We start from the raw sequence: 72,089 nt of genomic DNA, 5'->3' as shown, positions 1-72,089 counted from the left end.
TTATTCTCATCAACTTCTCTTGTATAATTCCCATGCATTAGTCATCCCATAGCATAATGAATAACACCTTTAACAAGATTTTTATAGCAATGAACCCAAATTTGTGATGTCATTCTCCTTAGTTCAAGCTTCACATCCTGACATTCAGTGCAGACCTCTGTAACTGGGGCAAGCGCTCATGTACTTTATATCAATATATCCTCTCATTTCATGTCTTACCCTATGTATTCTACATATATTTCTTGAAGAAGCGTTTCTCTGATAGCGTAGTATACCAGTTATTCATTTACTCTTCTCAGCTCCAAATTCACCCTTTTTGCCTACATGCTGAAAGTGGTTCTGGGCCCTTTATTTTTCCTTTGCCAATGAGTATGATGTTAAGCTTTGTTGGCAAAGGCTACTGGAGAGACATTGTTGGAGAAAAGTGCTTGCTTCCCACTTCTGTAGGTTCCTGCAGCACCGCAGGCATTCTCCACAGAGCCCAGCTCCTCAGGCAGGTTTGTAGCAGAGGTCCAGTGCCTACAGTAGGACACATCCCCACAAACAGCTCCTTAGAAGGAAGATTTCTAGCAAGTTGTAGACAATAGTGTTAAAATGAAATGGCCATCTGCATTAAGCATTACCATGAGTGACCACCTTTTGGATAAATGGTAAGGACTTTCCAGGAATTAAAAATTGACCGGAAGGAGTGGAATTTCCACGAAAGCGGAAGACTCCCAAAGAAGCTGTAATTTGAGCAACATATTAATGATAAGCTAGTCTGTGTCTGGTAGAGATAGCCTGTTGGAAATTCGTGAGCATACTGAATTAACCAATATATATCTGTTCCCTGCTTTGTAAGACCCTACTGTGAAATGAAGAATGTAGATATCAACCAATCCTTGCAACTTTCCACTGGAAAAATCCCCTAAATGCCTTGGTAAGCAGCTGTGGCCAGGTAGCTAAAGATGTTCCTTCCACTTGCCCTGTTCACAAACAGTCTCTTGCTCGATAAATCCTTTAATCTATATTGTGCACTGTTTTTTTTCTTTCAACAGTGGATTTCTAGTATGTTCCATCAGGGCAGCACCTCAGTGACACGCTGCCACCCAGTAAGCTAGGGCTAATGCTCTCCAACAGGATCTGAACTCAGCGGGGCTGGGGGTGGAGGACTCCTCCATGGGGTTTTTATCTGAGCTCCAGGGCTACTGTTGCTCCCTACATCTTCTATTCCTGTTTTCCTTAGAATTCTCTTTATTTCTCACTAACCAATCTCTTAATCCAATACGTTGTTATAATTAATCATTCTTTACATTTTACTATCCGTATTCTAATTTCTGCATGGTTTCCTCTCCTGATTGAACCCAGACTGATGCACAAAATAATTAATAATGTAATAGTAAAATCATATTACACTAACACCCCTTAAAGAGAACCAAAGTTAACCGAAAGAAAACGCTTATTTGTATTTTCTTCATCATCACTGTTATTGTTTTGGCACTGACACCAAGAGAAATGTAATATTTCTGAAATTTTAACTACATCTGTCAAGTATTACTTATGAATAACTGTTAGGTTGAGTAGGAGAAAGAAAGTAAACAAGGATACGAATTTTTATTTTTGAAGGCAGGAGCCTCATTTTCTTCTCCAGGGGGCGCTGTGGTTCAATATTAGAATTTCTTCCTAAGGAACTGGAGTAGTAGGATAATAGGGACTAATGTTTAGAGCCTGTCGTGTGTGCCAAAAAATAGAGCGTGGGCTTTACAAACATTACTTTATTTGAGTCTCTCAAAAAGTCTTCAAGAATCATATTTTTCATACCCATTTTACAGACAAGGTAACTGATGCTCAGAGAAGGTAAGTAATTTGCTCAAGTTCATACAGTCCATAAATGGTGTATTCAAAGTCACACTTTTTTGGAGTCCGGGGCAATTTTCTCCTTATACAAATCAGGGACTCACAGCAGCTCTGTTGAAGTCTGTGGACACCAGTTATTTCCCAACACACATACCAGCAGCTGTCAAAATTCCAGCCCTCTTCCTCTGTTTGTTTTTCTCATTTGTTAATTAATCCTAATTCTCTGGGTATGTGCGCAAAATAATGGAAACTTAAGTTAACAACTATTTGGCATGATTTTTAGTATCTCTTTTTTGTTGTTGGCCAAGAGGTAACTTCCATTACAGTTAGAAAGAATTCTCCTTCACATTTCTTTTTAAAATATATATCTTCATGCTGACTGTACTGCCCAGAGATCCCTAGTTGATTCTAAAAAATAGATTTTGTATTCCATCAGTATCTCTCTGTGGAAACAAATGTCTCCTTTAATAACATAAATAAAACATCCCTATGAGGAAAAAAACAGGAATATAATCTCCTAGGTTGCTAAAATGTTTCATATGTCCTATCATTGCTTACTGAGAAGGTAAGTATTGAGATGCGCAGTTTGTTTACAAATTACAAAATCCATATAAATTATAAAAATGTGTTTACAAATTACAATATCCATAAACGTCAAAGAAAATCTCTATAACTTGAATTTCAAGTAAAAATTCTTTATTGGTGGATCTGTATCTAACTTAGTTCTTGATCATTGTTAATTGCTTACTAACTCACATAATAAATAGTACTGCCACTTAAAACTCCACACAGAATGCCTAATGCAGCAAAATGCCAGTTGAAGGAGGAGGGTCAGGTAAAGGGTATGCATTAACTGTTAGCTTTCTCTCTTCTAACAAAGGGAACAATCTCAAAACATAGGCTGGTCCAAAGAATATAAAATCTTCATACAAAGGGGAGGATAGAAGCAAAACCAAAAGCGATTGCCAAGACCACCTCATCCAAACAACATGAGATGTTTGAAGGCATAAACCCATTCAGACAGCATTCTCCCAAAGACTCAGACAGCTGTGAGGAGGCAATAACCTGCTGACTTATCTGCCCTCCTCCACATAGCTTGTTCAATATCACAGAATTTATTTTCATTGTTCAGGGTTTGGAAATAACTTTTTTTTTATACTATCCTAGTATAGTTTCTGACACTCAGGCTCCAAAATGCTAGGTACTGACTAGGAAGTCTAGTCCACTGGACTGATGATGGACTTTTAGCCCTACTCCTTTCTTCTCCCCTTATTGTTAACATTCAGCCATAAATCATTCTTTCTATCAAGTAAAGCCAAGACAGAAGCAAAAATTACCCCTTTTTAAGAAGAGTTTTATATCTTCTGTTCACTTGTTTTGTTTTCTCATTTAATGACCCTAAGCCATTGCCATCTAATTTGAATTGCAAACCACAGGAAAATTTGCCACATTTTATTTTTAAGGCAGAGCATATACCTTATGCTTTCACATAATAATTAGAACAATAATCAGTCACTCAAACTCAACCAAGAATTCTAGTCCTTTAAGGAGAATTCCATTCAATGACAATTGGAGTAATTATAGAGACAAATCTACAATGACCATGAGGGATCAGACAGTTTCATTCAAGCCTCTGCTATAACGTAGGCATGAAAAAATGCTTTCAAAACTTGATATTCCAGATCTATTCAGAAAACCATAATCATGTGCTTGATCACTTATAGTGCCTGACAATTTTTGATTAAAAGTAATTTATCTCCACAAAAAGGATTCTACGTTCTGGGTGGCCTCCATGACTAAAGAAAGTAATTTTGTGCAGAGAATATTAGGAGAAAGTCAAGTTCAGATGATAATTTAATGATGTGGGCATGCAGGACTCTATGACTTATGGTCTAGTTCTCTGCTAAACTTTAAACTTGAGCTTTATGCCTTGAGAGCCTAGGGGGAGAGCATGAAGCAGTTGTAAAATCATTAACTCTACATGCTTTACATTAAGTATCCATACTACTTCTCCATTCTATCTGATATATATTTTTTTTTAATTAATAGATCATTTTTAGAGTAGTCTTAGGTTATCAAAAAATGGAACAGAAAGTACAGGTTCCCTTATACCCTCTCTCCTGTCTGCCATGTTTCTTTTATAATTAGCATCTTACGTTATGGGCCTACATTTGTTACATCTGATGAATCAATATCATTGCATTATTACAATCCAGAGGGAGAGAATTCCTAAAAAAAAAATGATGAATTCATGTGCCTAATCAAGCTCAGAAACTCTTGCCCTGTGTCTTCCATTGGAAATGTGCTGGATTTGAGCCAGCACTTGCCCAGCAAGCAATAGTGACAATAAGACAAACTTAATTCTTCCACCATCTCCCCTACAAGGGAAGGTCGAATGAGCCACCCAAGGTTTCTTTCCAAGCAGCGTTTCTGACTAACGTTGCCTCTCCCCATGCAGCATGCTGTGCTCCCTGTTGGCAAAAGCCATGTGAGTCAAATCCCTGCCACCAAGACTCCCATGGAAAGCATCTCACCTCTCAGCAGCATCCGTGCCTTCAAGCCAAGGAAAGGATTGTGTTCAAGATTCCCCATTCAAGCATTCTGAAAGGAATTTTATCCAACTAAACAAGAATTGGTTTGCATTTTTTCTTATGAATTTCTTTAAGGCGTCACCAAAGCTCTGTCAGTAGGGATGTATCTAAACAGTTCAAAATGACCATTGGTTAATCAACGCAGGTGGCTTGAATTGAAGGGATGGGTTCCTGCAGCCTGTTAAAAGGGTTAAATGTGCCATAGCATGATGGAACAAGTAGTGGTGGGCCTCGGTGCTGTGTGGCAGCCTAACAGCAAGAGGAAGCAAATTGTTTCTAAGTCTTCAAACTTCCCTCTGCAGAGCTACCAGGTAAGAATAAGTTAAGAATAATTTGGAGGAGTGAAAAGTATGTCAGTTTCTTTTTCTTAAAGGACAGGCAGATTTTTAAACTCTCTGGTGGATGAAAGCAGTTCTCCCAATTAATCAATCTGGAGAATTACTCTTCCAAAAGTTGGAATTATTAGGATCTAAATTGCCAGCCATTGAAAGGTGATGAAATTGAGTATAAGGTACTACTGAAAGGTAGGTTGTGGTACTGGAGTATTAATGCAGAAATTAAGTTCTTTTTAAATTGTGCTTGATGGTTTCACCTGACATTTCATTTAATCTTCTTGACACTGCTTTGTGTATAAATGGGGAAACTGCATTTTACAGACCTTAAGTTAGCACAAACTCATTCATCTAGGAAATGTCAGATCTGAGTTTCAAATGCAGCTATATGATACAAGGGTCAGAACATTTTCCTAAGGAGAAGGTCACTCCAAGGGTTCAGTGGCAGGTTCTCCCAACCCCACCAAATGTCATCTCTCCCCTTTCCCCCATTACTACACAAACACACCCCACCAGATACTTCGACCCCCACTCATTCCCACTCCCAGTGCAAGGAAGCCCATATTCCTTACCAACAACCCAAACTTCCAAAAATGTCCCTGGGGTCTCGAATGCAGAACCAGGAAGGTATAAAGATGATTCTTTCTTTAATGAGATGGATCTTGGGCAGTGCAAAATGGTAGCCTATTTCAAAAATCTTTGAGCCTTCCTCTTGCCTAAATTCTACTATCAACTACAAAATCCCTTTCAGGCGATGCTACAGAGATTAAAACGGTCTCACATAGGGGAAACGTTTCCAACCCACCTGCTTTTTGAGATTTAAAAAAAAATTTAATATTAAGCCCTAAATTTAAGAAAAAATTAAGGGGTAGCTACTAAATCAGATTCAAGTAATGAAACTTGCTGAGTAGTTGCCCCACATGGCTTAAGTGGACTTGAGAGGACTTAAGTGTCCTACATGGCTTAAGTGAACCTGTAAAATGGGGAGAGCAGGACAGTCTAATACATAGTTCAGTGTCACTAGTTGGAACCATGGGATAAAGTACATGGAAGCCCTTTGTAAACTGTAAACTGTAAAATGCTGTGCAATTATGAGGCATTATCATTAATAAGTTAGACTCTTAGTTTCTACCTTCACATATTTTTAAGGGCAAAGAATGTTTATTATTCATCTGAGAATCACCAATATTTGCAAATAGTGACTGGCACAAAATTAGTCCTTAGTAAGAAATGGGTAATGAATGAAGTTATGAAATACTGGGCCACCTTCACCTTCGTACATTCCCCATCTGTGATTTATCTGCTTGCCTTCTTTATTATGTGTCCCCAATCACATCTTGGTAGGAGAAGCCTGGTCTGCCTTGTTCAGCACTTCAATCTCAGTGCCTGAAGAAGTATCTGGTATATCACAAAGATTGGACTTCAAAGAAAGGTCCATCACCTACCATATATGAGATTTCAGAGACCTCGCCTCACTTCCCTGAACCTCCCTGGTCTGTTCAGAAGACTAAATGAGATTACGTGCACTGTTGGGCATCTGGTAACCACCATTATGTTTAATCTTACTAAGAAACCACATGGAGCTGAGGATACAGAGAGGTTGAGATGCCCACAGACCAAGGAGAAGGGCTGGAACGTGCTCTCCCAGCAGGGTGAGTCACTGCCCTGCTTCGCCCCAGACTGAGGAGTTCCCCAGGATGTGAGACGTTCAGGATTAACTCCAGGACAGTCCCAGGCAAACCCAGAAGCACTGGTCACCCTCTGTCACTTAGAAGTAAGGTGATGGAGATGCTGTAGAGTGGGGTTGAATCATCTGAAACTGGTAATACTTGACTGTTTTGTAACCTACCAAAATGACACATTTACTTGGCTCTACCTAATAACTGTCAGCTCCAGAGGCAGCTCCTTGTGACGGGTCACTGCCTATCATTTCCTCGCAGGACTGGTGTAGGTACCAAAACCGTCTAGATGATTTTCTCTCTCTCTTTTTCCTTTTTTTTTTGCATGGGCAGGCACTGGGAATTGAACCCAGGTCTCTGGCATGGCAGGCGAGAAGTCCGCCTGCTGAGCCACCATGGCCCACCCCCTCTAGATGATTTTTGAGGACACAGGGCCTGGCTGAGATGTCCTGATGGGAGGGGGGGGGGGCGTGTTTTTTTCACAAAGTATCCTATTGTCCAGACCCTGCAGTCTCACAGTCTCAAACCTGGTTTTCAGGAAGAAAGTTTTGTTCCCAATCTTCCCAGGCAAACAAAAGCTGCAGTAGGATTTCCTGAAGGAAGAAGTGTTTAATCAACGAGACGGCAAATCCAGCCAGAGAACAGTTCCAGCAGCTTGTACAGAACAGCCATTAGCTGAGGTCACTTTTGTGAGGCCTGCCATGCGATTTTAACCATCACCTCAGCGCTGAATTTGGAGGCAGAAAAGCTTCCCCTTCCGGGGTCTCTTCTGAAGTACAGCGATTTGCCCATATGGAAATGCAAACCCCTTGGCTGTCCACACATGTGCATTAATCTAACTAGAGTCCATTTGTTTTCAGTTACCAGGAATCTGGTCAGAAAGCAAGCACAGCTATTGTGACACTCTCGCAGCAAAAAGAAAAAGGCACTAGCCAGGGGGCAGGGACTGAATTTGAATTCTCAGCTAGCTGTTTTGACTCTCTGGAAACAAAGCCCGGGTTTGTGGGCTTCACTTTTAGTGAAATTTAGTTCTTGGCTCTTTGGAGCAGGAAGATATTACGATTGACTTTCAACTGTACGATGCACTGGGGGGTTGCACAGCTCCCTCCCTGGAACATTTAAGCAACAGGAGCCTGGCAAGCAATGAGAAACTTGCTCAGGGAAGGGCTTGATATGAGTCAATACTTCCAGCTATCTCCAGAGATGTCTGGGGTGTGGGGGGTGAGAATAGGCAGGGATTTGTGAAGAGTTGGCCCTGTTTTCGTTGATAAGCAGAAGCCCTTTGACTAGAGTTCAGCTAATCTACCAGTCTCTGTTGCCATTTATTTAAAAACCCAGGATCCAGATCTTGAATGTGCAAGGGACAGACAGCTAATCGGCAGCCGCTGTATGAAGATGCTACAGCGATTCCCATTTCTTCTCACAAATAAGAAAATGTTCCATCTGAAGCCTGCTGACAGCCATTTCCACCATTCTCTTTCCTTTCAGAAAATGCATTCTGTCTTTTAACCCTTCTCTTCCACATGATAGGATGAAATATGACTTTAGGGAAGTTAGAGTCCACCCCTGCCTGTCACCTCATTTGAAAAGTTAGTCTATTCGCAGTAGGGTTGTGTGAAGATTAAATGCATGTAAAATGTTTATAATAGTCTTGGTGTAAAGTAAGTTTCCAGCAGGAGGTGGGGATATGACTATTCTTCCGCTCTCAGTTTTGTCTCTGCTTCAGTAATTCTATACTCATTCGGGATAGCTGTATATCTAAGCTCACACTACCCTCTACCCACCCCCCTTTACTCAGCTTCTTAAAGCGATTGCTTAGGGCACCATGGAACTAATTATATAGCTGCCAAGAAGCTGAAGGCCAGCCGGGGGCACCAAGGAGTGTGAGGAAAGTTTGTTTCTTTCTCCTTTCTGAAATCCACTGGCATCCACCCTGCAACCATTTGTCCATCCCTGCAGCACAGTCATCTGCACAGGATGCTACAGTCTTATGTTGCCCCTGGAGAAAGATACATGAAGGAAGTGAGGAGAAAGAAAACCCAGAGATGCCTTTTTCAAGATATTATCTCCTTATACCTTATTGGGATTTTGAGAGTGATAGTAACAGCTTCTTTGCCCCCTCAGAGTTCAGAAGCAATTGAGAAAGATGCAGAGTAGACAGGTGGAGAGACGAACACTAGGTGTGTTGTGGAGGAAGTCAAACTGGAAAAATGCAGCTTGTTTTCTGAGACCATAATGGAGGACCCACATCGTGCCCTGATTTACCGGTCCTGGTGGTAACAGACAAAGCCCTTCTGAAAAAGAGACCATCCAGTTCCAACGCCTTCTCCCAATCTCACCCATCAGCTGAGTCCCTCTCCTCTAGGGTCTGGAATGCCAGGCAGGGAAGGGAGGAAAGGAACTTTTCACCAATACGTCAAAAAGAGAGGGCTTCCTATTTATTATCATAGACCATGAAAGGATGATGGGCGGGGGGATAAGACTCATGCTCCCTGCATATGCATTCATTCCATTCCGGTCAGCCTAAGCTTCCCACATGCAGGCTTTGTGCTGGGACCAGAGGACGCAGAGATAAACGAGTTCTGTTACCTAGAGTTAAGGATTAACAACTGATTCTTCTATAGATGCTTTCTTACTTTCCAATATATTATAGAATAGCCAAGTAAATACCTGAAACTACTGAAACTCACTGAACTATAACCACCCATATGTATTAACTTTTTGATGTAACCAGAAGCAAATATCTGTAACTATTGTAACTCGGTAAACTGTAACCCAGATGCCTTGATGCTTTGATGATGATGCTTTATTATGTAACTGCACAATCTTTACTTTATAAAAATTGGGCCTCATAACTGGTGACCAGCCCCACTTGTACCCCTTTATCTTGTTTTGCAACTTCAAAGTCTTGCAATCCCATAGGCAGCCCCTTCATGTTTTTTAATGAAGGACTAGAGTCAGCTCACAACAATTCCATCCTAATTCCTAAGCTACCTTGCTAGGTAAAGCTAGTTCTGATGAGACTTGGTCTGCCTGACATGCACAGTAGCTTAAATCTTAAACTCAATATTAACTAAAAATCATGCTTATCAGGGTGGTGCGATGGTGGCTCAGTGGCAGAATTCTTGCCTGCCAGGCTGGAGACCCAGGTTCAATTCCTGATGCCTGCCCATAAAAAAAAAAAATTTAAAAATCACGTCTATCATCATGTGAAGGCCACCATTTTCTAACATACATCCTGGATTAAGCATGTAGTTAACCTGTGCATGCTCAATAATTTGACTATCTCTAGCTTTATCATCTGGAGGCCTTGTATGTATTATCCTGAGCCTGCCTACCTTTATTTTACTATAAAACTCCAAGATTTGCTGCAGTTTGGGGAGACAGAGTGAGGCCCATAGGCATTCTTTTCTCCTTGCTTTGCCCTTTGCAATAAAGCTCTTTCTCCCTTTGAGACCCATTGTCACAGGATTGATCACTGTGCACATCGGGCAGCATACCCACTCTTTGATTGGTGTCAGTTTCATAAGAAAGTCAGAAGCTAACAGGGAAAAAGGTGCATTAAAAAACAAACAAAACAAGACAGGCTGCTAAGGTCTGTGTGAAGTTTAACATGCTGTGGACATTCCGGAAGATTCATCTAAATCCACAGCCAGTTTTCTGAGACCTGGAACAGGAAGCGGTTGTCCATCCACCCTTCACACATACACACACAACATAACATATCACAGTGACCACAAGCCACAAAGCAGCCAACATCGAATCCCTTCAATAGGCTGATCTCAGGGACATCCAAGGAAGTATAAGGTACAATGCTGGTATTTCAGACAGAAAAAGGTAAAACAAGGTATACATTCTTTCTAAGATCACCACAACAAAGGCAAGTTTGTGGTAAACCAATACCAAAAATACAGGAGCTCAACAGAAGGAAAAGTTCTCATAGACTGGCATCACCAACAAAGGCTTCCGGGAGCAGTTGGGTCTTGGTCTAGACTTTGAAGACTGTATCTAGACAGAAAGGAGGAAACATTTCCAGATGAGAGAAGCAGCTCTTTGAAAATTCCTGATACAAGAAGGTATGAGGCGTATTGGGGAAGGCTTCGGATTTGGGTAGGCATTTCATCAAAACATGAGGAAACTTGAAAAAGTGAAATGTAGACTGTATGCTCTATATTGATGTTAAACTTTTTGAACTTGCAAATTGTCCTTAACATGGTGACACAAGTGAACATCCTTGGTTTTCGGAAGTATACCTGAAAGTGTTAAATGGTCAAAGAGCATGCAACCTACTCTCAAAGTTTAAAAAGTAGATATGGAAGTAGAGAGCGTGACAGAAAGAAGCAGACAGAGATAGGCAGATGGATGACAGAATTTTATTAAAAATGTGGCAAAGTGCTAAAAATTGGTAGATCTGGGTATTTGGATGTGGGGTATATTGGAGTTCTTGGTATTCTTTTTGTATTATGTTTGCAATTTTCCTGTAAGTTTGAAATTATTTCCAAATAAAAGTTTAAAAAAAAATAACAAAATACATTATACAACTTCACTTATTAAAAATAAAAGCACCAGGAACATAAGGAGTATCTGTGCCTCACTTCCCCTTGCTGGTCTTGTAGCAGTGACTTCCAACCAGGGAGCAAAGCCTGATAACTCCTGATATCTAAACTGAGCACATTCCAGCCTCTGCTGGGGCAGTGTTGGAAGGATAATTAGCATATCTGGGATATCTGGGACCAAAGAGGGGAAAACCGGCAAAATAACCCTTCAATGCTCAATCCAGCTGAGCCTGCCAAACACTTGAAGTGGATTCTACCACCCCAGCTGGCAGCTTTCAGTGTCATTGGGATCCACAAAGCAGAGACAGCTTCGTCGTGGCCGTCCTGCCTCTCATGGAGGAGAGAAAAGGGAAATGACACCAACACACTATTAATCTTAATACTGTTTTCCAAAGGAATAACTGCAGCATCATTTCCTCCCACTAGGCTACCTCCCCCAGGAGAAAGAGAACTTGTCAGGCCACATTCTTCTCTATTCTGCAATCTCTGCTGGACCTCTGCTCTCGAGATCAGTTGAACTAGCAACTCTGGCTCTCTCTCTCTGCAAAGGTGTCCCTCTCCCTTTTGTGTATTCTCCCTTGGCGTCCTCATTATGCAGTCTCACCTCTAGGCTGAAATTTTGGGTTGAGAGTTGAGCAGCCAAGATTAATCCATCCTATAATAAATTGCCTCAAGAAGAGTCCTCAGCAACAAAGCAAATCCATTTTCATGACGATTTTAAGATTAAATCTCCTTGTTGTGGGAGGATCAATGCACAAGACACAAAAAGCTTGGTTCCTCCAGCCCGCATATCCCAGAAGCATTACCGTGTGACAACATTTCTTAGAAGAGGCACAACCCCGAGATTCATCATCCAACATTGGAAATGCGGGCTTTGTGTGTGTGTGTGTGTGTGTGTGTGTGTGTGTGTGTGTGTGTGTGTGGTGGAGGGGGGGTACTATGAATATTTTACTTTCTGATAAACAAGTTTTCCTCCAGAACTGACACATGCTCCAGCATGTGATATGATCTCAAACTGAGTTACCTGGGTGGGGGGGGGGGGGTTCTTTTCTTTTTCTCTTTATAATTGAAGTTTTGCTTGACAACCTGGAAACTGAACATCTCCTGACAGGTGATGCTATTTGAAGCACTCGTTGCTGCTAGGCTGTGAAGAGGTATAAAGCATGACCCCTAGCAGATGTTTCTCTCTGTGTCCTCAGCAGAAATTTCTGAACACTGTGTCCCAAGTTCATGACGTTTGTGTCTCCTTCCATGGCACAAATAAGCTTGTCCAAGCAGACAGCTCTAAACAGGGGTCTGGAAGACACAGGTCTAAAAGAAAACCTCCCTGAGGGGGAACTTTGCACCTGACCATGCTCTAAGCCTACAGCATGCATTGTTTGTTTAATCCTCCCCAGGATCCTGCAAGTAAGTACGTGTTTACTCTCATTTCACAGGTATGGAAACTGGGTAACTGAAAGGTTAAGTAATAGTTTGGGTACTTGACTCCAGCTGCTATCTGAAACAGGGGCAGAGAACTTCTGTGGGTTTGGGATGGGAGTGGAGATGAAGCGGGCACTGTTAAACATCCTGCAATGCACAGGACAGGAATCTCGAATCCAGAATGTAGACAGAGCTGAGGCTGAGAAATCCCATTCTAGTGGCTATGCGGTTGACCTCCACCCAGGTGGGACAGAAAGGTGTTTCCTGGGCAAGGTCTCTTATCATGACTCTGGTTTGCATACAAGATGGGGGAAAGGCCTATATTTTTTATTCTTTGTTTGGTTCAGACCCAGCTAGAACCTTCTTGGATGAGTCCAGATGTCCTGGGAGACAGCATGACTCCACTCTTAAGTACCCTCCATATCTCTTAGGCCTTCAGAGAGTGGAATAAGAATAGGTCTTCTGAGATAGAACTGGGCTAGATCCAGTCTCCCCAAGTCCAACCCATTCCTGACTCCACATCCCAAGTGACTGTGTAGATCCTCAAAGGTGCTCCAGGATGTGGTTCAGAAGCCAGAGGCCAGTGCCACCATATGCACCCAGTCATAGGAGGGTGTGTTAGTTTGCTAGCTGCCAGAATGTGATATACCAGAACTGACACTGCTTTTTAAAGGCGGAATTTAATGTTACCAGTTTATAGGTCTAAGCGTGTAAAAATGCCCAAATTAAGGCACCCAGAAAAATAAACCTTAATTCAAGAAAGGCCAAAGGGTCAGGAACACAACTGTCAACTAGGCAGTCATGTGGCTGGCATCTGTTGGTTCCTTGCTCCCGGGCTCCATTGATTGCAGCCTCTGTTCCTGTGGGGGTTCCTCATTTTACTTCTCCAGGGCTGACTTTCATCTCTTCGCTTCCCTTGGCTCCTTCCAGGTTCTGGCTTGCTTAATATCTCATGGTAGCGTCTGCTGGGCTCCAAGCCTCTCCAAACATCTGCGTCTCTGTTCTCCACATGTCTGCATCTATGTCAACTCTGTGGTAAAATTACTGTCGGCTCTAAGGCTTCTGTCATTTCTTCTGTCAACTCTCTCCAAAATGTTTCTTCTCTTAAAGGATTCCAGTAAACTAATCAAGACCCACCCAGAATGGGTGGGGTCACATCTGCATCTCATCAAAAGCGCATACCCACAACGGGGTGTGTCACATCTCTGTGGAGATAATCTAATCGAAAGTTTCACACTACAGTATTGAATCAGGGTTAAAAGAAACGGCCACTCCCACAAAATTAGGTCAGGATTAAAGCATGGCTTTTCTGGGGCACATAATAGATTCAAACCAGCACAGAAGGCGTGGAAGTTTGCCTATAGATTCAAATGCACACATCCTCCCAAATGAAAAGCGAGACCACACAGAACAGACGCCCCCCACCCGTGGTCTTGATGTTTTCACAAAACTCAATCAATATCCTTAACAAGGTTTTATTCCACTTTATTAAAATATTTATGTGTCTATCTCCATTATTAACTATGGAGGCTTTCCCACAAATGATAGATGGTTTTCTGTGGAAGCTATTGATTTCATGGTATCACAGCAAATCAAATTTGGAGAATCATATTGGGTAGAAGTTTTATCTCGCAGACCAGATGATTTTTATTTATTTCTACACTTTTAGTGCCAGGCATTTTATAGCCAGTGAATAAATTCATTCTTTCACTCGATGGATTTTACTGAGCATACAGAAAGTGTAAGAACCAATCAGAGCACCATGGAGCTGCCTCAGCTCCTGCCTCCAGAGGAAAGACTTTGAAAAATGACCACCGATCATATAATTAGAGTTTGATAAATAGTAGAAAGGAAAACTTGATGTGCTAGGAGAGCACACAGTGGAGGTGGTTTATGTAAATTGTCAAATTGAGAAAACAAACATTTGTCAAAAATTCTATCTGAAACTCAAAAGTGCTGTTGACTGATTTAAATCAGTTGCTATTCCTGAGCCCTAAGGCATTGGTTCTCTCATATAAAAAAATGCAATCCTTTATCACATGTTCCAAGATAATTCTTTTTTTTTCTTATTAGATCAACTTTATTGGAATATGATATACATACCGTAAAATGCAGCCATGTTAAGTGTACAGTTTGATGAGTTTCCACAAATATAGACACTCAAGTAACTGCCATCAAAATTAAGACATTGACCATTCCCATTTGTTTTAGTTTCTTAGGCTGCGCAAGCAAATACCATGCAATGGGTTGGCTTAAACAATGGGAATTTGATGGTTCATGGTTTTGAGATTAAAGAAAAGTAAAAAAAAAAAAAAGGCATTATCTCATTGCTTTCTCCCCAAAGACCATGGTGTTCTGGGTTGGCTGCTGGCAGTCCTTAGATACCCTTTCCCAGGACAATGCACCTGGCCGCCTCTCCTAACCTCTCCCTTCCATGTTTCCATTGGCTTTCATTTTCTTGCATTCTGTGACTTTCTCCGTCTGAGTTTTATTCTGTTAGCAAAGGACCCCAGTAACAGGAATAAGACCCATCCTGGACCACACCTTAATTGAAGTCACCTCATCAAAAGTCCATACTTACAGTGGGTTCATATGCATAGGAATGGAATAAGTTTAAGAACTTTTTCTGAGATACATACAGCTCCAAACCACCACTCCAAAAAGTTCCCTCCTTTGCCTTTGTTGTCAACCTCCCATCCCAGCCCCAAGTAACCACTGAAGTGTTTAAATAATACTTTTTTTTCCCTTAATTGTAGGAGTCCAACCTTACAAGACAGGATTTCCACTCAAACTGATTCCCAAAGTTTCATTTGCTGTTACATCATGAAACGGGCCACTTCCGTAGAAAACCACAATCTATCATTTGATGATAGGCTCATATTTAAAGGATAAAAGAAAAGCAAGCCTCTGTGAGTTTAGAGAAATGTCCTTTCCCCTGTTTGAGCAGTTTGGGAACTGACCTTATGGGCAGGCCAAGTAGGCACCGTCTAACTGGGGTGAAGTAAGAATGGCTGGAAAGGGAGTCCTCACAGGCTGCCCCAACACTGTCCCCTCCTCTCCCATCTCCACATCTGAGATCCACTCCTGGAACAATGCACTGTCCTCTCTAGGCTCCTCTTGTTCAATGAAAACATCTCAGGAGGTCCGTGCAATGGAGCTGGCTATTGAGACATCTGGCTGCAGAAATGGTTTACCTGCTAAAGAGTGAGCTTCTCAATCAGGGAAGCAGCATCTGTTTTGCCTCTTGGGGGAAGGAGAATGCTAAGCTTGCCAAATAAATTATTCCAATGCAACGGAACATTAAAAACCACAATTCTCTCCTTCCTCACCTCTATCCTGCTCTTCCCCCTCCCTCATTAGAGAGTGTCTTTTCTCAGCATGAGGTTACAAATGCCAATTCCTAACAAAGCAGTTGAGAAGGGGAAACAACAGTCATTTTATTTTATTATTTTACTATTATGTTTAGGGTACCAGGCATGATGATGAGATCCCAAACTGAGCATGAAGTTGGGAACAAGAAAGGCAGACATCTAAGAGTGAGGAATCCCAGCAAGACATCTAGGTGAAATTCCACACCTTTTGGGAGATGGCTAATGCATCAACTATCTCCCCCAAGCAAAAATCTTCTGATTTGGTGTCTTGCTAAAGCAAGAATCGCCTGTGGGGAAGTATCTGCCAGTAACGTGCAATTGTCTCTGAATCCATTTCTACTCCCTAGGCCAGACTCATCTTGGCTGTCACAATATGAATTTTAAACTTCAGTACATTGTCCCCTAAACATAATCATGTGTATTCACGAAGGCAAATGCTTCACTAAATGCTCAACATTTCTTTAACATTGTTGGGAACAATCTTCTTTCCCTTTTTTCCACTTCCCTTCCAACCCTCCTTACCTTGTTACGGATTGAATCGTGTCCCCCACAAACACATGCCCAAGTCTTAATCCCCAGTTCTGTGATGTGAGCTCATTTGTAAATAGGACCTTTGAAGACCCTATCAGTTAGAGGAGGTCAACTGACTCAAGTGAGCCTCAATCCAATGTGACTGGCGTGTGTAGAATAGAGGAAATTTGGACACAGGAGGGAAAGACAGACAGGGAGAGAGAGAGAGAGACAGCCATGTGACAGAGGTAGAGAATGAGTTACAGACTACCCACAATCCACCATTTGACCGCTGCAAGCTTCACAGAAAGCACCATCCTGAAGACACCCTGATTTTGGACTTCTGGCCTCCAAAATTATGAGACAATAAATTCCTGTTGTTTATGCCAACCAGTGTGTGGTACTTTGTTGCAGCAGCTCTACCAAACTAAGACATCTGTGCAGAGGAAACAGGGAAAATCAGAATTTTGAGGAAAAATTTTGAACCACAATGATTCTGGCAAAAAAGAAAAAAAAAGTGTCATGTCTAATTGCATGGACTCCTTCAAATGGAGATACAGAATTCTCCACTGTCAAGGAAATTTACTAAAGAAGATTTTGCTTTAAAGAATATAGGACATAAATGTGCTATATTTCTATTGATAGAGTATGAAGTACCTATTTATTATTCAGTCTTTTATGATAATGCATCACATTATAAATGATACACCCAGAGGATTTTTAAACTATACATTTTTAAAACTTATGCCTGTCTTGTTCCAAAAAGGATTTAAGGTGGAAAAACTGCCATTACCATTTTTATGTGGCCAGTTTACCTCCTATCCTCTAAGTGTTCCTTAAGACCTTTTCATAGCCACAGATGTCTAGTTTGCTTTGCATTTATTTCCAGCAATGTGCTTTCTATTTTTATAATCCTTAAGGAAGAATAATAGGCAAATTTTTAAAGAATTTTTATGTAATAATTTAACTTTTTTTCCCTTCTGCCCTTCTGTGTGGCAATGCTTTGATTTCCATTGCATTTGACAATAGAATGGTTATGCATTTATATTGAACTGTAGAGAACTGTAGATTGCATGCATGTTCTGTTATGCTATAACACATGGCTCACATTTCATAGAACCCACTACCTCATGAGACAGAGTGATGGGTATATATCCAGCTTAAAGTCCTTAGTCTGGAGTTCAAACCCACTCCATTCTGGCCTCACATTCCTCTTCCAGCTTCTCACTAGATTACTCCAGACACACTGCATGCTTTTGCTAAATTAGGCTATCCTGGCACCTCATCTTCCTGTTACCTTTTTGTAAAATTGAGGTGCAATTCACATAGCAAAAAATTCATCATTCTAAATTGTCAGAGTTAGTGGCATTTAAACACTCACAATGTTATGCAACTATCACTTCTATTTCCAGAACATTCTCACCATCCCCAAAGGAAACCCCATACCCATTTAGCTGTCCTTCCTCATATACCCCTACCCTTAGTCCTTGGAAACCACTAATCTCTGTTTTGTCCCTATAGATTTATCTATTCTGGACATTATGTATAAATGGAATCATACATTATGTGACCTTTTGTGCCTGGCTTCTTTCACTTAGCATAGTGTTTTTGAGGGTCATCCTCATCATCACATGTGTCAGAACTTCGTTCCTTTTTATGACTGACTAATATTCCATTATATGGATATACCATATTTTGTTTATCCATTGTTCTGTAATGGACACTCGTGTTCTGCTATGAACATTCACGTACAAGTGTTTTGCTTGAATCCCTGTTTTCTATTCTTTTGGCTACATAACTTGGAGTGGAATTGCTATAACAGGGTGAGTTTATATTCAACTTTCTGAGGAACCATCAAACTTTTTTTCACAGTGGTGACACCATTTTACATCCCAATCAACAACGTACGAGAGGTTCAACTTCTCCACATCCTTACCGACATTTATTATTTGCCATATTTCCATGTTAGAAGATGTGAACAACAAAAAGACAAATAACTCAATTAAAAACTGGGCAAAGTAATTGAATAGACAAATGAACAGACAAAAATACACAAATGACCACCAACAAGCATGTGAAAAGATGCTCAACATCATTAGTCATTAGGGAAATGCAAATCAAAACCTATTACCATATTTTTACTCATTACTGTTTCAGTTTGCAAAAGCTGCTGAAGCGCACTATATCAGAAATGGATTGGCTTTTAACAATGCTGCTTATTAAGTTACAAGTTAAAATTCTAAAGCCATGGAAATGTCCAAATTAAGGTATCAACAAGATGATACCTTCCCTGAAGAAAGACCAATGCCATCCAGGTTTCCTCTGTCACATGGGAAGGCACATAGCGATATCTGCTGGTCCTCCTCTCCAAACTGTCTCTGGGCTTCTGTGGGTCCTTACTTGTTTCTCCTGGGGCATTTCTGTCTAAGCTTTCTCTCTCCATGAGCTCTCTTCAAGGACCCCACTAAACGATTAAGACCCACCTTGAAATGGGTAGCTCACATCTCCATGGAATCAGCCTAATCAAAAAGTTCCACCCACAATAGGTCTGCCCCCAGAATAATGGATTAAAAGAACATAGTATTTTCTGGGGTATATAGCACATTAAAACCAGCACACTTACCCTTCACTATAGGATTTTCTTCCCCAAATCACACCATTAGAAATCTTTCTCATTCTCTAGCTCAAATGGCACCTTCTCTCCATAAACCCTTTCCTGATGTCAACAACCCTCTATTGCAGTACTTATGCCGATGCCTCATACCCCCAAATGTCTTAGTTTGCCAGGGCTGCTGTACAAAGTACCAGTCTAGTTGGCTTAAGCAACAGATTGATTGCTGCACAATTTTGGGAACTTGAAGTCCAAAAGTAAGGTGTAGGCAGAGCCATTCTTCCTCTTAAAAGAGAGAATCCCATTCTGTGCCTCCCCCTGGCTTCTTTCAAGTGGGTAGGTGAAATTCATGGTGTGCCTTGGCTTGTGATGGCATAACTCATACTCTGCCTTTATCTCTTTCTCTGTCTGTCTCTACCCAAATTTCCCCTCCTTATAAGGAGACCAGTCATCTTAACTAATAACATCTTCAAAGATCCTAATTCCAAATAAGGTCCCATCCTTGTGACCAGGGATTAGGACTTGAACATGTGCTTTGGGGGAACACAATTTAATCCCTTATGTGCAGGGATCAGGTCTAGTACTGTACTGCCTGCTCCACTACCAGCAGCCCTTGAATCCTGGCCAATACTCCCCTATTATCATGCCCTACCATCCTCAGAAAGCAAGCCTCTCGGACTTCTATGCTTCATGCGTCCATTTACACATCCAACAAATATTTCAGCAAATAAATGAAAAGAGCTCTGCAAGTTAGGGACAATCTCAGGAATAACTTTCCCTACCTTTTGGTTCAACTTTTTGCCTGATCTCTTTTCTTTAATTCCAAATTCTTGCTCCTTTCCCTCTGGCCCTGTGGATTTGACTTCTGACATGGCAGAATTGAAATCCACTGTCCTGTTTCCCAAGGAAACTCCCTATTCCTTGGTTTGCCTTTGTTGATCCCTGTTCTTGAGTCAATCCTTGGATGGTTCAAAAAACAGGTCAGCATCTTACCATCCCTTTATTTCCAACCTTATACACAAAATTAATTTATTTCTGAATCTGCATTTTAGATCGTCAAGCTTTCTGAATATGTGCTGGAAAAATGGTTATTTCATCTAAATACATTATAAACATGAAAATGATATGTGACTTTTACTGAAAACTAAACAAAAAATATAATAAGTCCTTGAACACAGATATGCATCTATTCTCTGTGCTTTTTCGAGCATGATTTACAGAGCACAAGTTCTTTTCCTTTTTACTTTGTTTCAATTAGTGTGCATGATAATAATATTGCCTGGTGGCAATTTTTATCTCTTTCTGAGCCACTTTGGCTGCATAAATGATTCAGTTTCAGACTAAGACCCTTGTGGAATGCACTTAGGGGTTAGTGGGGTACTTTGCTCTCTTTGTATTCTGAAGTAAGTGACTGTTCACTTTGCAGTAAATCATAAAATGTTGAAATGGAAGAAAAGCTCATCTAATCCCACTCACCGTCCATTATTAGAATTCAGCCTATGGTGAGACCTGTCCTGACAGAAATTATTTATGCCACAATAAAATTCTTTTTGGGAAAAGATTCCATTTCCAAACTTCCTACTATGATGAATTTATTTGGAGTATCTAGCAAAGGAAAAGTGCCACTGGGAGTCTTTGACGGGCCAGTCCTCCTCTGTCTCACTGATGAGGTTACCTCATAGACGTAGGATGGCGCACATAGATAGAGAGAACGTGGCAGGAGAGCAGGAGTCTAGGCAGCCAGATTTGCCCCAGGGGATCTGTAGGGTGAAAGACAGTTTGTCAAGATTGTATCTATGGTGGATTAAATTGTGTACTTCAGTTTGGACATGTTCTTGGTCTTGGTACACATTCTTTTGGGTATGGATTCTTTATAAATAAGATCTCTTCAAGATGCTCCTTTAATTAAAGTGTGGTACAACCAAATCAGGTTGGGCTTTAATCCCAGCTACTGGAGCCTTTTATAATCAGAGAGGAAGTCAGAGAAGCCACAGAGAGCTGCTACTAGCTAGAAGTCAATGGAATCAGCGGGAGATGGGAGAAGACGCTGCTGCTGTGGGCACTGCCACAAGACAATAAAACCAAGGCTCATCAGCAGCCAGTCCCAGACCACCAGTCTTCTCGGAGATGGCTTTGGCTTGCTGACAAATCAGTTTTGGCCTTCTCTTGGTCTCAAAATCATGAGAAAACTTCCCACTGTTGAAGCCAACCCATTGTATGATATTTGTTTTAGCAGCTGAAAAACTAAAAACTAAAGCACTACCCTTGGACATTTTATCATGGAACCAAACAATAACCCCCAGTAATTTTCATCCAACAATCTTATTGCTGCCTCTTACATTAGTACAAAATGTCAATTTACTCTTCCACAAAATACCCTCCTCGTAGGGAATAATTGTGTAGTAAGGATCAAATGAGATGATACATGTAAAGTACCTGGCACAGAGTGAGCATTCAATATGTGCTAGCTTTTCAACAGATATCTCCAAGAAGCCAATGTTTTTACCCTCCTCTTTTATACAAACCAAATAAGGGATTTCCTTGTGGCATCGATACATAATGAAATCTTTCACAATTCTTGTATGTGTGAACATAGTCTCATCCACCTCCATGAACATAACTTTGTTTGAAACAGCACTGTAAAGTAATGAGACTGTTTCACTTGTGTCTTATCAGATGTATTCCCTTTGCAGATCCTTTTTTTCCTTGAAAAATGTAAAGTCTCTCAAAATCTTCGTTTAATTCCCTAGATTCTCAAGAAATCATATCTTTACTTTTATTACATTCATGAGTGAATATTTCATTATTTTCCCTTTAGGAAATACGTCAAGAACAGCTTGGCTGAGGTCATATGTCAGGTTTCAAAGTTCACCAAGCTGTGGTCTGCTTTGGGTTTTTAGAAGACTGATAAATAATTGCCCAGTTGTCTCCAAATGACTGAAAGGTCCAAAAGTTACAAAATAAATAAGAGTGAAGAACATGTGAAAAGATACATTTGAAGTGTGAGAAAGGAAACATTTAAATGATTGTGTTTATACCCTTAAATGAATTTTATTAAATAATAAATAGCAAAAGATGTAGCTCCATTTCCCAAACACAATTTAAAACATCTTTCTTAAGGCTGTAAAAAGCATAAAATGCTTTTTTCTAGAAGAACTTCTAGTGAGTGAACCCCACTACCTCCATTTGTACAATATTTTACAATTTTAAAATATTGTACATAGCCTCATGTTTGGGGATTCCTATAATGTTAATTCACTCAATCACTAATCTGATACTTATGCTTCCTCATCAATACCCAGATACTCTCTTCTAGGACAGCTCATTCCATATTGATGGGCTTGTCCTTCGGTGAGTAATTTTACCCCTGCAACAAAACAGTATAAATTGTATACCTATAAGAATTATAAGACCGATATCACCAGTTTGTAAGAAAAACTAATACTTCGATCCCAACCTGCACCATTTAAAAAAATGTTATTCAAATACAAGCATTATTCAGCAAAGACGGTTTCATGACCTTCTCTAAGGATAAGGAAATGAGGTTTAACCAATGCTAACTGATACTCAAACTCTCTCAGAGAGCTGAAACCAGAACTCAAAACTTCTGTTTCCAAGTGACCTTATTTAACAACATCTCACCCTCAACCAATGGGCCTCCCACTCCTTCATAAGACAACAACGTATCAAATGACAAGGTTAGCCACATGCAGTGTGCATCTTCTCCCTATTGATCTAACTGGAAAATCTGACTTTAAACAAAGCCCAGACTTCAGCACTCTTCTCCAAGAAAATTCAAGTGAAAAAAATTAACGTTTTATATATATATATAAAAGGTTATATATATATATATATATACACATATATACCATATATATATATGGTAATATTCTTTGCCTGGTTCTAAATTTAGTAAATCACTAGAAATTTCTTTCACCAAAGAGAGTTCCTACAATGTAGAAATGACTCCTGCTTTTGAGAGGAGCTGGATAACAAGTTTCTGAGTCCTTTGACAGTTCCTAGAGGCTCTGATTCCAATAACTTTTTTTTTTTTTATTGAATGACTCTCATGGAGGTGTATAGGCTATACTTAACTCTCTAAAATTTTGTCTTAGCAAGAGACTGCATTTGGAACTAGGTACTAGTGCTTTAAATATTAGGTACGCATTCTAATGTATATGCCTACCTGCATCATCAGGGATTAGTTTCTTTGCATCACAAATGCCCTTTGAATAAAGCGATGAACAAGTTTAACAATTTCTAAGTGATCCTAATTTTGCCCGCAATGTTTCCAGAAATTTTCTTCCTAGGTGTTTTTCATTTACTATTAATTATCAAATTATTTTAAAATGGCAGTATTTTTAGTGGCACTACAATATTCTATCTCATATATCAGTAGGTGCTCACATTACTTAGAGTCTTTGAGTCATGCAAAAGTTAATTATAATAGTCTTAATTATTTCTCCTCAGCAATAAAAATGGACTCTTAAAAATACCACTGGATATTTAATGTTTGACACATGGATAAAAATGAACGGTGATTTTCTTTTAAAAATCTGGTGCATTAAACCACATAATTGGCCACAGAACAGTCAAGGGCAATTTGTTTTTGTAATTGTATTCTTAGTGGTATAATTTCTAATTATATAGAGGGAATTCAATGTTCATTCCTTGAATTTTTAAGCTGCAATTTTTCATTTCTACCTTTAGCTCCTTTATTCAGGTTACCTCTCTTCTGACAAGAATTATCTGAATGGATTATTTTAACTCAATAATGTTTCCATAGCTTCTTTAATTTTTCTTGTGCAAAGAAAAATGAAATGTATTAGGGTGTGGAAAATACAAAATAACCTCACAAGAGAAAAAAATACTAGTTAATAATAATATAAGATAAAATAGTTTCCTCAAATAAGGAAAATATCTAAGGAATGGTCTATGCTTGTTCTTTTCTATCTTTTATATTCGTTCAAGGCCAAAGATCATCTAACTATTTTGACACCAGACATGACTATCTGTGTACAGTTTAACAGCCATAAACTTTGCGCTTTCCCGAAAAGTCAGTCCACATTTTATTGCCATCACCTGACTTTAACGCAGTGGGCAATCAGCAGTGATGGGCTACGAGGCTGAAAGCCAAAGGTTATCGTCCTGCATAACAGAGGGTCTTCAGCAGCTGTCACCGCTCTGGAGCCCCATATTTAGTTTTGTGTCTCTATTCATCTGGAAATGTGCCAGGACATAAGGAATAGCTCATTCACATAATCCCACTCACAGGTCTGCTTTGGGTGCAAAACCAATTTAGAGTGAGAAATTATTCTTTCTAATAGGAAGTCCCGCTGGGGTATCAAAATTAAGATCCAGAAATATCTTAGGGAGAATAGATCGTATCAATCATAATAGTGATCACTAACAGTTAAAAACTGGCACCAGGGAAAGAATGCACTTTGTATGGACACAGCTGCCGGAGGTAGAGCCCCGTTTTCATTGTGAATCTACGAATGCATTGATCCCCAGTTTTCTCCGTATCGCTCTCATTCAGACCTCAAGTTGCCTCACCTTTGGCTTCTGATGACAATGATCATACTTTTCAACAAGACCTGCCAAATCTGACTTAGGACAGATTAAAAAAAACATAATTTGTAAAATTCCTAATGGAAAAATAGAATTTGCATTGCTATTAAAATAGAGTAAAACTGGAGACAACACAGTCTGGTGGAAAGCTGATAGGCTTCACCTTCAGAGCTACACTGCCCTTGGTCCATCCAAAGTACAGGCTGTGCAGTGTCAAGTGGGACATACCATAACTGCCCAATTTGTCTCTGAAGTAGCAAACAGTGCTGGATTGCTGAAAGATTTAGTCAAAAATCTACAAAATACCTGGACCCCCATATTAAAATGCCACTCACGTAACAATAATTACCATAATTCATATTAATATAGATTAGTATTAAATACAGACAAAATTATCCTATAATTTACCTGGTGGGATATCAAGTAGCCATTAAAATAATGCTCAGTACAAAGTTTAATAAAATGTAATAAAAATGGTAAGTGAAAAATCCAGAAACAAAATAACTTCTGTGATATAAAAATAATGCATAGAACCCAAGACTAAGCAATTTGACCCAATAAAGAAAGTGTAATTGTGTGGAAAAAAGCTATACACAATCTTTTAGGTGGAAAAAAGTGGGTTACCCACAGTGTACACACATGAGCTTGTGTTTGTCCAGGTAAGGAGCCGATTGACCCTCCCCAATCCTGTCCTCCTCTCCTGCCAACCCCTTTCCTCAGTCAGCCCTCATGGGGCCTCCAGGCCACTTTCCCCAGCTTCCCAAATACTAGTCCTTTCCAGGTCCTCTTCTCTCAACTAGGAGAAAGAAAGAAGGAAAAAAGTTAAGAAGGGAGGTAGGAGGGACAAGTGTCTTTTCTTCAGTCTTACTGTAGTGAGTTGAATAGTGTCCCCTCAAAATTCACGTCGACCTAGAACCTCAAAATGGGACCTTATCTGGAAATAGGATCTTTGCAGATGTAATTAAGGTAAGTCTGAAGATGGGCTCATTCTGGATTAGGGTGGGAACCAAATCCAATGACTACTGTCCTTATCTGAAGAGGAGAGAGCACAGAGACAAAGAGAAGAAAGCAATGGGAAGATGCAGCCAGAAAGTCGAGTAATACATATACGAACCAAGGAATGGCAAGGATTGCCAGCAACCACAAGAAGCAAAGAGAGAGGAATGGAATGGTTCTCCCCTACAGCTTCCAGAAGGTATCAACCCTGCTGATAACTTGACTAAGGACTTGTGGTCTCCAAAACTATTATAATTTTCTGTTGTTTTAAGCCACCCTGTTGGTGGTACTTTGTTGTGGCAGCCCTAGGAAGCTAAGTTTTCTAAGTTTTCATCTAGGTAAGTTAATACCTCAGTGTGCTAATGAGTTCCAGGGACTTGGTATTTTCATCTCTTCAGGTAGGATATTTGATTCTAGAGGAGACAATGAGCCAAAAAAATGACTCATTTATTCACTGAATAGAAATTGGACGTCTACTGAGAGTCAAGCATGGGGGGAAAGCAAAGAATACAGACAGTCTTCTAGTAAGTAAGATGACAGCAGCATGATCCTCAAGCCACAGGAGCCTTGAGACAAGGAAGTAAACAGCTTCAAAGAGAAGTAAGGACAGGCTTTCAGGAGCAAAACATAGTCAATCCATTGGGCTCTTGAAGGATGAGCAGGACTTTCTCAAGCAGAAAAAGTAAAAGACTACTCCAGAAAGTGGGGGGAAAATATAATATATAATGGTAGGGTGCAGACTGTTTTGGAAACAGTGAGGAGTTCAGTGCATCTGGAGTAGCCATCCCTGAAATTTTGACAAGGGGTAGGAGAGGTGGTTAGCAACACTGAAATTCTTCTTGTATTTGCAGAACTTCTGAGTTGAAGTTAAAAAGCTAAAATTATCATTAAAAATACAAATAAGCCAAGGGGTGCATATCCTTAACATAGCCCTTCGCCCCCGATTTTTAAATCTCCAGCTCCTTCTTCTGCCCCTCTAGACTGCATTCCCAGAAGTGTCTTATTCATCTGTGTTTTCCCTGTGCTTGGCACACAATATGTACACAATAAATAGCTGTTGAATTGAACTTATGCTAGAGTTTGGACTTTATCCTATAAACAATTAGAGTGAGATAGGGAGCTCTGCTCAAGACTCTAAACAGCAGAGTGTTTCAGGGAGGAAAATCCAGTGGCTCTGTGCATGTTGGGAGTGGTGGGAAACAGCTGCAGTGATAAGGAACTCAGGTAGGTGGGAAAAAATAGGACTGTAATTACTTCACAGGCTTAGAGTATCTGTGCTACAGAATCAATCAGATTTAGTGACCAAGTGATTACTGAGAAGTTGTAGCCAAGCTCACTCAATGATAAAGGGGTGGAAGACAGACATCTACACAATTGGGAAAGAAGAGAGAAAGCAATTTTAAGTTTGAGGGAAAAAAGCTCATGGTTTTGATAGGTTAAGTCTCATCTCTGAAAAACCCCTAGAGGGAGGACTTAGCAGACAACTGAAAACCTGGATCTGGGACTCAAGAGAAAATGGAGTCAATATGGATATGGTAGTCATCCCACTAGAACTCCATATAAAGACAAAGGGTGTGGACTCAGAGTGAGCCCACATAAAGGGTCAGGCAAAAGAGATGGCTTCCCAAAGTGGATGGGGTGATGAGGGGAAGGTATGGGTGATCCAATTCTCAAGGTGACGAAATACACAGGCAGTATGAACTCTGACATGGCCATTTATTGTTGATAGCCTTAGTGAAAAGGGTTTCAGAATAATTGTGATGATGGGATGAAGGCACAGAGTGAATGAGAATTGAGGGATTGGAGACACTAATGAGGAGGGCATGTGACATCCCTCAGATTACACTTGGACATGGCCCTGACTTTTGTCTACCCTGTATGCCACCTGACCTTCCTTTCTGCATCTTCTTTTACATTCGGTCTCTAATCTTCTACATTCCCAGGCCTTAAAGCAGGAGTGCAAAGAAATGACCACAATTCCCCCAGGAGATAGTTGCAGAGGCAAGTCAAATCCTTCTAGATGTCAGAATAAGAGGGAGAAAAAGATGCATCAGATCTTTGCATCAGCTCTTTCAATACCAGGCTAATGTTGTTTAAATTCCCCAATATCTGTTATCCTGAGCTGAAACAATATGACACAAACGCATTGACAAGGAATGTTTCTTACTGTACATTTGCTTTTACTCATGCACTAGAGTATAGTTTAGAACCTTCAAGTCCAAGAAAGATGAGTCACTGCAGAGAGAGCAGCATTTTAAAGACTTGGCCCAATATCCATGTCTCATGACCATGTATCTGTGTTCTTCTCCCTCTTTCGTATTTAATATGCACAGTAAAAAAAAAAAAAAGGCAATGTTATTAAAAACAGATCCCACACAACATGGTTCCAAAATTCAACATATCCATTTGTTATAAATAATACTATTTATAATAAGTTTAGCACCAAGTCATTGTTCTAATTTAAATATCAACACAAATTTCTCTTTAATACATTAGATAATATTTTCTAAGATTTTAATATTTTTAGCTATGTCACTGTCAAAGGAACTTCATATTTCAATTATGACATTTTAGGAAAAAAGAAAAAGAACTATGTTATTTCAGTGAAGAATGAAGGCTGTCTGAGTAATGATGCTGTCATACCTTGAAATCCAAAGCAATGCTTTTGCTATTTTTATCAAAAATAATAAAATGTCACCTTATTTTGAAAATTATTCAGAGCTATTGAAAAACAACAAAGGATTAGAAAATGGTATCTCTATTCTAAAATGTATCCAACTGATAAACTTATGCTTGGGCAAGGTAGGACTATAACCCTTCAAAAGTGTTTCATTTCTAATGACATATGCATTGTATTTCACAACTACATTTAAAGTAAGCCTAGAGTCATGATCTTGGGTTTAACAGTGGAGAATGAAGGAAAAAACGTGCACCCATGCATTTTTATTATTAATAAGATATAAACAGGAAAGGCATATTTTGTTTCTGATGGAAACACAACTTCACAGGGGGAAAAAATTTTTTTTAAGTACAAAACAACAACAATAAAACAAAACAAAACTAGAAAAAACAGAAATCTTAGCACTCTTTATCCAGTTCAAGATATAATATTTGAAAATTAGCTCTTCTGATTACTCAGACTTAATGCAAAACTCAAGAGAAGATGGGACTAGTTACTTCTCACAAGACCTTCCTCTAAAACAGTAGCCCAAATTGGCACTTTCCCAGAATACAAAGAGCCTCAAGATCTCCACAGATGCTGTTCCCTCTCCTAAAATGCTTGTCCTCCTCCTCCTCCCATTGCTCTATCCTTCTCATGTTTGCAATGAGATCCACCTCCTCAGAAGGCCCTTCTCCAATCTCTCTACCTAAAATGAGGCTGAACGGAGGTTAACGCTCCTCCATCCCTGTTTATTGTCTCCATTATCCTAACTGCCATCTTTGATTGTTTCATTTTTCTATTGTTTCTTGCATGCTGTTTGTCTCCTTTAATAAGGTTCAGCTTTATTGATAAACACCCTCAGGTTTTATTGATAAACACCCTCAGGATGGGGCTCACAGTGGGCAGGCATTCGATCAAGTTTTGGACTGTACTTAAGGTCACCACTAGAAAATAAACTCCTTAATGCATGTTTCTGACCAGGTAAACACTGCTCAGTTTCAGATTCTGCAGGAATGTAATTCCTGCCCAGACCATGTTCCCTCTCTTCAGGCAGAGCCCACTTGGCATAAGGTGTTTCTCCAGGGGCCAAAAAATTAACAACCAAAGGATTTTCATACAACAGTCAATTTTTTGAAACCAAGAAGAGAGAGAACTCCTTGAAAACAGAAGGGGAAATCTTAACTCTTCAATGCAGCTTCTTTTCACCATTTCATTTAGAATCAAACACTTGGCCTCCTTGAAGAGCCAGCTTCCATCCTGGAGCCCTCCGTTTATCCTCCTCAAGTAACTGATGCATCAATTCCATGGCCTTTCATGTTTCCAAGTCTGATGGACTTCAGACATGATACCAGGTCTACCAGGAGTAGATACTGCTTCCAACAATTTGCAAGTGCAGCACCCTTTCCTCCTAGATCACATTTAGACAATCTGGCTCTCACAAAGGCCAAACCTTCAGTACATGACATTGCTCTTTGGTCATATCACCAAGACTTATAAATAGAACAATTTTTCCAAAGAAATTTTATTGTATTTCAGGTGTTTTGCACTTTCTTTGAAAAGAAGGAACACAAAATTGGATGACAAATTCAATATAAGTATCATCATCCTTCCCTTCCAGAAAAGGGAAGAATTACCGAAGGTGAAGTAGTACATTAGCAGAACTTCTAAACTCTTCCTTCACGTTGGAAAGCAGCATGAATCTTAATATTCATGACAATAGCCATCCCTGAGATTTTGACAAGGGGTAGGAGAGGTGGTTAGCAACACTGAAATTCCTTCTTGTATTTGCAGAACTTCTGAGCTAAAGTTAAAAAGCTAAAATTATCATTAAAAATACAAAGTATTTTTAACCCAACATAAATTACCAATGTACCTATTTCAATTCTATTGCTCTTGTGATGACTATGTCCTTTAGAAAATTTTTAAATAACTTGAGATTTTCATCATGGGTTTACTATTTCAAGAAGTACAGAGGTTTTTTTAACTGCATGATAACTTTTCATGTCACAAAGCATGTGAGATAAGTGTCCAAACCTGAGTGGAGTTCCCCATTTTATATAACAATTGGATTCATTGCTGGTGATAAGCACCCATTATCCGCTGCCCCATTCGTGGGTGCAAGATTTCAAAATACCTTAATAAAAAATGATAACAGAAATATATGGTGACATGGACTATGAGGAGCTCTTACAGCTCAAAAAGTTAACTTTCAAGTCCCTTAAAACTTATTGGTTTTGAGCTACAACTCCTTTAAAATGCTCTTTGTTCATAGATAAATAGACCAAAGAGTAAGATTATAAAAACACAAGCCAGTGTAGGAAATTTCACATTGCTTTATGACATTGAGGGCTCTGGCTAAAGAACTTGGAAAAGGGGTCCCTGGTGTCATAACCATATAGGAAGAGAATTAAAACATCCATTGCAAAGCAATGAACAGCTTCAGCATTGTCACTCTCAAACAGAGAAGGGTGTTTTATTGTGACATCACAATAAAACAACCCCCTGTCACATCTCATGGACATTTAATGTCTCTTTGGGTCAAGCAAAGAGAGGCTTGTGGTGCTTTGGAACTAAATGTTGCCTTACCCAGAAACTACACATGGGTTCCTACCATGCATTGGCCATAGCAATGCCGCCTTCTTCCACCTTCATTCAACTCTAGAGAGGATTGAGTAGTTCTAGAAAATAAATGATCAGAGCTCCTCCTGGAGCTAAGTAGGCTCAAGATGATCTTAGATTCAAGCAACATATAAGAAATCAAGCATGTAATTAGCTGTAGAAATCTCTAATGGTTCTAGGTTTTGAAATATGTTCCTAAAAACACTAAAAGTTAACATACCTCATAAATATTGGAAAGGTATTTCTGTTTTGTGAAGTAACATTAATTGCCCAAGTATTCCAACTCACAGAAAGAGTTTGATTTTTTATGTTTTCAAAAAGGTATAACTTGGGCAGACCACAGTGGCAGAGTTCACGTCTGCCATGCCGGAGACCCAGTACCTGCTCATGCAAAAAAAAAAAAAAAAAAGATATGCCTTAGTTTATAATGAAGACTTGTTTCCAAAACTGATTCATAGTAGGATTATGTATAAAACACTATAAGTGGATTAGATGCAGTGTATTAATTATTCAGATATAATCTTCACTGAGGACCTGTATTAGTTGGTCTCCTCTATAGATGGTGAGGTGATTTCCTTATTTAATTAGTGTCCTCTGGAATCAGGAATTAAGGATAATCTTATATGAGACTGTCAATTTGTCATCTTTGATCCCTGCAAATTCTAGACTTTTTTTTCTTTTTTTGGCATTGAACCCATGTCTCTGGCATGGCAGGTGAGAATTCTGCCACTGAGCCACAATTGCCTGCCCCTAGATAATTTTTTTTAAACATAACCACATACAAACACAAACATTCTTACCATATGATCATTCCATTCTTGATATATAATCAATAACTCACAATATCATCACATAGTTTTATATTCATCATGTGATCATTTCTTAAACATTTGCATCAATTCAGAAAAAGAAACAAAAAGAAAGCAGAAAGAAATTCATGCATACCATATCCCTTACCCCTCCCTTTCATTGATCACTAGCATTTCAATCTATTAAATTTATTTTAACATTTGTTCCCCTATTATCTATTTATTTTTAATCAATATGTTTTACTCATCTGTTCATAAGGTAGATAAAAGAAGCATGAGACACAAGGTTTTCACAATCACATAGTCACATTGCGAAAGCTATATCATTACACGATCATCTTCAAGAAACATGGCTACTGGAACACAGCTGCACATTTTCAGGCAGTTCCCTCCAGCCTCTCCATTACACCTTAACTAAAAAGGTGTTATCTATATCACGCATAAGAATAACCTCCAGGATAACCTCTAGATTCTGTTTGGAATCTCTCAGCCATTAATGCTTTATTTTGTCTCATTTCACTCTTTCCCCTTTTGGTCGAGACGGTTTTCTCAATCCCTTGATGCTGAGTCCCAGCTCATTCTATGATTTCTGTCCCACATTGCCAGGAAGGTCCACACCCATGGGAGTCATGTCCCACGTGGACAGGGGGAGGGCAGTGAGTTTGCTTGTTCTGTTGGCTGAGAGAGAAAGGTCACATCTGAGCAACAAAAGAGGTTCTCTTGGGGGTGAATCTTAGGCCTAATTTCAAGTAGGCTTTGCCTATCCTTTGCAGGGTTAAGTTTCATATGTACAAACCCCAAGGCTGGGGGCTCAGCCTATTGCTTTGGTTGTCCCCACTGCTAGTGAGAATATCTAGAGTTCTCCACTTAGGGAAGTTGAATTTTCCCCTTTTCTCAGCATTCCCTCAAGGGGAATTTGCAAATACTTTTTTATTAACTGTTCAAATCACTCTGGGATTTTTCGGGGCATCATTCTGGATAAACTTACAAAATCTCATGCCTTACTCAAGGTTCCATGTACTATGTTGTTCAATTAAGCTGTCCATATAAGTTATATTAGGAAATGCACTAGTCAAAATATAAATTTTGTACCAATAAACAAGTTTTGCTTTAACTTAAGTTAAAGATTTTAAATATTAATTACCATCTATTTTCAACACCTGGCACTATTGACATTCTTTTGTTCTTCCTCATGCAAAAACATTTTTAAATTTGTATATTTAGTAACTATCCCTAGATAATTTTTAAATTAAATCAATATTGGACAAAGACTTTAATAATGGAGGATTTGTTTAAAAGCTATATTAACAAAATATTTTACTTAAGTATAAAGTCATTTTCAAAATATATTAAGAATAAACATTGAGTCTGTTGAAATAAGCCATCTGTAGTTTGTTTAAATTCTAATAAATATGTGGAGATGTTGAGAGCTGCATGAAATCAAAGGAAATTTTTCATTCATATAAAAAAAGAAATAGGCCATTTAAATGATAGCCTGGTTTTTAACCTGCAAGTGAGAAAAGTGATAAGAGGAATCCTGAAAATCTAAATTATGCAAAATATCAACATATCCTTAAATGGCTACATTCCCCAGTCCATCTAGTCTTAATAGACAGCATATTTGCAGGGAAATACAAGGAGAATAATTACTATAATCAGGAAAGCTTGAATGATTGAACAGAATAGCCACTGATGTCTATGGATCAGAATTATATTCATATAGCATCAATTTTAATGTCAGGTGTGGTCTTCTGGTACCTTCTTCTGTAGGTAAATTCTGATAAACCAGTTTTTGTGGGTGCTGACAAAACCTCAGAAAGACACTTCTGGTGAATTCTTAAATTGAATTGTCTCTAAAACTAAAAAAAGAAAAAGTTGAGTGAAGCTATAGCTTTCATTCAAGCAACATGAAGCGGCTAGCTTTTACCTGCTTTGTTAGGAAAAATTATCACTCTTCCAGGAAGAGATCTTATCTAAAACATTAAGCATAATGCAATCAGCTTAGCATAGCAGACCATTCTTCCCTTTGAGTAGCAAGAGAATTGATCTTAATCTTCTGCTATTTTGTGTCACACATAATTTCAAATTATCAAAGATTTTTCTAACACTCTGCTCCTATCCCAGAAGGAACATGCTCTTCTATCCTCTTTCAAATCCTGAGTAAGAGCAACACCAAAAATGCAAAGTTGCTAAAAGTGCATCACAGCAAGATGGAACTTCCTCTGCCTTTATTTCGTGAACACCCGGCCTGGCATTCTCACCTGCCCAGAATTTCAAATGTACAGTAAGGAGGTACAGGTGTCTGGGATTCACAGTCTAAGCAATAGCATGTTGGCAAAAGTAGTCCCCTAAAAAATCATCTTAGTGGTTTCAGTTAAGTCTGTGTCCTTTTTTTACTGAGAATGAAAACTGGTCCCAAATAACCCTTCCTGGAGCATGCCATAGCATTCCCCTCTTAAGAATTCATGACGCTTTCCCAACTAACCGTGACCCAGTCAGTGTGTTATGGTCCACAACCTCCACAATGTGCCACTACCCTTTCCTGGACACAGTTATCTTCTTGGATTTCTCAGCCTGAATCCTAAACTACAGCCCAGCCAATCTTCTTGTTTTTCCTAGATAATATTTGTCCATATTGTGCCCTGATTGAAATGCCCCCTTGAAACCCACACACATACACAGACGCTCACTCTACAGACACACAGACACTCACTCTAAACCACAGGCCATGTTTTGGAGACATTGAGATATGGGTTTGAACTCTAACTCTTCTGCTTCATGGTTTTGGAAAAGAAACCAATTATGATTTCATGGGCTTCACTGAAGGAAATAGCCTTTGAAATGAGCCTGGCACAAAGGAGCGCTCAGCCAGGGTTAGCTCTTCCACTTGTCTCCGTTTCTCTACATTCAAACCATCCTAACTTTTGTTCCAGTGGAAAGCAATACTTCTGCAATAATTTTGCTCCAGTTCAACACATAGCTGGAATTCTTCTTATGGAATTGTCTTGAGTATACTGATAGGAATACATTCAATTGCAAGTCACAGATAACCAAATAAGCAGATGTTAATAAATCAAAGATATATTTCTCCCACGTGCACATCAAGTCTCACACAGCCTGAAGCTGGAAAAGCAGCTCCGTGATGTTGTCAGCAACCCAGGTCCTCTCATTGTTCTACTTCACCATCCGTTCAGTGTGTGTCTCATCTTCAAGGTGTCCTCATGGTTGTAACCTGGCTGGTACCACCACACACATACACACAAACACACTCCACAGGTATCCTTTACACCACATAGAAGAAGGTAAAATGGCCAAAAACTTTCTCCACCTGAAGCTTACCTTTAAAGTAGAGAACTTTAATAATAGTTGGAGACTTCAATTCGCCACTCTCATCAATGGACAGAACATCTAGACAGAGGATCAATAAAGAAACAGAGAATTTGAATATTACAATAAATGACCTAGACTTAACAGACATTTATAGGACATTACACCCCACAACAGCAAGATATACCTTTTTCTCAAGTGCTCATGGATCATTCTCAAAGATAGACCATATGCTGGGTCACAAAGCAAGTCTCAACAAATTTAAAAAGATTGAAATCATACACAACATTTTCTTGGATCATAAAGGAATGAAGTTGGAAATCAATAATAGGCAGAGTGCCAGAAAATTCACAAATACGTGGAGGCTCAACAACACACTCTTAAACAACCAGTGGGTCAAGGAAGAAATTACAAGAGAAATTAGTAAATATCTCGAGGCGAATGAAAATGAAAACACAACATATCAAAACCTATGGGACACAGCAAAGGCAGTGCTAAGAGGGAAATTTATTGCCCTAAATGCCTATATCAGAAAAGAAGAAAAGGCAAAAATTCAGGAATTAACTGTCCACTTGGAAGAACTGGAGAAAGAACAGCAAACTAACCCCAAAGCAAGCAAAAGGAAAGAAATAACAAAGATTAGAGCAGAAACAAATGAAATTGAGAACATGAAAACAATAGAGAAAATCAATAAGACCAGAAGTTGGTTCTATGAGAAAATCAATAAGATTGATGGGCCCTTAGCAAGATTGACAAAAAGAAGAAGAGAGAGGATGCAAATAAATAAGATCAGAAATGGAAGAGGAGACATAACCACTGACCTCACAGAAATAAAGGAGGTAATAAAAGGATACTATGAACAACTTTACACTAATAAATACAACAATGTTGATGAAATGGACAAGTTCCTAGAAAGGCATGAACAACCAACTTTGACTCAAGAAGACACAGATGACCTCAACAAACCAATCACAAGTGAAGAAATTGAATTAGTCATTCAAAAGCTTCCCAAAAAGAAAAGTCCAGGACCAGACGGCTTCACATGTGAATTCTACCAAACATTCCAGAAAGAATTAGTACCAACTCTGTGCAAACTCTTGAAAAAAATCAAAGTGGAGGGAAAGTTACCTAATTCATTCTATGAAGCCAACATCACCCTCATACCAAAACCAGGCAAAGATATTACAAAAAAAGAAAACTACAGACCAATCTCTCTAATGAATATAGATGCAAAAATCCTCAAAAAAATTCTAGCAAATCGAATCCAGCAACACATTAAAAGAATTATACATCATGACCAAGTAGGATTCAACCCAGGTATGCAAGGATGGTTCAACATAAGAAAATCAATTAATGTAATACACCATATCAACAAATCAAAGCAGAAAAATCACATGATCATCTCAATTGATGCAGAGAAGGCATTTGACAAGATTCAACATCCTTTCCTATTGAAAACACTTCAAAGGATAGGAATACAAGGGAACTTCCTTAAAATGATAGAGGGAATATATGAAAAACCCACAGCTAATATCATCCTCAATGGGGAAAAATTTTAAACTTTCCCCCTAAGATCAGGAACAAGACAAGGATGTCCATTATCACCACTGTTATTCAACATTGTGTTGGAGGTTCTAGCCAGAGCAATTAGACAAGAAAAAGAAATACAAGGCACCAAAATTGGAAAGGAAGAAGTAAAACTATCACTGTTTGCAGACGATATGATACTATACGTCGAAAACCCGGAAAAATCCACAACAAAACTACTAGAGCTAATAAATGAGTACAGCAAAGTAGCAGGTTACAAGATCAACATTCAAAAATCTGTAGCGTTTCTATACACTAGCAATGAACAAGCTGAGGGGGAAATCAAGAAAGGAATTCCATTTACAATTGCAACTAAAAGAATAAAATACTTAGGAATAAATTTAACTAAAGAGACAAAAGACCTATACAAAGAAAACTACAAAAAACTGTTAAAAGAAATCACAGAAGACCTAAATAGATGGAAGGGCATACTGTGTTCATGGATTGGAAGACTAAATATAGTTAAGATGTCAATTCTACCTAAATTGATTTACAGATTCAATGCACCACCAATCAAAATCCCAACAACTCATTTTTTGGAAATAGAAAAACCAATAAGCAAATTTATCTGGAAGGGCAGGGTGCCCCGAATTGCTAAAAGTATCTTGAGGAAAAAAACGAAGCTGGAGGTCTCACGCTGTCAGACTTTAAGGCATATTATGAAGCCACAGTGGTCAAAACAGCATGGTATTGGCATAAAGATAGATATATCAACCAATGAAATCGAATAGAGTGCTCAGATATAGACCCTCTCATCTATGGACATTTGATCTTTGATAAGGCAGTCAAGCCAACTCACCTGGGACAGAACAGTCTCTTCAATAAATGGTGCCTAGAGAACTGGATATCCATATGCAAAAGAATGAAAGAGGACCCGTATCTCACACCCTATACAAAAGTTAACTCAAAATGGATCAAAGATCTAAACATTAGGTCTAAAACCATAAAACAGTTAGAGGAAAATGTTGGGAGATATCTTATGAAACTTACAATTGGAGGCAGTTTTATGGACCTTAAATCTAAAGCAAGAGCACTGAAGAAATAAATAAATAAATGGGAGCTCCTCAAAATTAAACACTTTTGTGCATCAAAGAACTTCATCAAGAAAGTAGAAAGACAGTCTACACAATGAGAGACAATATTTGGAAACGACATATCAGATAAAAGTCTAGTATCCAGAATTTATAAAGAGATTGTCCAACTCAACAACAAAAAGACAGCCAACCCAATTACAAAATGGGAAAAAGACTTGAACAGACACCTCTCAGAAGAGGAAATACAAATGGCCAAAAGGCACATGAAGAGATGCTCAATGTCCCTGGCCATTAGAGAAATGCAAATCAAAACCACAATGAGATATCATCTCACACCCACCAGAATGGCCATTATCAACAAAACAGAAAATGACAAGTGCTGGAGAGGATGAGGAGAAAGAGGCACACTTATCCACTGTTGGTGGGAATGTCAAATGGTGCAACCACTGTGGAAGGCAGTTTGGCGGTTCCTCAAATAACTGAATATAGAATTGCCATACGACCCAGAAATACCATTGCTAGGTATCTACTCAAAGGACTTAAGGGCAAAGACACAAATGGACATTTGCACACCAATGTTTATAGCAGCGTTATTTACAATTGCAAAGAAATGGAAACAGCCAAAATGTCCATCAACAGACGAGTGGCTAAACAAACTGTGGTATATACATATGATGGAATGTTATGCAGCTTTAAGACAGAATAAACTTATGAAGCATGTAATAACATGGATGGACCTAGAGAACATTATGCTGAGTGAGACTAGCCAAAAACTAAAGGACAAATACTGTGTGGTCCCACTGATGTGAACCGACATTAGAGAATAAACTTGGAATATGTCATTGGTAACAGAGACCATCAGGAGTTAGAAACAGGGTAAGATAATGGGTAATTGGAGCTGAAGGGATACAGACTGTGCAACAGGACTAGATACAAAAAGTCAAAAATGGGCAGCACAATACTACCTAATTGTAATGTAATTATGTTAAAACACTGAATGAAGCTGCATCTGAACTACAGTTTTTGTTTGCTTGTTTGTTTGTTTTTATATATATTTTTTGTATTTTTTATTTTTTTCTCTATATTATCATTTTATTTCTTTTTCTGTTGTCTTGCTACTTCTTTTTCTAAATTGATGCAAATATACTAAGAAATGATGATTATACATCTATGTGATGATATTAAGAATTACTGATTGCATATGTAGAATGGAATGATTTCTAAATGTTGTGTTAGTTAATTTTTTTTAATTAATAAAAAAATAAAAAAAATTTAAAAAAAGTAGAGAACAGTTCTCAGGAACTTCTAGATGCATGTTATTGGCACAGTCAGTATTCCCTGGCCACCCTGAGCTGTACGAAAAAGCTTCCCAGCCTCTATGACATAGGAAAGCAAGGCAATAGAGGGTTGGCATGGGTACCAAATAAGCCAACCTTTGGTATCCACCACATCTTCAAGATCAGTTTATAAGCTTCACCCAAAGAAGTGGACCTAAATCCACCCACCCTTGAAAAACTGTATTTACTGTAGATATTGACAAGAATGTGCCATGGACTCTGTAGACCATTTCAAATGAGGAGAAAGCAAACACAGTGTGGACAATAGCTGCAGCACTGGAATCATGGAGATTCCAAAAGCTAATAGCTTGGAGTAGATGGCATTCATCTGGATAGATGACTTCTCATATGTTTGGACTTTAAACAAACACTCTTTTATCCACATAGATAGTATACTCACTCTCGTACTCCAAAAAATGCTTCATATCTGTAAATGTGGTGTCCTAAGAAAACAGCAAGCTCTATGACTTAGGCCTTTACTCCTATCACACCCAGTAGGGTGCACGATAGGAAACACCAAGGTTTATGATTTAACTAAAAAACTGAACAGATTGGCTCTTATATAAACGAGACTTCTAAGGTTGGGTGACAGCTGCAAATGCTTGCTGAGGACATTACTGAGGATGAACCAATGTTCTACTCATACTAAGTCCGTAGAGATAAAAAAAAAAAAAAGGGAAGAGGCAACAGCCTCATTTTGAAGAGCTCTGAACTGAGGTTCAAATCATAATATTAATAAGAGCAAACACTCAGGTAATCCTGACTGTGCACCACCCACACACACACATATAAAATTTCATCCAGTTATCACAACCTTATAATCTTGGTCTATGAGTACCCGTCTTAGAGATGAAGACTCTAAGGCTTAGAGAATCCAAGTACTGGCTCAAGCTTATACAGGAGTTGGGTAGATCTGGGCACTGACCCCAAGTAGGTGGAACCAACAAACAAGAGCACAAGGCAGTGGGCAGAGATCCCCATGGCATGTCTCATACAGGAGATGATCCAGGGGAGACATACCCAGCAACACAGGCGAAGCATGGTCAGCTTTCTGTGATGGAAGAGGCAGGGGGTCAGTGGTGGGAGAAAAAGCAAAGGAAAAGTCCAGAACTGTTGAGACTGTAGGGCATGGCCCCTCACCATTTCCTCAGATCTAGACTTTCTAGGGATGCTTTACACACATGTCCCTAAAACAAGCTGCCAAAAGAGAACACTTGAACAAATACCCATCTATATTGGATGAATGACTGTGCATGTAATCATATCACTGTTGAATTTCCTTTTTCTTAAAAACTCTTAAGTCACTGTTCTAAATTCTTATTCCCCACCATTAAAATTGAACTAAAATGTATCATGTTTTTTCAGAGTATTAAAGCCTATTTCATTAGGTTACTGAGTATTATGCTCTGCATTCATGCCATGGTTTAACAAATGCTGATGATGCTGGAAATTGCCAAGCTCTAGTTTAACATGTCTAAAAACAAACTATTACTTAATGATTTCATCTCCTCGGTGACTCTGACATTTCCTTAGCCAATTACAGTTTATTGTTGACTCTTTTGAAACATGATGCTCTATTTGCCAAGGTTCTGTGGATTATTTTCTTAACACCTGGGCTCTATCATAGCAAAGTTTTAATACATGGAATTGAATACTCTATGAGCTACTATACCCTCAGATGTATGAATGCCACACAAAATACTTCAGTGAATAGCTTTAAGGTATCTACCTACCTACAAGTGTTAGTGCCAACATGGGACCCCACTGAAACTTTAAATACATCCTGGATGGAGAGAGAAGAGAGATGTGTGTCTGTAAGGGCTGTGGGGATAGGAAGTGGGAGAAGTTTCCCTCTACCCGTTTTTATCCTTCTGAGACCCAAGAGATTTGGAAAGTGATTCAACAAGTTCATTTTAGAAATGCTTCTTGACAAGTTTGAGTGAGACACTAAACTAGAAGAGCTTTGCTGTTGATTTACTAAGGTAGCTACACAGTGATATAACCAAAGATACAGACAAAAAGTTTAATTCAAAAATTTCCATTGAAGCTTTTCTGAGAATAACAAATATTTGGAAAACATCTTAATGTCCAAAAATAAAATAATAACGTGATCATAGGATTATATATCACACAGTTATTACCAATCATATTTTGAAAACACTGAATTTCATGGAAAAATGTCATTACAGAATGTTAAATAAAACCTTTGTGTGTGTGTGGGTGTGCATGTATAGATGCATATGTGTGTGTATATATAGATACATATATACACAAAATATTGAAAGAATATTCACAAAATGTTGCTAAATCTATTTCTTAGTGGATAGCTTTCAGGGGATTTTTGTTTTACCCTTCATATTTTTAAATGTTTTTTTAATTCTCGATAATATGACTGCATATAATTTGATTTTATAGTTAGGGAAAGCATTTAAGAAGCTTCCAACTATTTGATAAACAGACTCATCTGTCTAGATGTGGATGTCTCATGCCTTTTCATTCATTGTTTCCCTAACACACTGCTTTACTGACCATGGAAGCCAACTGGTGACCCCTCGTCTCACCACTGCACATGAGCTGAGCTCTTCCCATCCTCAATAAGCACAGGCGCTGCTCCCAACCAGTGGGCTCAGTAAGACAGAGTTATGCAAAACACAGAGGTAAGACTAAAAAGACTTCAGGATATCAGGACAAAAATGTGTTTGCCTGTAACTAGTGAACAGCCACCCATTTCAACTCCAAAACACAAAACAAAAATGAAAAGGCTGACAGAGACATAATAGTGATGACCCTGATAATGACAGTCAGGAGTTCCATCTGAGAGTTAAAATAAGTACGACATGGGATTTTTCCACACGATTTTATCTAAAAGCAGTATCTCTGCATCTGAAAAGGAAAATTATGTTCCTAAAAATGCCAATCATTTTTGAGTAATGCACAATTTATATAGTCAAACTGTCTTTAAATCATGAACCAAATCTGCCATGTTGACATTTTGTTACATGGACACCCATCAGAAGAAGGCAGTCGACCATGGTATCTAACCAAAGCCTATTTTTCCCAGTCCCCATGCAGCAGATCCTACAGCATGTCAGCTCAGCCCCTGCTCAATAGAAAAATGCTGTGCCTGCTTCTAGAAGAGTTGTTAATGCTTGGTCCATGAGCAGCCGTATTGGAATCACCTGTGGTGCTTTTAAAACTGTAAGTTTCTGGGCCCCACCCACTGAATCAGCATTTGTGGGCCTGGAACCCTGAAGTCTACATTTGTCCTATCTCTTAGGTAATTCACATGCACACTCAAGGCTGAGAAACTCATTACTACCTTAAGTGTCAAATTCTGCCTTCTGAAGAATTCTTTATCAAGTCAATGACTTTCTTGTAATTTTTCATACAAAGCAAGTTTTGTCACTATAAGAATCTTGTTCCTTAGTGTCATTTAAACCTCAGATGATATGTTTCATTTGGTCAAGACAGTTTTCTTTCATCATCAAACTGAAGCTTTTTAAAAAGTCTACTTGAGCCAAAAAATATCAAAAATGAAACCCACTATGAAGTCACCCTAAGCCACTCTGCAGAATCAAAGGATGGGTCTCCTGGAAGCAGAGGACAAAATAAGGGAGAGAAAACTGAATACAAAAACCAAGCAGAGTTCAGGAAAGGGGCATAAATTGAAAGCAAGATGCTGCCACCTGGAATTTTACAGACTTAACCAAGCAGAGCTCATCCTAACCAGGGCCTGGGTTGACACTGCCAAGCTGAATTACAGCCCAGAAGCGTGGAAGGAGTGAAAGAGGTCAACAGGTCTAAGACTTAAGAAAGAAGCCTGAGGGCTCACAGGTGCCTTCCACCCAAGGGCTAATTAACAACCAAGCTCTGTACAATCATAGCTTCAGCTTTATTCTCACAGTGTATTTGGAGAGTTTCAACTGGAGGCAAGCCCAAGGAGGAGCTTCCTAATCTACTTGGGCTCTTCTGGAATTCTGATTCTTTCACTAAAGTGGCTCACATTTCACATTATGGAAAGAATTCCAAAATGCCTGTGTCCAGTTAATTTTATGAATCCCCACTGCATATCTGATGCCTAGAAACAATGCAGGTGAGGATATCCCATAAAAGAATCATGCTGATCAGCCCTGAATTTGCAAATTAAAAAAGTATAGAATAACAATATGTAAGATTTTTTAAATGACCTTAGAATTAATGTAATAGCTAGTTTCGTTGAAAAGGTGTTCATTTGACACCTAAAACATGCCAGATACAGTAGGGTGTACAGAGAGTAAAAAGGAAAGTGGTTTGAGAACTTCCAGGGAACATGGTGGGGTAGGGGACTGCAGGATTCATTCCTTCCTCCAAAAGAGCTGGGAAACAGGAAGGAATTATGTGAAATAACTGTTCTGGGGTTCTGGAGGCCAGAAGCACAGTGTGCAGCATCCAGGGAAGAGCAGGAGAAAGAGGCTGAGAAAAGGCTTTGAAGGATTGTAAATAACCCACTCCACAGCAGCTGCCAGTGCTGGTCCCCCACTTTTGCTGTGCGCTGTTTTGAAATCCAGACCCAGGCTAATTGCAGACAAAAAGGGACATAAAAATCCTCTTTCCCAGGAACAGGGGTGGGCACAACTGAGAAATGATTATGGCTTTTGATTAGTGAATTTCGATAGTTGGGTCATGGCTCTGAGCTACACTCACTGTTTCAACTCCACCCCAATAGGAAGGTTTAAAGACACAGGGTCCCCAAGGGCTAAATGGAATGGTTTGCTGAAGGGTTCCAAAGGGAACAGTTTGCTGAAGGGTGCCATCTGCTGAAGCACAGTTTCAGGGACCTGTCAAAAAGGCTCTTGGGTATCTTTCCTAACCCTCTCCCAGGGTTCTCTGGAGCCAGTCTGTATCCACTTGTGGGTGCCCGGTCCTGTTTTGGCTGGGAAACACTGACTTGGAAAAATCCTTTCTGGGATGACCCTCCTTACAGAATTTGCCCTCCAGGCACAAGCAACTAAAGCTAATGAAAGGAGTGTTTAAAAAAACTGTAGAGGTAAAACAAAAACAAATAGAACAGATCAAGATTCTTGGAGAAGGAACAGAAGAAAGGAAGCTTTCTCCTGGGGGTGAAAGAATTAAACAAATAGAGTAATCTTAAAAATTGTTCCACAAACCCAGGGCAAGAATTAGATGAAGACGAGCCAAAATGTCTACTCAGTTAAACATGGCAATTTTAAAGGTCAAAAATAAGTTGAATCAGGCAGGCCATGGTGGCTCAGCAGGCAAAGTTTTCTCACCTGCCACGCCAGAGACCCAGGTTTGATTCCCAGTGCCTGCCCATGCTAAAAAAAAAAAATAAGTTGAACCAAGTGTCAAAGAAAAGCCTTAACACAAAGCCAATCAGCAATAAAACCCTATAGGAGAGAAAAAATGACCTTCAGAGTAAACTCATCAAGATATTCAGATGCCTAGACAACATCAAAAGATCACAAGCCATACTAAGAAACAGGAAGATATGGCCCAGTCAAGAGAACAAATTAAAATTTTAGAAGTGACAAAGAATTTGTAGCAACTAATCAATTATGTTCAAACAAATCTCCTAAATGAATTCAAAAAGATGAAGGAAGATATGGATAAAGAGATAAAGGATATTAAGAAGACATTGGATGAGCATGAAGAAAAATTCAAAAGTATAAAAAGAGAACAAAAAAATAAGGAATGAAAGTGACACTAGAAGAGATAAAAAAACAATACACTAGAGACATACAACAGCAGATTTGAACAGGGAGAAGAAAAGATCAGTGAGCTAATAGATAGGACATCCAAAATCATTCAAACAGAAAAGAAGAGAAAAGAATTTAAAAAATTAAGCAGGGTTTCAGGGAATTGAAGCATGAAGCACACAAACATACAGGTAATAGTTGTCCTAAGAAGAGAAGTGAAGGGAAAATGTGCAGAGAGAATATCTGAGGAAACAATGGCCAAAAAAATTCCCAACTCTTATGAAAGATTTAGATATACATGTCTAAGAAATGCAACATACTCCAAAGAATAAGTCCTACTAGACCCATTCCAAGACACATACTAATCAGAATGCCAAATGCCAAAGATAGAGAATTCTGAAAGGCACAAGAAAAAAGTGATTTATCACATGCAAAGTATGCTAATTAGATTAAGTTCCAACTTCTCACCAGATACAATGGGGGTGAGACAGTGGTTGTGCTGGTTTGAAAGGATTTATGTACCCTAGATAAGCCATGTTTTAATCCTAATCAATCTTGTGGATGCACCTGTTTCTTTTAATCCCCATTCAGTACTACAGGTTGGAAACTTGCTTAGATTATCTCCATGGAGATGTGACTCACCCACTTTGAATAGAGGGAGATGTGACTCCACCCATTCCACATGGGCCTTGATTAGTTTGCTGGAATCTTTTAAAAGAGGAAGCATTTTTGAGAAAGCTTCAGAATGACAAGAGAACTACAGAGCCCACCAGCCAGTGACCTTTGGAGATGAAGAGGAGAACACCCCTGGGGGATCTTCAGGAAGCAAGAGGCCTGAAGAGGAAGCTAGTAGATGTCGCCATGTTTGCCATGTGCTTCTCCAGCTGAGAAAGAAACCCTGAACTTCAACAGCCTTTCTTGAGTGAAGGTAACCTCTTGTTGGTGCCTTAATTTGGACCTGCTTTAATTGGGACATTTTCTCAGCCTTAAAACTTTAAACTGGCAATTTATTAAATTCACCTTTTTAAAAGCCATTCTAGTTCTGATATATCACATTTCAGCATCTAGAAAACTAGAATAGTGGTGGTAACATATATTTAAAATAAAGATATATTTAAGGTACTGAAAGAGAAACACTTCCAGCCAAGAATTCTTTATCTACACAACACTGTCTTTCAAAAATAAGGAAGAGTTTTAAATACTCACAGATAGACAGAAACAGAGAGTTCAACAAGAGACCTACACTACAAGAACTACTAATGGTGTTCAGCAGGATGAAAGGAAAAAGCAGGAGAGAGAGAGACTTGGAGGAGAATGTAGAAATGAAGATTATCAGTATGGGTAACTAAAAGGGTAAAAAGAGAGACAAAAATAGGATATGACATATAAAAATCAAAGGAAATAATGGTTGAAGTAAGTACTGCCTTTACAGTAGCAACATTGAATGTTAATGGATTAATCTCCTCAATCAAAAGACACAGCTTGACAGAATGGATAAAAAAGTATGATTCAACTACATGCTGTCTACAAGAGACTCACCTTACACCCAAAGACACAAATAGATTGAAAGTGAAAGGCTAAAAAAAGATATTCCATGCAAACAGTAAACAAAAAAGAGCTAGGATAGTGATACTAATATCAGACAAAACTGACTTTAAATGCAAAACCGTTATAAGAGACAAAGAACCTCCCCCACCTCAACCCCAAAGAAAGCACAGGACCTGATGGCTTCACAGGTGAGTTTTACTAATAATTTCAAGAAGAATTAATACCAACCCTGCATAAACTTTTCCCAAAAATTGAAAAGGAGGGAACATTCCCTAATTCATTCTAGAGCATAACAACATCCTAATACCAAAGCTAGATAAAGATACTGCAAAAAAAGAAAATTACAGACCAATTTCTCTAATGAATACAGATGAAAACAAAATCCTCAACAAAAGGCAGGCTACAGTGGCTCAGTAGTCAGAGTTCTCACCTGCCATGCTAGAGACCCAGGTTTGATTCCCGGTGCCTGCTCATGTAAAAAACAAACATGCATACACACACATACACACACCAAAAAAAAAAAAAAAAAAGTCCTTAACAAAATACTTGCAAATCAAATCCAACAACACATTAAAAGAATTATATACCATGGTCAAGTGTGTTTTCTACCAGGTGAGCCAGGTTGATTCAACACACACAGAAAAAACAATTAATGTAATACTTTACAAATATATTAAAAAATGCTTTTGACAAAATCCAGCATCTTTTCTTCACAAAACTATTTCAAAAGAAGGGAATAGAAGGAAACTTCCTTGACATGATAAAGGGCATATATGAAAAACCCATAGCTAGAAACATACTCAATGATGAAATACTAAAAACTTCCCCTCTAAGATCTAAAACAAGACAAGGATATCCACGTCACCACTGTTATTAAACATTGTGCTAGAAATTGTAGTTAAAGCAGTTAGGCAAGAAAAATAAATAAAAAGAATCCAAATTGGAAAAGTCAAATTTTCACTATTTGCAGATGATATGATCCTTTATATAGAATGTACCAAAAAGTCTACAACAACACTTCTACAGGCCAATGAACAAATTTAGCAAAATGGCAGGGTACAAGATAAACATACAAAAAATCAGTTGTACTATATATAAGTATTGAGCAATCTGAGGAAGAAATCAGGAAAAATGGTCCACTTACAACAGCAACTGTGCTTGTTTGAAAGGATGTATGCCCCCTAGAAAAGCCATGTGTTAATAAAAATCCCATTTCATAAAGGTAGAATAATCCCTATTCAATACTGTATGTTTGAAACCATACTCAGATCATCTCCCAGGATGATGTGATTTAGTCAAAGTGGTTGTTAAACTGGATTAGGTGAAAACATGTCTCCACCCATTTGGGTGGGTCTTGATTGGTTTATTGGAGTCCTATAAAAGAGGAAACGTTTTGGAGAATGGGAGATTCAGAGAGAGCAGAGAATGCTGTAGCACCACAAAGCAGAGAGTCCACCAGCCATCGACCTTTGGAGACGAAGGAAAATGCCTCCCAGGGAACTTCATGAAACCAGAAGCCAGGAGAGAAAGCTAGCAGATGATGCCATGTTTGCCATGTGCCCTTCCAGCTGAGAGAGAAGCCCTGACTGTGTCTGCCATGTGCCTTCTCATTTGAGAGAGAAACCCTGAACTTCATCGGTCTTCTTGAACCAGGGTATTTTCCCTGGATGGATGCCTTAGATTGGACATTTCTATAGACTTGTTCTAATTGGAACATTTTCTAGGCCTTAGAACTGTAAACTAGCAACTCATTAAATTCCCCCTTTTAAAAGCTATTCTGTTTCTAGTATATTGAATTTCGGTAGCTAGCAAACTAGAACAGCAACTAAAAGAATCAAATATCTAGGAATAAATTTAACCAAGGATGTAAAGGGCCTATGTTCTAGTTTGTCAGCTGTCAGAATGCAATATACCAGAAACAAAATGGTTTTTAAAAAGGGGAATTTAATAAGTTGCTAGTTTACAGTTCTAAGGCTGAGAAAATGTCCCAATTAAAACAAGTCTATAGAAATGTCCAATTTAAGGCATCCAGGGAAAGATACTTGGTTCAAGAAGGCCCATGACATTCAACATTTCTCTCTCAGCTGGAAGAGCACATGGCAAACATGGCGGTGTCTGCTGGCTTTTCATGCTGTACCAAAACAGATTCTCTCCAAAATATTTCCTCTTTTAAAGGATTCCAGTAAGCAACTCCACCTTCAATGGGTGGAGACACACCTCCATGGAAATCATCTAATCAAAAGTCATTACCCACAATCGGGTGGGTCACATCTCCATGGAAACAATCAAAATGCTCCCACCCAGCAATATTGAATGAGGATTAAAGGACATGGCTTTTCTGGGGTCCACCATAGATTCAAACCAGCACAGCTTATATACAGAAAACTACAAAATATTGCTTTAAGAAATCAAAGAAGACCTAAATAAATGGAAATGCATTCTGTATTTATGAATTGGAAGACTAAATAACATTAAGATGTTAATACTGCCCAAAGCAATTTATAGATTTAATGCAATCACAATGAAAATTCCAACAACCTATTTTGCAAAAATGGAAAATCCAATTATCAAATTTATTTGGAAGAGTAAGGGGCCCAAATACCCAAAAACTCTTGAAAAAGAAGAATGAAGTTGGAGGACTCACACTTCCTGACATTAAACCATATTATAAAAGCCACAGTGGTCAAAACTGCATGGTACTGGCATAAAAATAGGAATATTAACCAATGGAACTGAACTGAAAGTTCAGTAATAGACCCTCACATCTACGGCCAATCAATATTTGACAAGGCTGCCAAGTCCACCCAACTGGGACAGAATAGTGTCTTCAACAAATGGTTCTGGGAAAGCTTGACATTCATATGCAAAAGAATGAAAGCGGACTCCTACTCGTACCTTGTATGAAAATTAACTCAAAATGGATCAAAAGAATTATACACCATGGTCAAGTGGGTTTTATACCAGGTATGCCAGGTTGATTCAACACACCTAGAAATATAAACACCAAGACCATAAAAATTCTAGAACAAAGAGGGTACAGGGGTAGTTCAGTGGTAGAATTTTTGCCTGCCAGGCAGGAGACCTGCATTTGATTTGTGGCCCATACACTTCCCAAAAACAAACAAGCAAACAAACCAAAAAAAAGAAAAATTCAACAAATGGTGCTGCAATAATGAGATACTTACATGGAAAAAGAATGAAATGTGGCCCCACCATACAGCATACAAAAACAAAAACAAAAACTTTTAGAAGAAAAAGTAAGGAAGCATTTTCAAGATCTTGTGTTAGGCAATGGTTTCTTAGGCTTTATATTGCACAAGCAATGAAAGAAAATACAGATTAATGGGACCTCCTCAAAATTAAAAACTTCCGTGATTCAAAGTACATTGTCAAGAAAGTGGAAAGGCAACCTATGCGATGGGAGAAAATATTTGGAAACCATACATCCGATAGGGTTTAATTTCCAAAATGTATTTAAAAATTCTATAACAACAATAAAAAGACAAACACTCAAATTTTTTAAATGGGCAAAAAGCTTGAATAGATATTTGTCCAAAGATGAAATACAAATGGCCAAAAATCACATGAAAGCATACCCAATATCACTTGCAGTTAAGGAAACGCAAATCAAAACCAGAATGAGATATCATGTCATGCCTACTAGAATGGCCACTACTAAAAACAGAGAAAGCTAGAAGTCTTGAAGAAGATGTGGAGAAAGAGGAGCACTCATTCACTGCTATTAGGAAGGTAAAATGGTGCAACTGCTATGGAAAACAGTTTGGCAGTTCCTCGGGAAGCTAAGTACAGAATTGCCTTATGATCTGGTAATCCTGTTACTAGGAATATGCCCAAAAGAAATGAAACAAGGGCATGAGCAGACATTTGCATACTGATGTTCTTGACGGCATTATTCACAATTGCCAAAGGATGGAAGCAACCTAAGTGTCAATCAACAGATGAATGAATAGTTTGTGCATGTGATGGAATATTATTCAGTTTTAAGAAGGTATGAAATCCTAATGCATGTGACAACAAGGATGAACCTTGAGGACCTTAGGTTGAGTGAAAGAAGCCAAGCACAAAAAGACAAATTGTATGATCTCACTGTTATGAACAAATTATAATAAGCAAATTCAATCAGTTAGAATCTAGAATGTAAGTTACAAGGCAATAAATTGGGGTCAAGAATAAGAAGTTGAGCCTGACTTGTAACAGAATTTCTATTTAGGCTGACGGTAAAAGTTTAGAAATAGACAGGTAATGATAGCACTTCATTATGAACGTAATCAACAGTATGGAAATATATAGGTAAATATAGTTAAAAAAGAACACTTCAAGATGTATATATTCCTAGACTAAAAATAAAAAGATAAAACATAGGACTGTACAGCACAGTGAACCCTATTGTAGATGATGAACTACAGTTAATAGTACAAGTATGAGAATGTTCTTTTATGCCTTATAACAAATGTATAATACTAATACAATGTGGTAATAATAGAGTGATAAATTATTTACAACTAATGTAAATAATGGATGGTAGAACTATTTTAATAATCTCTCATCAATTGCAACTTTTAAAAAAGCACAATTATAATAAAAAGTGTTATTAATAGTAACACATGGTCCACACCAATGCAAGGTGCTGCTAATAGTGTGGTATATGGAGACCCTGTATGTATGCATGGTCATTTTGTAAACTCACCACTTCTTTATCTATGGAACCTTTCAAACAATCATGAGTTCATGCAAAATCTCAGGGCTGATAAGAGCCACGAAGAAGGGGATCGGTGCTAAGAGAGTCTGTAATATGGGGGGCTGAGATTATCATGGAATCCAGGGAAAGCTTTCTTGAGCAAGTAACACTTGGGTGGGAGGCAAAAGAGTGAGGAAGAGCTGACCAGGTAAAGGGGTGGTAGCAGCCCACGGCAGAAAGAGTGTGTGTGATGGGATGGGAGGGACACAGCAAGGTGTTGTAGGAGAGGAGTCAAGAGCCCAGAAGAAAGGTGAATCAAGAGGAAGCCACTAAAGGAGGCTATTTGAAAAGATTGACCTGTGAAGTGGAGAACACATGTGGGGGTCAGGGGTTGGGGAGGCAGTAAAATTTTAAAAGTCATTTAGAATCCTCCAGGCTACAGAGTGATACTGATCAGGTAGACTGGGGTAGGCAGAGTGGATTGCTTTAAGAGATTTACTATTTACTATTTACTATTACTATTTACTATTTACTGTAATAATAAGGCAAGAGGGCTGGAGAGGCTGGGTGAACTCCCTAAAGTCCATCTCCACAGTGGTGATCCTGGTGCTTGTTGGATCCCGGTTCCCAGATTCCAGCCAGTGAGGCAAGGGAGAGTAATCTTGGGCACTGAACAGTCATAAATTGAGACATCTGTTTCCATCTTCTCTGCAGAAGGGGGCATGGAGCACACCAATGCCTGCCACCAGGAACAGCAGTCCTAGCAGTCCAAGCCCATGCCATGCAGGTGTCAGGGTCGTCAGCAAAAGCATGACTCATCCAGACATTGGATGGATCAAGGCTTCCTCATTCAGAAAAGAGACAGAGCAAGGTCAGCGTCACTAGTGGGTGTTGGTCCCCCATGGCCAATGGGTCTCAAAGAGAGATGGTCTACACGCATCCCTCTGGTGCCACAGAGGCAGAATTCTGCTTCCTCCCCACCTGGAGCAGATAGAGCAGTGGGGGTGGGCCAGGTGCCATAAAACTCACAGACATTAGCCAGGCTGTTGCCAGTATTTACATATGTGTGGGACAAAAGAAGAAGGGATGTTTCAGCAGACCATTGTCTGCTAGGGGGTGGGTTTTACCTTTCTAGAAGAGATCAGCCCACATTCACCATCCCACTCCAGAGTCAGGCTCACACATCTAGTCCTGAGCACAGGGTTTATTTGTGGGTCCCAGGCTCCCTCAGACCAACCACTACCACAAGACCCGTGTCTTCCATGTGGTAAATTTAAAATGAATTTTCTTGCCAGGCATGTTGGATTTTTATGATGCCATGACCGAGTTGATAACCAATATTAGACACGAGTGGGACATAAAATGTAAGTCATAGTATTCAAAGAGCATCTGCCAATGGAGGCCCATTGGGAAGACACACTTGCCAAAGCTCATCTGGTTCTTAATTTCCACAACAAAAATGACTCTATAGTGTTTGCAAATAATACTTCATATTTTAAAAATAACATAATAATGTTATTTCCCTTCATTCTCATGATCGCCCTGTGAAGTGTTCTTACTTGTGAGTAAACGAAGACACAGTGAGGTGACCTGCCCACAGTCCCAGAGCAGTCAGAGGGAGCATCTAGATCCCTGCTTCTAATTTCCATATTTTCCTACTATAATCTGCTACTTCTAGTGTTTCCTCTCGATCATTCCTCATAGCCACAGTTCTGCTTTCCACAATGATGCTGAAAATGCCCATCAAATGTGGGAAAGTCATACAAATGAGGATGATGACAATGATGGTAGCTACAACTCAGCAGCAAACTTAGTGCTTTATACATATCTCAGCTAGTTTTTACAGTCACCCATGAGGTAGCTGGTATGATTATGCCAACTTTATAGATGAAGAAATTGAGGTTTAGAGAGCTTAAATATCTAACTCAGGACCACCAAATTCGTATGTGGCAAAGAACAGATTGGCATCCAGGTATGACTCGAAAGCCTGACTCCAGCCACCATGCCACATTGTCCTGTGTGCAGGGTGCCTGGGGCTTTCTGTTGCCTCATGTTTGGTCTGTTCCATTGGTTCAACATGAGACAAGCTCAGTGGGTGTTAGGAATTGCTGAGGACGACAAATCTAGGAGTTTAGGCTGAGATTTATGCCAATCATTTTGTCATGGTATATGCCACATAAATAAACAATGAACATTCACACTCTAATGAAACAAGTCACTAATATTTTTTCTTTCCAAACTGTATTTGCTGTTACAGTTAAGTGAAAACAACTAGCTTGGACAATTTTATGTGACAACACATGGGAAGTGGGGTTCAGGGGGGCATTTGTTGTATGGAGATAGGGATATGGAAATGTGAGCACGATGTTTAAGTTTTGTGCTAATGGTTTCACAAATAAGCTTGGGTACTTCACTAAAAGTTCTTGCAAGAGTCAACTGATATTAAAGTATCCACTCCTAAACCCCTGGGACTCCAACTCAGATATTCACAATATTTGGGGAGAAGAGCAGATAGCCAAATTTAGATTAGGATTAAAGGTAACTATGGTCATAAACTGAACAACTACATGTGAGCAATATCAGTAAATATGGAGGATGACAAACCTTATCATCCAAACTGAATTGAACTATCCCAACATATCATTCGTATACCACACTCACAATAAAGTGGGTGGAGTGCAAGGAGGGCCACATCTAAATAAGTATGTATAACCAAGAAAGGAATGGAAGGAGTGCATGAGAGGAGAGTTGCGAGCCCAGCGTTGGTTGCCAAAGCTGGGCAATTACATGGTCAAAAATTCCATGAGAGAGAGTAATGCTAATTATCAATAGACAAAGATGGATTTGACTGGAAGCTAATGATGTTTAACCTTCTGGGTTCTTCCAAAGTCCTAGGAGGGGTCCTAGCAATGTGTTCACATGATTCTATATCTTTTAAAATAAGAAAAAGTTCAGAAATGTTTATATCCTTTTACTTAAAGAAGTTTCACCAAAATATCTGAGCATCAAGCTCGACAAAACCAGAGGCATAGCTGCCTGCAAAGTTGTTCCTTGCACGTGGCTGAAACCATGCTTCTACACTTCAGTGTCAGGCTTAGACCATGAAGAAACAAAAGCCTTTCTGAAAGACACAGGTTAGTTTCCTGGTGCCTGCCCATGCAAAACAAAAAAAAGCTTTTCTGAAATACCAACACTACTCTTCCAAATTCTTCAATTTTCCCGAGGCCACAATTATCAGAAGTGGATATAGCATCAGCAGTGATTAGTGATTGCCCACTGCAGTGATTAGACCTAAATTAGACAGTATATTAGAGAGTCTGCCAACTGGATTGGACTAAACCATCTATTAAATGTCACTCACTGAGTGGTCCATGGAATAAGTTATACCCCAAGGTAGAAACAGGGGCTGTATATAAGTATATGCAACGACCCAATATCAAAGTGACTTTGCCAGCCTGCTCTATGGAAGAAGCCTCTATTCGTCCCTGTTCTGAAAAGCTCATGTTTAACTGCTGTTTCGAACAGGTGTTTCCCTGAAGCTCCATGGTTTTCTTCTGCTGGGAACGCTGGTAAACTCACCCCTTTCACCAGCCCTTTTAACCATAAAGAAGCTTTGAAGAGTGAAGAAGCAACCCGTCAGAGCTTTGTAGAACAGAACTTAGGGGTATTCCAGAATTAACTGTCAGCCTGTTCTGAGGCACATACAAAAGATCCATCACCTGCCTCCCTTTCTTAAAATGAACCAATGGAGGGCCAAGGTGAGATGACAATTTCTAGCTCAGAACAATGGACCGCTGAGATTTGAGTAGGAGGAATTAGTGACAATAAAATTATGTCTGTCAACTTTTGAAAAATTGGAATCAGGAAACCCAAAAGTAAAATTGAGAGAAGATAAATTAGATAAATGAAGATTTGACATATCACTCAATACCTGCTAATGACAAAAAAAAGATTCCCTTTTAACTTTCTTATTGTTTTTATGCATAATACTTTTAAAATCATGAAACATTTTCATAAAAGCATAAAGAGTATTTAAAAATATCCTGGTATCTAACATGGAAGACAGTGACAGGAGTGTGAAGCTCATTCTCCAGGAAAGGTAGAAACTCATTCTTGACTCTTTTTTTTATTTTTTATTTTCTAAACCTTTACTCTAAATAATTCTGATGGAGACAGAGAAAGAAGCCTTGAAGACTGTCAGACTGTGGGAGCTATTGCTGTTCTATCAGAGGTTTTAAGAAAGAGGTTGCAGTAAAGCCAGAGATATGGCATGGGAGCAAAAGGGTAAATAACCATCTAATTTGAATCTCTTCCTCAGGGACTGAGGAGCTGAGTCATTTTTTCGCAGTCAGCAGATATGACAAAGCCACATATTTGTATTTTTTAACTTTATTGAACACTTAATAATGCTATCATTAATGAAAGCTTAGAGATAATTGGTAATTACTTTAGAATCATCAATGATCTTAAAACCACATGGCCTGAAAGACCTGCCCAAAGTGACAATGCAGGCTTATTTCCAAACCAGGGACCATAATTTGAAGTACGTGGGCCTCATAAGAGGGAGTCTTTGGTCCAACAATCCTAGACTTCCATCCCATCTCTGCCTCTTATGAGCTGTAGAACTCTGGGCAAGTTCCATAACATTACCAGGCCTCAGTTTGGTGTGTCATGTGGATCCAATGAGATAAAACACCTAACAGTGGATCTGTCATATTAAAAGACCAAACTGATATTAGGGAAAACTTTCAAGAAATGCTTCTCTGAGTTAGGCACAAGGTACAAGAAGAAGGCCTTCCTATGCAAGTTAAGCTCTTTCTATATCCTTTATGTTACACCAGCAAAAGGCATTACTGAAGTTAAACATCTCTGTAAACATATAGGTTCTTAATGATTAAGAGAGCTATTATCTTCGCAGCTCACAAATAAATGAAACATTTAAAAGCTGTTGTTTTGATTTGCTAAAGCTGCTAAAATGCAGATACCATAAAATAGGTTGGCTTTTACAATGGGGATTTATTAGTTTACAAATTTACAGTTCTTAGGCCATGAAAATGTCCAAATCAAGGCATCATCAAGACTTCTCTGTCAGATCGCAAGGTACATGACAGCTGGTCTCTCCCTTCTCTTCTGGATTCCATTGCTTCCAGCTTCTGGCTACAATGGCTTCCTCTCTTTTTCTGTGGCTTCCTCTCTCAGTTTCTGTGTGTGTGTGTGTGTGTGTCTTTCTCTGTCCTTTATCCTCGTATAAAGGGCTCCAGTAAGAGGATTAAGACCCAGTTGGGGCATACCTCAACTGAAATAACCTAATCAAAAGTTCCAACCCACAACAGGTTTATACACACAGGAATGGATGAGCCTGAAGAACACGATTTTCTGGGGACCAAAAAGCCTCCAAACCATCACAGCTCTCAGCGAAATCAAATATTTCGTAGTAACCATGAATGTTTCAATGTACGAATTCCTGATTAACTATTCAACTTCCTAGATTCCCTTTATCTCTCTCATACTCAAACTTTACTCGTTTCTACAACTCTACAAGAAGAAGAGCAAAAGTGAGACAAAGAGGGAAGGGTCACCCTAACAATCAACTTGATTCTTCGTGAATGGCATTTTTGATAGCCATGGAGCTACTACTGAACATTGTGTTGGTGATTTGGGCCAATGTACTATGACAAGAGAAAGCAACTAGTGGTGTAAGAATTAAAAGGTAAGAGGTAAGAGTATTTCTATTTGGATGTGATAGAATTATGTAACATCCCAGCCCCTGCAAAAAAATAAAATCAACTGAAAACCACTGCTAACAAGAGAATTTAGTACAGTACTTTTGCAATGATGTTTTTTAAAATAGCCTTCACATGTAAAGCCCATTAAAAAGATAGAATGGAAGAGATGGCTATATATATTAAAAGAAAATACTTGGGTCATAAATCTAACAAGATTTAGTAATATATAAAACCTAAATGAGGAAAACCATAAAGCATGTCTAGAAACTACAGTTGGCTGAAAAATGGGAAGACATACTATAGACTTTGGCAGGAAAATCAATGCTGTAAAGATGTTAGTACTCTTAAAATTGATTTTACACTTAATGCCATTGGTGTAAAATAACAACTTTTTTTCTGAAGCTATGCAAGGTGGTTCTAAATTTCATTTGGGGGAACAAACAAGCAAGAATCCTATTACCTGTGGGTAAGTCGGTGCAATGGTTTGAGGTGTGGTAGATAGCTATTCTTCGCAACATAAATTATAAAGTTTCTATAACTAAAAACTGAAAATGTACAGCTAGACTAATGAAACAAATTAGAAAATCCAGACCAATGGAACAAAATAGAAAAACCAGAAATAAAGTGTTGCATGTGGAAGTTGAGTCTATGAGAAACACCGTATCTCAAATTAGTGGGGAAAGGATGGATTTCTTAATTTCCAAGTGGCATTGGAATAGCTGTATATGGAAAATCGAGAAACAGGAACTATTCTCACATTATATACCCGGGAAAATTCCAATGGATTATAGGTTTAAATATATAGCATTAACCACATAGGTATGAGAAGAAAACAAGGGTGAATTTCTCCATTACCTGACAGTACCTAAAACTTTCCTAATTATGATTCAAAATATAGAAGCAATAAGGGAAAATCCTGACAAATTTAGTTACAGGATATTAAAACACTTCTGTGGTAGCAAAGTACAGACAAATGACAAGTTAGGAATATAAATTTGCTACACATAGACAAAGAGTTACTATGCGTAATATTTAAAAAACTTCTAAAAGAAGAGAAGAAAAAGTCCAGCAAACTGATAGAAAAATGATAAAAATTAAAAGTTACTAGGAAAAGAAATAGAAATGATCCTTAACAAGCTGCTCAACTTTGCTCACAGAAAATAGCAAATTAAACCTACTCTTCTAGCAGATTTGCAAAAATAAAAATAATTGGCAATATGTCCACCATCATTTTCCTCCTTCAATATTTCACCAATTGCTACAATGGGTTCAAGAAATAATGAACCAGTAAAAAGAACTATGGAAATATTTTCACATTTTTTAAATACCGGATGGAGTTGTCTGAAATCACTTAGCCAGATGATAGGAAGAATGGGAGACTGGAGGTCTCCAAAATATCAATTTAGTAAATGCAGTGCAGCATTCTCCTCAAGACCAAGCCTTTTCTTTTCAGCTTAAGAAGTAATAAAATCAACCAAGATGGTGTTGCTTTTCATTTAACCAGCTAGTATCAACTGACTGCTATGTATCAGATAAGTGTGCCTTCTTTCCCTGTCTTAATTTACAATTTTGCAGAAGAATTCATAATTATCAATATGCCTTGGGTATGTGTAGGGGCGAGGGAAGTGGAAAAGAGGTACTCAGAAGAAGAACAAGGAGACGAAGTGCAGGAAGGGACAAACACGGGGGCTGAAGAGGTTCTTTCAAGACAACTCAACGGATGTTCCTGAACATGGTTGGAAAGTCCAAAAACCTTTGTAAATGTCTTCAGTGGTTGTTTTCTCTAGGGCTGTAACTGTGCCTTAGTCTGTACCAAAACAGAGGGTTTTCCAGGCGCCTTAGGCCATCCTAAGGCCTAAGTTTGCCAACTAAGAAAGCTTAGGTCTTCTGACAATGCTGTGGCATCAGGCTAATAAAATGGACCTTCGCTTGGGTCAGAAACAATTTTGTTATTAGCTCTACTCTTCATGTCAGTGGCACTATAAATCCTACAACAAATCAGAATGTTTCATCTCAAAAGTCCGGTAAGGATGTTGGGGAGACTTTGTCGCATATTCCTTCTCAGGGGGTTGAAGGCCAACATGGGAATCCCTCTGCTCCATTTCCAATGGCAAGAGATGTCATAAAGTAAGCACTCTGAAAAGACAACAGGAAATGTTTCCCACCCAAACACCCTACCTCAATGGAACAAATTGGGAACACAAGGGGAGCACTTTTGTAATTCAGTCTGGTACACTTGATCAGAGATGTTCAGGCTAGATGGCCTTTTTTGAACATCTAAAAGCAAAATAAACAGGTCTGTTCAGGGGAGACCAGGTGTGAAGCTTTCACAATATTATTCACAGTCATTAGAACAATTCCAGAAAAGGCACCACAGGGCAACGTGGCGCCCATTAGCTGGAACTGTGAGATTAAACTGACAGATGTGCTGGCAGCAGCTGCTACTGGCCCCAGGATGAGAAGCTCCCAGGACCCCCAGAGGTTTTCCCAGGCCCCAGTCCTTCAGCCAAGAAAGAGAAGGAGGAAGCTTTGGCTTTTGTGTACACTGAAAAAGAACTTGAAAACTGAAATCCCCCAAAATATGTCATACCCTGATGGTTCACAGCTAGATGCGCTCTGAACTTTACAACTTCATCTGTTCCTAAGCCTGCAGGCTTTCCACCACGCAACCCCCCTGGCACCAGTGTACTTGGGCTTACCCTAACAACCAAATGAAAGAGCTGCCTTGCTGTATGGCCACATGCTCCACAGCCGAGAACAAAGGCTTCATTTTCTACAGTGATCATTACTAAGTTCGCTTTTGATAGATTCTGCTTGCCAGAGTTTGCTACCTTGGCTATTACAGGGATGTTTGTTTTCTTCCAAATACAATCGTATGCCTTCACCCCACAGGGGCAGCAAGAAAACAATCTGACTGTAAACTGCAGACATATCACAGGCTGGGATGGATGACTGCAGCAGAACTAAAGGAAGACCATGAAAAGGGAATGGCCTTAGGTTTCCAATGGGGGCAAAAAAAAAAAAAAAAAACCCAGACCTGGGGCAATGCAAGCCCAAACAAACCTTCCTTCCAAAACCCATTTTATGTTTTTAAAAGAGGCATTGTAAGAACTATTCATATCATATTTTGAAAACTTTTCCTGATTTCCTCACAGGGGTTATTCTAAACCATCAAAAATTCATTTCCAGGGATTTTGCACAGTAAGAAGAAAAATATATTTACGTTAAGAATGTTGTCACACTCAGGAGAAAATGCAGCAAAGTAGTTCACAGAGCTACAAGGCACGAAATAATTTCTCAGTTTCTTATAACTAACACTGATGGAAGGTAAAAGTGCACTCAGCCCTCTTGAACCACTTAAAACAGCTTACGTGGGAGGCTTCCTTTATGACTCACAATTAGACTCCTTTAGGAATTCTTTTAAATTATCTTGACCATAAAGACCCAGGTTAGTTATCATAAAAATGAAATTGAGTTTTTTCGTTCCGTTCATTTAACATTTTTTCAGAAATATCTGTAATCTTTTATTCCCCGTTCTTATCACTTTTTATACTGGTAATAATTGGAATGTACTTTAGGGTGTTGCTATGCCTAAAGGTGGTCGGGTATTCTTTGGTTTGGAAAAGGGAAAGACTAGGACAAAAATATGCATATTTGTATAACATTGTGCCCCTAATTTGGACCGTTACTAATGCAAGAATGAAAAAGGCATCAGTTGGATGGAAATTCCACCGCATCCATGAATGATGAAATTTTGATGAAAGAACATTCTAAATGACCTTGGAGATACTTCTAGCTTTCTCTCCAGGTTGATTTTTAGCAATCTACTCATCAATCTTGTTTTTAGATACCACATATGTTCCTCCATACGGATGTCCCCCACAACGACCCAGTCCTGTGGGCATGAACCCATTTATAAACAGGACCTTTAAAGATGGTATAGTTAAGTTGTACCCAAACCAAATGAGGCTGGGCCTTAACCCAATATGGCTGAATTCCTTATATGCAAAGGAAAGTGGACACGGAAGAAGAAGCCAGAGGAGGAACACAAAGAGACAGATCACCGTGTGATGGAACGCTATCACACGAAAGCCAGCACCAGAAAGTTATAGACTCTGGAGAAAGCATTGCTTGCCAACACTTTGGTTTAGGACTTCTCATGTCCAAAATTGTGAAACAATAAATTCCTGTTGTTTAAGCCAACCTCTGGTGTGGTATGTATCATAGCAGCTTAGCAAACTAAGACAATGTCTTAACAAATTCCCTTGAAGAGATGGCTTCTTGTAAAAAGATTGTTTTACCTTTATATTAAAAATATGCACAGTATCTCAAAGACAAACCTGAAATACATACATGCTTTCAGGCTATTCTTTGACAGGACATATTGCAGCTCCTCAGAAAAATGTGTGACTCATTTAGCAATGCCTGTGTTTGTCCAAAAGTTAGAAAGCCCGTCAAGATGCATCTTTTATCAAGATATTTCCTAAACACAAGGAGTAAAGTTATTCTACGACAGCTGAAATAGATTCTTAAATTATTTATTGAAGGATGAATTTTTTCACTAACTGCTTCTAATTAGGCACTGAAAGCATTCTATAGATAAATATTCAATAGATATTTGTTGCATTATATTAAGATGAATTCATCTTATTTCCAAGGAAAAATGTTTTGGAGAAGACTAGTGATGTTCACAAAATACTTCTAAAGAAAAAGGTACAGAAATGCATGACCAATCTTCTAGAAAGTGTTTCTTATGTAATATGTTTCAACCAACAACAGAGGATCAGCTACTAGAAATAAATACTTGAGACTTCATGTGAGGTTATGAAGGACATGCATTACTCAATCACATGTTCATCTGTGTGGCATCTTTCCAGATAATCATCCAAGATAGCTGAGAAGTAGATAACAAGTGACTCAAACTTGAGCGTCTGATGTTTGTGCTGAGAGGGATAAAGATCAAAGCTGCCTCCCAAGTTTGCCTATCAAAAGCTGAGTGTGAATACATAAGTAAGGATGACACTGTCTGCATTTTGGAACTTCACCTACTGTATGACACCAAAGGAAGAGAGGTTTATTTTGTCCAAAACCAAAATTTTCTGTTGCACAAAACCTAATTAAACTTGTCTGGATAGTGCATTTAAATAACCAAACACACAGAGCCCAGAATGGGAATGAGCGTTTGTAATTCTGTATAGCTTAATGTAATACCCAGATACATCTCAGAGTATGTTGGGCAGATAATTTTTAAATATTGGCAAAGTCCCTTAAGGGACCTGAGAAAATACGGAATAATCAAACTCTACGGACTGGGGAAACTTCTGATACTGTGTCAAACATTAAGGACACCCAACTCAATAGGTCATGCTCTTGATCTTGAGGCTGACTCTTGTGAAGCTTATATATGTAGCAGAGAGGCTTAGCCTACCTGTAGGTATCCCTAAGAGTAACTTTTGGAGGGCCTCTTTTGTTGCTCAGATGTGGCCTTAATCTCTCTAAGCCCAACCCTGCAAGTGAAAGCACTGCCCTCTCTACACGTGGAACATGACATCCAGGGCTGACTCCCAGAGATGAGCCTGGCCATGGCACCGTGGGATCAACAATGTCTTCCTGATCAAAAGAGGGAAAAGAAATGTGACAAAATAAGGTAACAGTGGTTCAGATAGGTCAAATGGAGTTGAACTGGATGCTACTCTTATGCAAACTTCAGCTAGATATTGCTTATTGCCATGGTTTGCCAAACCTCAACCAAAATCATTCCTGCAAACCCTAAAGAATACTTAGGGCTCTATGTGAGATTCTCCAAAAGTTTCATATACTAAGATTACTTTCCATAAACCTATAACCTCCAGATTGTTCCTAGGCCAGGTAAGTTTTGAAACCCAGAGGGGCAAGGCTCCCCAAGAACATCAGGAACATCTGTTAGTTCCAATGCCCCATCCCATATTATTGACACCACTTTGCAACATTAAAAGTTAGAGTGGGCATAGCCCAAATACCCCTAAGGTTTGGGAGAAAGATCAAAAGAGAAGGAGGAGCTATAATAGAGTAGATAGGAAATAACAAATGAGTATGTCTGCTGAATCATTATATTGATATTTCTTTTTAGTCTCCAGTGTCTTAGAGCAGCTAGAAGGAAAAACCTAAAAGTGTGACCCATACCAAACTCTGAAATCTGTTCTGTAGCTACCTGTTAAAATGTACTTTGAAATTTGTTGCTTTTTTGTATAAATGTTATATTTCACAATTAAAAATGTTTTTTAAAAAGCTGAGCACCCACTTTCCTACCTCATCTTGTCACCCTCCCTCGCCCCCAGGGATTAACAGGTAGCCATATTAAGGTTAAGACATATTCCCTTCCCCTTATTTTTCTCTTCCTGTTCCCCCTTAGACATGAAAAGCCGTTCTTAGCAGAGTAAAATCATTTCAAATATGAATTTGCAGGTATGGAAAGGTCCACAGCAACATAATTTGCTTATTGTAGCCAAGATGATTCCTGAGAGAAGACTATAAATTAGTTTTCTCAGCATCCTCTTCCAAATCGACCAAGCTGCATAAAGAAGGGCACCAAGACATTTCATTTCTGAGAACAGTCAGAAAGTAAACAGAGCTAATAAATAAAATCCAGAGCCTGAAATCACAGAGCAAAGAGTGCTCTGAAGGAAGCTTAAGACAGGTATCGAGGAGTCCTGACCAAGAAAGTCATCTGAGACCCAGGTGAGCAGACAGGAAACAGGTCAGAGTTGGCATCAGCAGCCTAAGAGAGCCCAGGATCTGAGTTCCTTCCTGCTCTCACTTAGGTAGGAGCACCAACAATTTAGGAGTGTATTCTAAGCACGTGGAAAGCATCCTTCCAGTGACTTGCCATCTAGCCATGCTGATGACCAAATGTTTGCTTGAATCTGAACTGGCTTTTACAGAGAAAACACAGTACTTGGCACATGATATGTAATCGACATATGTTGAATGAGTGAGTGAATGGATGAATGAAACATTAAAGTTAAACATTGACCTCTTATTTCTCTCTTCTCCTACCTCAATCTGTGGCATGAGGAGATGGGTGGAGGTGGAGAAAATGCCTTAGTTTTTTCTTTTGCCTTGGAGCTAAGGACTGTGGTGTCAAGCTTCAGAAGTGAGCCTGTGGTTCCTTCTTGATTAATGATTTGGCGGTCTTTCACTTTGCTTTCCAAATGACCATGAGGAGAAGGACTCACAGTACAGGTTGTCTTTCCAATACTATGCTATGAACCAAAGAATAAAGTAGCAAGAAAAAATTATTTTAATGTAGATCTCTTAGTTCAGAGATTGAAATAGATGTATTTGGTTTCCACTACAGAGTATTGTGAGCAAATAGCTACAAAACAGCACGGGCAAAGAACAATTCAAGAAAAGAGCTTAGATGAGAAGTAGGCAAGTTAGCTTTATGACAAAGCTAGTGCCTTCAATTTTCCCACCTGCTAGTTATGAAAGGCAAAAATGTTTTCTATTCTTGCATTATGATAATGGCATAAATTTCAGTGCTCTGGTTACTTTGGACATCACCAAAATCCAAATGACTTCAACCAAATGATTGCCTACTATCCCAGCAAAGGATCGAATACAACTATTCCACAATAGGTCTTAGTTTTCTCAATCCTACAGCTCCTACAAATTAGCCTGGTCATGTTTTTTTCTTTCCTTTTCCCCTTCATTTCTGAATGGCAGGGAAGCCTAGAGCACAGTGCTATTATGAATAAGTCAGGGAAAAGTAAGAATTTTCCATGCTTAAGAATTCACTGAGGAAAAGCAGAGGAAAAAAATGTCCAATGTGATCATTCTTTGGTGAATTCCACCATTCTTTACAGAGGGGAGTAAAGACCAACCCACCAAACCATAATAGTAGAAATAGAAAAAAAGGAGAATGGAAGACGATGACTAGGAAACAAGTCCAGACTGTGCAGAGATCTTTGCTATTAGAAGAAAGATGTTAGCAAGAGACTTCTTCAGCATACAAAGCCAAGGGACATCCAGCTAGTGAGTGGGGTAATTTCTGAAAGGTTTTGATGGGAGTTGATCCAGAAAGAAAATATGCAAGAAGGGGTTGCAGAGGAGAAAGTTAAGCCAAGAAGCAGGATAAGGGCCCAACGATACACCAGGAAGAGCTAATAAGAAGAGTGAGGAACTTTTGAGTAAGAAGGCACATTAGAAGAGGTGGTTAGCTTTTGGCTCAGAGGTCAGGGTGCAATGTTCTCCAGTCATCTCACATCTGGGTTCGTCTGACACCAGTGGCTCCACCATGCCACCCAAGTTTGACCCCAACAAAATCAAAATCATGTACCTGACATGCACCAGTGGAGAAGATGATGCCATGTCTGCTCATGTCCCAAGATCAGCCCTCTTGGTCTGTCTCCAAAAAAGATTGGTGGTGACATCTCCAAGGCAACTAGTAACTGGAAAGGTTCAAAGATTAGGGTGACATTGACTGTTTAGAACAGATAGACCCAAGTTGAAGGGCATCTTCTGCCCCCTCCCTGATCATTGAGGCCCGGAAGGAACTGACCGGAGACAGCAAGAAGCAGAGACACATTAAGCACAGTGTAAATATCTCTTTTGGTGAGATTGTCAACATTGACCTACAGATGCAGCACTGATCTTTAGCTGGAGAATTCTCTGGAGCCATTAAAGAGCTTTCAGGGACTGCCCTGTCTGTGGGCCGCAGTGCAGAAGGCTGCCAGCCTCACCATCACAGATGACAGCAGCAGTAGTGCAGTGGAATGTCCAGCTAGTTAAGAGCTACAGAGGAAAATATTTCAATAAAAGATCATTCGGCAGCTGAAAGAGAAAAAGAGATAGCTAGATCTGTTTGAGGAAGTTTGCATAAAGCTGACCATCCAGAGATTGGTCAGGGCTAGTAAGAAAACGTTACTAGCCCTGCCATACAATTGCTGTACAATTGCCATAGGCACCTCTAGTTCTTCTTATTTGTGATGAAGGCTTCTTAAATTCCCATACAAAAGTACATTCTGTGAGCTAATTAGCTCTGCCTTCAAACACCCAGGAAAAGCCTAATAGCAGCTCTTGACTGGACTTTCTTCAATCGGGCAGGTGGCTTCTGCCAGGCTCTCTGAGGGTTGGTGATATCATCGGCCTCCAGGAGAGCCAACACAATCCAAACAGTGAGGTTCTTTTGCTCAGTATCAATTCAGCTTCCCACAAATGAGATGAAGGCAGCATTTGGTTAGCAATTGGAAACACATATCAAAGGGAAGGAACTTGACGCAAAACAGATTTTTCTAACCACTCTTAGCATACGTGTGGAAGAATGCATCTTTTCCTTGTAGCAATGCAAATGTCACTGATTATAAACATGTGCGTGGCAGCTTGCCAGTAATTTGTTCTTGTCCCTTAATGATGGGACCCACATAGAATTCAAGGCTGTGTGAACTACAGAGAAATAAATGGTGGGAGCAGGAGGGAACTCCGAAAAGTCTTTTGAGATTAACTCTTTGGGGGGAAGCACTGTGGTTTCTCTATAGGTAGTTCATGTTTAAAAATAGTAAATGCACATCTTCTCTCATTAAGATTAAGACTGCTTAAAGAATAAAATTTAAAGAAGTTTGAGAGAAAATGGAAAATCCACTACCAGTAAAAGAAGAATTATTCTTAGATCAGACGCTCAGAGGAAAGAAGTTGCCAGAAAGGCAAAGAAGGCCTGATGCTCGTCATGACAGGTTTTCTACCATTTCAGAAACCCAGACTGGTTTCTCCCTGCTTCCCATGTAGGTTTTAGATTCTACCCCAGAAGAGAAAGGTTCTGTTGGTGTACATTCTGAAGTCCTTTGTAAGGGAAGAATCCCTTAGAATTCTTAGAATGTGCAAAGAAAAATGAAAAAGCTGTGGCTGGAGATGTTTCTGAGTTAATATCAGTATATAAAGTATTTGCCTTTAGGTTTCCGTTTTGCTGAACAAAATGTGGGGGCCAATGCATCGAACTGAAGAAGTACTCCTTGTGTACCCCACAAGAGATTTAGTGTATTGGCAAAATTGGTTAGTGTATTGGCAAAATTGGTTTTTTCCCTTCATATTGTCTCTTTTCTGTGGCTAAAGGAGGAAAGTTTTGGTCCCTTTATTGGGTCCTCATATTTCAAGCACACTTGATCTTTTGATCAGATTATTTGCCTGCTGAGGAGTCTTTTCCTTTTTTTAAACTTTTATTGTAGCAACATACATACAACACAAAATTTCTCATTTTAGCCACTTTAAGGTATACAATTCAGTGATATTAACTATATTTATAATATGGTGCAACCAACCCTAACATTCTTTATGCCAACTTTTCATCCTCTCAAACAGAAAAATTTGCACCCATTAAGCAATAACAGCCCACTCCCTTCACCCACTAGCCCCTGGTAACCAGAAATCTGTCTATCTCTATGAATTTGCATATTCTAGGCAGTTAATATAAGAAAGAGCATACAATATCAGGCTTTTTGTGTGTCTGGCTTATTTCACTCAATGTGATGTCTCCAAGGCTTATCATGTGGTCACATTCATTCCTTTTTAAAGCTCAGTATATCCCTTTATATGGATATGCCACATTTTGCATATTCACTCATCTGTTGACTGACACTTGGATTGCTTCTACCTTTTCACTATTATGAAAAATGTTGCTATGAACATCAGTGTGAAAATACCTGTTCAAGCTCAATTCTTGAGAGTTGATTTCCAAGCCATATCATACTTCTATGTTCAACTTTCTGAGGAACCACAAACTTATTTCCACAGCCTTCTCTAGCCACCTGTTCCTAACAGGGTTCTCCCCCGCTCTGTGTCCTTGCTGTCCAGTGCTGCAGGGCTTGATTAGATGTTGCCTCGTACTATTACAAAATTCTTTTAAAAGTCTATTCTCCTCAGCCAGGTGATAAGACCCTTGTGGATTGAGGTACGTTTAATATCCACCATGCATCACTCCAGACCTAAAACAGGATCAGAGACACATGTGGAGCTCAAATAAGAATTGATTTTCTGTTCTTCACAATTCTCTAAACACATAATGGAACCAATATGCAGGCTATTAGGGACTTTCTCACACTGATGATCTGATAGTGGAGGAAGAGTACAAAATAGGCAGCAGTCAGAAAAGGCCTATGCAAATGTAGTAATTCTGATAATTCAGGAGAATGCATCCACAAGGAGAAAAGGATATATTTAATGAGCAAAACTAAAGTGCATAAACTGTTTGGGAAGTGAAATTGAAAATTGAAGTAAGGGATGTGATTAGTTGGAAGGGGTTACTTAAAAAGCATCTTTGAATTTTATGAGAATGGAAAGCTTCAAATAGTATAATTTATCCTTCATTCAACTTTAACTCTTATAGAAAACAATTCGGCACTGATTTAAAACATTCAAAGAGAAGAAAAAGGAAATCCAGAAACAGTTCCTTTAATCAAACAATATTTAAGAAGAGTAACTTTCAAGCAACATGGTGGACCAGCTACTGTAAAGAGGTTCGTTGCTACTAAAAATACATAAAATAAAGAGAAAGTTATTTTCAACATATAACCAAACTTGAAAGATAGACAGATTTCCAACTGTCATAAATTAAAAATGAACCACAGCCCACCAAACAATACAGAAACCCAGGAGGGGCTTAAAATCAGATAGAGACTCTGGGCATGGGATTCCCTGACCATACAAGAACAGGGAATGTACCACAAGCCTGCACTGTGGGAACAATGAGAAGCTCTGGTATAAAACTAGGAGCCCCAGTGAACCCCTTGACTTCCCAGACCAAACAAAATATCATAAATTTTAAAATAAAATAATAACTACTCACTGGCAACAACCCAATATTCCCCCTCAAAAAATACCTCACTTATTTAGATTGAAGCCCAGTCTAGGAGAGGTTCAGTTTACTTAAAACTTGGTCTAAGAGCCACTCCCAGTGAAACTCTTTTGTTGCTCAGATGTGGCCTCTCTCTCTCATCTGGAATGGCAAGCGAACTCACTGCCCTGACCCCACCTAAGTGGGACATGACTCCCAGGGATATAAACCTCCCTGGTAATGTGGGACAGAAATCCTAGAATGAGCTGGAATTTGGCATCAAGGGATTGAGAAAGCCTTCTCCACCAAAAGGGGGAAGAGAGAATTGAGACAAAGTGTCAGTGGCTGAGAGATATTAAACAGAGTTAAGAGGTTATCCTGGAGGTTATTCTTACACATTATATAGACATCCCCTTTTTAGTTTATGGTGTATTACAGTGGCTAGAGGGAAGTAGCTGAAACTGTAGAGCTGTGTTCTGGTAGCCATGTTTCTTGAAGATGATTGTATAATGATATAGCTTTCACAATGAGACTGTGTGATTGTGAAAACTCTGTGCTGATGCTCCTTTTATCTATGGTATGGACAGATGAGTAAAAAATATGGATAAGAAATAAAAAATAATAGGGGAAACAAAGGTTAAAATAAATTGAGTAGATTGAAATACTAGTGGTCAATGAGAGTGAGGGGTAAGGGATATGGCATGTGTGAGTTTTTTCTTTCTTCTTTCTTTGCTGAAGAGATGCAAATGTTAAAAAAAATGATCATGGTGATGAATGCACAACTATGTGATAATACTGTGAGCCAGTGATTGTAACCATGTCAAGAATGCTTGTATGTTTGTGTTTACAATAAAAATATTTTTTTAAAAAAAGCCCTGTCAAGGTATAATTTTAATTAAACTTTTATTTTCAGATAACTATGGATTCATATGGAATTGTAAGAAATAATACAGAGAGATAGAGTACCAATTTCTTACAAATCCATATGAATTACCAATATTCCCTAATGGTAACATCTTACAAAGCTAAATACAATATCACAACCAGGAAACTGCCTCTGACACAGTCAAGAGACATAGTTCCCCCAATCACAGGCTTCTCATTATCCTTTTATAGCTGCAACTTCCTCCTTCTGACTCCTGGCAATGACTACTACTCTGTTCTCCAGTTCTATAATTTCAAGAATGTGATACAAATGGCTTTCTTTCTCAGTATAATTCTCTGGAATTTCATCACAGGTTGTTGTGCATATCACAAGTTTGATCCTTTTAATTGCCAAGAAGTATTCCATGGTATGGATGTGCCATAGTTTCTTTAACCATTACATATTGAAGAGCGCCTGGATTGTTTCCAGCAGATATAAATAAATCTGCTATAAATATTCATGCACAGGCTTCATGTGAACATAAGCCTTCATTTCTCTAGGATAATTGTTCTGAAGTGTAATTGTTGGGCAGAATAGTAGTAGCATGTTTAGTTTTTTAAGAAATCTCCAAATTCTTTTCCAGTGTGATTGAACCATTTTACCTTCCTAACAGCATCGCATGACTGATTCAGTATCTTTACATCCTCGTCAACATTTGGTGTTGTCACTATTTTGGGTAGGTGTCATTGATATCTTGTTGTGATTTTAACTTGCATTTACTAGTAGATAATAATTCTTAACATCTTTCCATCTGCTTCACAGATGAAATAGATGCCTATTTTCCATCTATCTGTATCTCTACTTCAGTGAAATGTTTCTTCATGTCATTTGACCATTTTCTCATTGAATTGTTTAGTTTTTTTACTGCTAAGTTTTGAGAATTCTTTTTGTAGCCTAGATACCATTCCTTCTTAGATTTGTGACTTGCACATATTTTCTCCCACTCTGTAACTTGTCTTTTCATCTCATTAACAGGGTCTTCTATGAAGCAAAAGTTTTTAATTTTGATGAATTTAATATATCAATTTTTCCTTTTATGGATTGCACTTTTGATACCAAGTTTAAGTCTTTTTCCTAACCCCAGGTCCCAAAGATTTTCTCCTATGACTGTCTCAAAAAGTCTTATAGTTTTGTGTTTTGCACTTATATCTATGATCAGTTTTGAGTTCATTTTTGTAAAAGGGATAAGTTTTAGGTAAAGTTTCAACTTACCAAGTTACTCTGAGTTACTCCAACACTATTTGTTGAAAAGTCTACTTTTCTTCCACCGAACTGATTTTGTACCTTTGTCAAAATCAATGGGCGGGGGTGCAACAGTAGTTCAGTGGTAGAATTCTCACCTGCCATGTGGGAAACCCAGGTTTGATTCCCGGCCCATACACTTTCCAAACAAACAAACAAATGAAAACCAAGCAAACAAAAATTCAGCAAATGGTGCTGCAATAAGGGGATACTCATATGGGAAAAGAATGAAATTTGACACACACCCTCCCCCATACAGCAAATGAAAGGAAATCAATGGGCTTATGTACATCTGTCCATTTCTGGATTCCAATTCTGTTCCATCGATCCATGTATCTATCTGACTGCCAAAACCACACGGTCTTGACTTATTATAGATATATATTGTCTTGAATCAGGGAGACTGATTCAACACACTTTGTTCTTCTTTTTCACAATGGTTTAGCAATGTTAATTCCTTTGTCCATTGGGAGTATAACTTGGTGCAACTGCTTCACTTCACAGTGTATTTTGCCAATAATTGATACAGTGAAGGGTGCATACACCCTAATCCAATTTTAGGTATAATTTTTGAGAGATTCTGGAATATGTAGACAGTGAGACACATTCAGGGATATTTGCTGCAGTAATGGTTTGCAATGAAAATAATCTGAATGTTCATAATAAAGAGTCACAAATTGTGATTTAATCATTCAGTGACGTTCCATAAAGCAATTAAGATGACTAAATTAAAACTATCTATAATCACAGATCTTAAAACATAATTCATTTCAGAAGGATATATACAGTATGATACCATTAACGTGATTTTCAAAACACATAATCCTGACTATTCTATGAATGCAAAATGATGGGGCAAAAACATAAGGCACCGAAGAAAATGGGTAGATAGGGAGAGCAGCCTGGTATAGACATCTCAACTCATACCAAAGGCAAAATTCAAAGATGGGCAGATGAGTTTCAGAACCAAAAGTGTCCTAGTCCTCATATTACAAATGAGTAACCTGAGGCCAAAGAGATTAAGTCCTTTCTAGACTCTGAGATGAGGCCATTAGTAAAGATTCTAGAGCCAGCAGTAAAGTTCACTTCTTCTTCCACTGCTCCACACTGCCTTTACAAGAGTCCCAGAAGATACTTTGGAGAAGGGGCAGGGCAGCAGTTTCCACTATGAGACTGAGTCAATCACCGGGCACCTGGCTAATGCTGAAGGTGATTGTTCTGACAGCCTTCAGCAGACTCTAGGGGTATCCTTTTAGGGACAAAAAAGAAAGGGTCATCTTGGATAGGCTCCAAGACGATTAAGATGGATGAGGCTGGCCAGCAGGGATGGGAACCTGTGGACCACATAACCCGTCCCAGGGAACAGCCACCCTCAGCCTCTACCAGTGCCTCAAACTATGAATGGGAGCATGAAGAAGAGCCAGATATGATTTCCAAAGTAAGCTGGAAATCCGAATTTTAATGTACGATCTCTTATTCTTAAATGCTGGAACCCAGCTCAAAATCTGTAAAACATACCACAGGAGCCAAACAAAACACATCTGTGGGCCAACTTCCAGACGCCAGTCACCGTTTTGCAACATCGACAATTAAAGAGTTT

General features: G+C 38.9%; 1 long non-coding RNA gene and 1 pseudogene across 1 annotated transcript; one reads left to right on the top strand and one right to left on the bottom strand.

Moving 5' to 3' along the window:
• Window positions 1–20,512: 20,512 nt before the first annotated feature.
• Window positions 20,513–59,841, bottom strand: LOC143686254 (uncharacterized). The gene is made up of 3 exons (XR_013176990.1): window positions 59,743–59,841; window positions 34,905–34,973; window positions 20,513–20,668 (listed from the first exon to the last, which is right to left on the bottom strand). It is a non-coding gene; the product is annotated as an uncharacterized LOC143686254 (long non-coding RNA).
• Window positions 59,842–64,794: 4,953 nt separating this feature from the next.
• LOC143686253 (large ribosomal subunit protein uL11 pseudogene) lies at window positions 64,795–65,288 on the top strand (annotated as a pseudogene).
• The last annotated feature ends 6,801 nt before the right edge of the window (window positions 65,289–72,089 follow it).

Source organism: Tamandua tetradactyla, chromosome 6 (genome assembly GCF_023851605.1).
Source record: "Tamandua tetradactyla isolate mTamTet1 chromosome 6, mTamTet1.pri, whole genome shotgun sequence".
In the NCBI taxonomy this organism is placed as follows: Eukaryota; Metazoa; Chordata; class Mammalia; order Pilosa; family Myrmecophagidae; genus Tamandua; species Tamandua tetradactyla.
This window is presented reverse-complemented; position numbering and strand designations above follow the sequence as displayed.